Below are 72089 nucleotides of genomic sequence, written 5' to 3'. Positions count from 1 at the left end.
TAACTCCCCAATGGCATTGAAAAAAACCCAAACCAGAATATCAGCAAATGAAAACAAGGCTGGAATATTTCCATATTCTGTCAGTTTTCTTTTCTTTGGGCTCTTTTGTTCAGAAGAGGCATTAGAAATTAAATCTTTCCAGAAAGGTTGCCTGTTGACTGTAGGACTTGCTAACTATGACCCACTGCAGAAATGTTTTTAAACCTGCAAGTATCCAGATGCATATGAAAGTCTCCACATTTCCCACTGTTGAACATCAGAGTTCACAGAGGCTTTTGAGTCCTTAGATGATGTGTATTTTCATTATGGTTGGACTTGATGACCTATCAGGTCTTTTCCAACCTAAATGATTCTATACCACCACAGCTTTGAACTGGGATGTGAAATGGAAACTCATATTACCTCAGGCAGGATCTCTTACCAGCATCACACTCACTTTGTCATCATTTCCAGTTTTCATTGAATTTTAGATGAACAGGGTTAACTCACAGTCCCAATGAAGGAATCTCTTGGTAGACCTGCTGGTTGTTGTTATTTTAGTCATCTGCCATTATCCTTAGTGACTCCTCTGGCATTAAATCCTCTGAACTTCTGCACTGGCCCTGTGTCCCCAAGTCCATACTGCAGAGAATCAGCCCGGATGGCTCAGCTTGCTCCTTACCACTCGATGTCTCTGTGGACAGCAAACATTATTGATCCAGGAAGCAAACTGTAATTTTGAAAAGGGACATTAATTTCAGAATTTCTGATTTCTCTTCAATATCCCAAAAAAACATGATGGGCTTGAGTCAGTTGTTTAACAGTCGTTGCCAGGCAGTCTGGAAGGCTCATATCTCCCTCTGTTAGAACAGACTTTAGTAAAGCCACAGGATTTGTCATCTGCCATCTTTGTATGTGACACAGCTTCTTCATTTTCCCTATGGATCACCAAACAGGACAAGTGAGCATTTACCTTCCTGCCTGATGTCTGGTGCTTCTACTCCTGTCCTCAGCCTAGTCCTTTTTTAGCTCAGGCTGTATCTCTTCCTGACTACAAAATCACTGAGGACCAAATCCAGCTAAGCTGTGGGGGTGACTCAGTGACCAAAACATGTTGGCTAAAGTGGCACTGCAGAGTGACATGTGTTATCTGTGTTGGCATCACCATCATTCAGCATTCCCCAGAACTGATTTCTGAGGATGAGCCCGCAGAGCCCTGGGGCTGGTGTCATGGACATTAAATGAAGATGGTAACTCTGAGGTTTTTATCTTCTCTCCATCTCAAAGCACAGAATAGAGCTCTTCACAGCCTAGATGGAGAGGAAAGCAAAGATCACTCCTCATATTTTATTTCCTTGAAGATGAACTTATCATGGAGAGAGATTCAATCCAGTGACTGGAGCTTCAGCTGCAGCTTTAAAGTAAAAACTTATGTTATGAGGTTTTCATTTATTTGAGAGAGGTTTGTTTTGTTCTTGCAAACTCTTTAAAAGGATCTTTTAAAAGGATTTTTCAAGGGCCTTTTTTAATGGAAGATAGTTCTGCCTTAACCTCACTCTTGAAGCTGATGAAGATGCAGGGGGATAAAAACAGAGTCCACTGACATTACACATCAAAACATGCTGTATACCATGATGGTGTTGAATTCCAAATACTCACAGAATCAATGGTAAATGATGTCTGATGGATATGGTGACCACTGCCACCTTTTCTACCTCAGCAATCCCTCTAGTTGGTCAAACCAGTTACTGTAGAATGCTGGCACGGTAATCAGTTCCATTAAGCATTGTGCCTTTTGGACCACTGCTATTACCGAATTTAATGTGTGATCAGGAATTCTCTGTCACCCAAGACAGAGTTTTGAAGTGCCCAGAGTAGGGGTTTGAAGGTTATTCAGACCCACGTTAAAATGTAAAAACAATATTTCCTACCTTTCCTTTCCAAATTGTTTTATGAATCCTAACTAATGAATCTCAGCAGCATGTAGTTTCATAAAGAACAGTAATTTTTAACACAAGGGAAGGGAGTTCATCCTGGCCACAGAAAAAAAAAAAAAGCTAATGTCAGAATTAGAGGTTGTAACCAGCAGTACTAGCTTCTAAACCTGAGAGCAACCCATCAGATTTTGCCTAATTGCCAGCCTAAATTAGGCATTAATGATTTCTCCAACTCCCATTTGCTTACTGCAGCAGGATGAGAATCAGAATGTGAGAGGCAAGAAAATGTCTGTGCTGAGATTCACAAAATCTGGAAAAAAAGTTATTTTCAAAAGCTTTTTTTCTTCTTAGATGTGGTGGTGACAGCTGCCCTCAGAAAAACACAGACAGACATATGGATAAGGAATACTTTTTTTATGATCTGACCCCAACATATATCTTAATAGTCTTAAGTCAGGTCTCCCATAGTAAAAGAAGATACACAGAACTGGAGAAGATAATGACATAAATTTCCCCAAGATCTTTCTCTTGAGGAATGTGGAGGGAAACAGTGAAGGGATTTCTACAAGTCTCTGCTTAGTTGCTCTGAGGGGAGACTCCTACCCACATCAGCCTCCTCCAAAGTGTCCATTTGGGTGTCCTTGGGGACATGGAGAAATGGTGCCATGTGCCAGAGCTGGAACGCTCTCGTTCCAGCTTTCCCTGCCCTGCTATCAGCTGCAGAAGTCATACAGGGCTGTGACCCACAGAGACCAGGAGGCTGGAGCTGGAAGCATTTGCTTTCCCACAGAGACAGTGGAGTATCCAGTCACAGATTTCTTCACAAAGGAAAGGGTATCAAGGCCTCCTGCTGATTCTTAAAGGCTAATTAGACTGGAAACTCTTGGCAGGCCTTTGCAGGGGCTGTACTGCTGGGACTCTTCAGTCATTTCATTGCTTCCAATAAGGGGACTTGACATACAGTATGTGCAGAATTCTTTATGGTATTTCCCTGGATCCCCTTCTTTCCTCCCTGCTTGCATGGCAACCTCACTGTTGCATGCAACATTTATTCTGGTTTTCAGACTTCTGCTGCACCTGAGCACAAAGAAGACAGATACTCCCATTCACATAACCAGTGTTCTCAAAAGATTAACATACATCTGCTGCTTTGCAACTGTGCCATGGGCAAGTTTAGCTTGCTAAGTCAAGGAGCATAGTTTAGTTCCTATGTGCTCACAGATGGGCCAGCAAACATAATGGGAGCTGAAAGAAAATATCTCAATTCATTGTGCCAGGCAAGAGTTGCTGCAGCAGATTTTTAGGTTGACTGTTTGTATTCATGTGCAGACTCCCAAAACATTGCTTAAGTGACAGCCTGTTTCTTTAAGAACTGCTGCTACAGAATGTTCCAATACACTGATACAAGGAAATTGCTTCAACTCCCTTCGTGTTTGATTTCTTGAACTATCAGTAGAAATACTCCATCTGCGCCTTCCCATCTGTACCGCACGTTTTGGCAAGACAACAAGCCAAAACTTCTCCTTTCCTCTATCTCCCTCCTCCTCCTTAGGCCCTTATTGCTCCTCCCCCTCTAGCTCTCCTTTTTGTTAAGAAATACGGTGGAGAAAACCAAGTCCAGTGCAATCTTCTGTCTCTCATTTTACTTCTGATTACCCTGGAGGAAGAAGATAAACCTTGTCATCTTCCCACTCTGCTGTGCAAGGGCTACAGAGGTTACAAAATCCAAAGGATCTGGCCCTGGGAAAAACCTGTGATGGAGACAGGATGACTCTCAAAGAGAAAGATTATGTTGTCTTTTAGCTGCAGGGATTCCTGGAGAAGAAAGCCAGAGCTGCTGTAGGAGGAGACGTGGGGCATGAGGCCAGAAGGAAAAAAGATGAGATGGAGCTGAGCCCAGGAAGCAAGAGGAAGCCCTGCAGGGCCAGTCTCCTACTGCCAGGGGAGAGACAGGGTCATCACTGCTGCCCTTTGCCTGCCCCAGAACTGCTGGTCCCCCAGGCATCCTGGCCTGCTGTGCTCCCTCAGCCAGCAGCCTGAATTTTGCATGGCTGTGCCACGGGCAGAGAAAACCCATGGCTGGTTGGATGCTCCCAAAGTCTGCTGCTGGGGGTATGTTTACTTTGTCCCTGTGCTGGCTGTCCAAATGAATTCCTCTAATCTGGATATTAAAGGATTCCTTTGGGGTTTAATAGTCTTCTGACTACTGCATGCTAGTAGGTGTGTCTGCTAATCCTAGAGTTATAACTAATTTTATCACAAGTGGGTTTGTATATCTGGATTATTTTGGCCTGACAAGCAGAGAAGAGGATTAGGCTAAGTTTTCTAAAAATTTCTGAATGTTTTTTGAAAAATATTGGAAACATGCTGTGTTTGTATTTTTTGTTTTTTACACAACTCAGCCACCTGGCAGAGAGAACTACAATAAGAAAAAAGAAAAAAAGAAAAAGCGTGTTTGCTTGCCACAGACATCAAACAAATAATGAACAATCAAAGCAAAGCGATTACAAGCAACCCAGAGGCAGAAAACAATTCAGTACAGCAGCTCAGATGAACTGTCACAAGCAAGGAGAGCAGTCACCAACAAAGCACTAAACCCTCAAAAATGGCCCAGTGGCACACACCAGGTAATCCTGAAGGGAGTCTGACCTGTAAAAGCTTTTAAAGCTCCTTCCTCTCCCAGACTGACATCTAGTTAATCTTTTGAGAACACTGGTTATGTGGATGTGAGTAGCTGTAATAGAAACTCTCATATGCTTGCAGTTAGCATGTGCTAAATTACTTCACTGGACCCACTATGTAAAGGTGAGCAAGATAATATTTTGCACAAGGTATCTGCAAACAGTAAAATGAGAAGGAGGCACAAATTCTTTTCCCTGGGATTCCTGAAGCATGTATGGTATTTAATTGATGGTTACAGTTTTTCTTTCTTGCTTCACCCTCTCTCCCTCCCTTCTTCCTCTGTCAGCATGAAAAATTCACACACTCACATACACAGAGAATCTCACAGTGTCCTGATCTGACCCCACCACTAGAAGCAATATGGGACAGCATTTAGCTATGAAAAAGCTATAAAGTGATGTGAAAACATCTGCAGCAGGCTTCTTGTTAGGAATTGACAGAGCTTCCTCTCAGAAGCGCAAGTCACTGTTTTTAACACAGGTCTGGCACCATCTTCCCTGATGATGCACTTTGGTGCATCTCCCCACGGGCAGCCTAAATAGATGCAGGGCACCTGGGCCTCAGTTCAGGTGTGGGAGCAGCCACCACGTCGTGCAGGATATTGCTCCCATGAGAAAATTCTTGGGCTGTTTCTCCACCAGTAGGTTGCCTCTGGGGTTATTCCTTAGCAGCAGCCTGTGTACCATAAGGTGTCGTTTTCATGCATGAGTAAGTAACAAGTCACTAGTCAGTCTTGTTACACCAGTGCTTCACAGCCTGCTGATGCTATAAATAAGTTCCCCTCTCCCACTTGCTCCCTGGCATGTTCACACCCTGGTTAAGATAGTAGTGTCCAGCAGTATTGCTTGGCTCAGCTTAAGATCTCTGAACCCAGCAATTTTTAAGGCTGGCACGTCAGACTGTTTATCATCCTAAATCAGGAAAAAAATATAAATTATGGTGTTTGCTTAGGGCTTTGCTGTGCATGTCTTTAGTGTGCTGTTTTGGACATGATGCTCTTGCAGATGCCTGGCACATATTCCTACAATTTCACAGCTGCGTTTTCATCACAAGAACTCCCCCTTGCATGAAGCACTCACTGGTCTTTTAAGGCACTGCCCTTTGCTTCTAATAGTTATTGATTCCCTGAATGCAGGGGAATATGGATTCAATTAGCTGGTCATAGCACTGTAGTTCAGAGCTACTCAGCATTTCCAGTGTATAAGCTTCTGTTTCCAAGGTTTATATAACATAACCATAAAAATTCAATCTGCACTAAAGGTCTTTTTTTCAAATAATTAGTTCATAACGTGTACTAATTACTTTTATTATTTTATAACCACTACTTAATGCAAATATACAGTGAGTTTCCAACAAAAGTTTCTTAAAGATGGGCACTTCCACTCGAGGCAATGCTAGGCAGCCATATTTAGAAGGATTTATTTTTTGATTGGATGAAAAATTGCTCACAGACTTCTGTAGGCATCTGCAGACTGCCATACCAGAGCACAAAACTTCTCATTTGCACAGAACAGAAATAATCTAATAGCCTCTGAAATCAATACCCCTTTAATACCCCATTGTTTTCTGATCAAGCTACTTACTGCTATGTCTTTTCTCCAGAAATATCAGCTTTTTCAGCTTTCCTCTTCGTTCTCAAACAACAGCAAAATCCTTAGGCAGTTCTTACCCACATCCTTACCTCAGCTTTAAGAACATGGACATCTCCCATTTGAGGAAAGGACTCCCCTTTCCACATTGTCAGGCATGACAGCACTGCAGCCTGTGCTCATCTCACTGCCAGCTCTGCAGTGTCCCTGCCTCCTGACCCCCAGCTCTGTATTTCTGCCCTCTTTGTGCCTGCAGCACTTTGCAGACAGGTCTAGAGAAGGGTCAGGCCACGGCCACTGACAACTGCACTGGCTGATGCAGTGGCCTCCTCCATGGCAATGATACACACAGTCCAAAATACCAGCTCATCCAGCGTACTCTCACATTTGCAAGGCAACTTGGATCCCAGTGGTATCTTTCCAGCAAAAGCAAGGACTTCCTGGATGGAAGTTCCTCCTGAATTAGGGCTCAGCAGTAGCTGTGAGATGCTGGTGCTCAGTGTCATGCTTGGAATTCAGTGGGATCTGTGATTCAAAAACCTTTGGCTCTCAGTGAAGCAAGACACTGCCAAGCATCTCACTGGTGATATTGCTGCACTGTGTGAGCCAGTCAGCCTCGGCTTTCTTGCTCCAGCTGAGCCAGGAATTCAGCAGAACTGCTGTTCCTCATCATGGCAGGATAATACTCCTGTTGGAGATGCTTTCTGCTGCTTCTGTTGTCCCAGGTCAGAGCAGCCAGGATCCTCCATGTCTGAGCTGGACAGTACAGGGACAGGATGATATTCACCCTCAGAGCATGGACCTCTGAGGACAGATGCAGCCTGGATGCCTGTTTTTAGGACATTTAAATTTTTTTACCTTTTCCCTTTCTATAATATAATACTGTTTTTCTAGCTCTTACTATCTAAAATAGTACAAATGTTTATAATATACTTGGTATAAGGATGGCATATTAAAACCTATTTACATCTCAAAAATTCTAACCTGAAGCAGACTTGATATTATCTAAATAATTTGCTGAAGAGGACATAAAATAATCTCCCCCTCTTCCAGGGGAGATATAATATTTACAGAATCTTATCTTCACAAACAGAATTTGTATTTTAAGCTTGCAAATTACAATTGGCATGTTAAGAGGAGTCAAGCTGAAAAGGAATTAGGAACATGTGAACAGCAAAGGAAGAAAAAAATTACTGAAATGTATCACCATTACTATGTTAATATATGGCAATCTTATGACAGGTAAATGTATAAGGACTTATTTGCCAACTCAGAACACTCTCTATGGAACATTGATTTAAATATAGCTGTGTCTTCCTCTCTTCAGTGTGTCATAATGTAGTAGTAGTAGTAGTATGTCCTCTGATGTCCTCTATTTTCACAGTTGATACAGGAACCAAGCTGGAAAGATGAGGGAAAATGGGTGGGAAGCATAGTAGCAGACTGCAGCCATTGCCTTGATGTATGCACTGGAGTAGAACCAGTGCATTTCTGGAACTGGTAAGAATTGTTATTAACATCATGCTAGAAATATGCGTCCCCGTGGTCACTCAGCTATGGATTAAGGTGACATGCATTGCAGCAGCACAAATTGACAGGTATCATTAAGGCTGAGATGCCATTTCTATGCCATGGATGGTATCCTCTCCCCTCCTTTTCTTATATGTGTGTCTGTATAGGCACTAACATAATGACAACTCTGTATTCAGATTGTCACAGTACGAACAACAGTAATGTCCATAAAGGACTTCTAATGATGTGTCAATTAAACAATATGCATTTTAAATGTGCTTAACTCTGAAGCCTCATAATAGCTTGCAATCGTTTAGAAGAGCTTGTAATAGCATATTATTTAAATCAATCCATGTCAGCTGTCCTCAGACCACTGTAGGGTGAAGGTCTTTTCTGCAGTCTTCCTGGCTGGATGTGCACTGTACCTGGTTACTGCAGATTGGTAAGAACAAGATGACTTTCTACTCCAGCACTTTCCCAAGTGCTCTTTCCCAATTGAAATGTAGGCTCACCCCCTCTTTACTTCCCCTCTGACCTTCACTGGTATTTATTACTTTCAAACCATTTTTAAAAGCTGCCCAGGTAAATATAAAGAGGTTTTTAATGCTACCATAGCTGCAATATGTTCCCTGTAGGTTAGATAACTTTTTAATTTATTGTAAGTTGTGTGCTTGTAACCAGTCTGTCACTGGGCCACCCTTTCCTCTCATTCCAGCGCTATAGGGAGAGATCAGACCTTCCATCTTAACAGCTTGTCTTTGCCTGCACGTGGCCAGACAGATGGGCTACACTGCTGCTGTCCAAGCTCTCTGAGTCAGAACAGGTTGCTGGAAGAAGATTAAGCCTTTGGTCTAAGGTGACACCTAAAGATTTGCCTGAGACTTTGCCTAAGAGCGCCACAGAAAACATTCGTGTGGTTGATGGGCCTGGATACAAAATGGCAATGCCACGATCAGGAGGCCTCCTTGGCCTCACCCTGGAGCTGTCCCTCCCAGTGGGACTCTGGTGCCACCCCTCACTCACTGGATTTTGTAAAATAGTGTAAAAGAGGCCTGTGAAACCTCCAGCATTTTCTCACCGCTGCGGAGGGGAGCACCCTCTGAAGCACAAGGACACCCTGCCCGGGCCAGCAGCTTCTCGAGTAGCCACAGGGGCTCACGGGGTTTCTTTGCTCTTTTTTTCTGCAACATTTTATTGAGATGATAATGGTGAGGTGTCAGACTTTTCTGAAGGCTCAGAATTAGCTCCCTTCTGGATCTTCTGTCTAATCTGCTTGTCACTCCAGGGTGTTGTGTAACAGAGAAGGTGAGAAGAGGCAGCAGTAGCTGTCACACATAGTTGACGGTGTTTCATGGGGTCAGTGGTTTCTAGCTCCAGCAAAAGAACCTAAAGTGATTGAATTTGGGCTCCTCCTCAGACAGGTTAAAGGTAGCAGCTCTGTTAGTGCTTTTGCCATGCCAGGCTCGATGCTCTTCTCACAACTCCCAGAAAGCACATCCCTCTCCAACTGCAAACACTGACCATTCTGGAGCAGGGATGGAATTGTGTTCCGTAGCATAACGAGGCAAGCCAAGCTTGATTTTTACTTTCATGGCTTACATTTCTGTGGTATTTCTTTTCTTCATGTCAGGCAGTATGTACTACACAGTTAATTTAGGAGAAACTGCAGAGGAGGATTGGCATTGATGTTCGTCAGCCTGAGCCCAAGCTGATCCACAAAATGCTGGAAAGGGGCTGATGGCAAAGTGTGTTTCCAATCAGAGTTCATGAAACCCACAGAAAGGCACGGTTGTTTTTAGTTAAGTACTAGATTTGCAGCGCCTTGCATCTAATCAGTGGGCTACCCCTAAAACACCAAGGGATGGAAAGTATGTGGGCATCTGAAGTGCAGCCCAACATCTGAGTTGCTCAATATCTGTAGCATTTTGTGAAATTAAATTATTCAATCACAGGATTGCTTCAGTGTGAAGAGTAACTGCTAGAACCATAAAAATACATGTTTGATTGGGTCAAAACCAAACAGTGCAGGTTTTGGACTTTCTAGATTTGAAAGTTCACTACAGGGGACTGGTTCTCATTGTGCCAGGAGACATGACCCTGGCCTTGCATCTTTCCAGCACTGGAACCTCTGAAACATTGTGTCTGATCTAGGGAATTACAGAGAATAAAGAAGAGTCCCAGATGAACATGAGTCATTGACCACTTCCATTCCTTTTATTTAACCCATGAGAATGTTTTCTTAACCTTCACTCATCCTGCCTTTTCTTTCTTTTCCTATCTTTTTCTTTTTACCTCTCTGCTTTGTTTCCATGATAAGTTTTTCTCCATTTTCTGCTCTTTACTACCTTTCATGTTCCCTTTCAAAAGATTTCCCCAGCTTTCTTTAGATTTGCGGTTGTGAACTTTCATCTGGCAAATCCCACCCTCCATTTCGTTTCCCCAGAGGCACATTTGTATGCTAAATTGGTTCAGTTCTTCTACAGAAAATGGGAGTTCAGGCACAGAGGGATGGGAAAGGCATCTAGAACGTGGCTCAGCTCCATAGTCTCTCCCACAGTGCAAATGCAGAGAGTGTGAAATAGTCATTACAGGAGTGTGTCATGGCAAATACTGTGTGGCATGTCCTCACCTTCCTCTGGTCCAAGCAGCATCTGGAGGAAGACAGCCCACTCAGCTGATGTACATGAGCCTCCTGCTAGCACCCCAACCAAGGGAGGACACTGAGAGAACCAGGATTTTCCTTTATGTGGCCCACTTAGATGCCACCTAGATACTGTAGCATGGCAACAGACTGCTTGGGAGCTGTGCTACAGATGAGCACTAACCATTTCTCTGTGTTGCTGTCTCCAAGGAGAACTTCAATATAAGTCAGTCCCGTAACATCAGTTTGACATCAGCCTATGTCTTTGCCACATTAATTCAATTTATTACCCGGGTTGATCCACACTCTGCATTCTATTTAGGATGCCAGGGGACCTGTTCATCCCTAATGACTGAAGAAGCATTTGTGTTTTATAAGCTATTTGGGACACACCATAAGGAACTAAAAGTGTCTGGTTTACTTTCATTGTTAAATTTACCATGTACCCAATTCAGATGCTGTTGAAATTGATAGCAAACTTGCCAGGGACCACTGCAACTGAAATGCTTTCTGAAATGTAAGGAGCCCTGTCAAAGATGTTCACCCCCAAGAAAGACATTCTGGTCTCATCATAAATAATTAATGAAAAATGTTGTCGGGGGTGCAAGGAAAATTACAAAATGATAGTTTGTTGTTCTGTCTTTTATCCCTAGATAAACTTTGATCTCTAGAAAGTCTTTCTACCGTCATTTGTAAGACTTTGCTTAGTCTTTACTTGGTAACATATTAAAATTCAGCTGACTAATTTCACTGGATTTCTTTGATCTTTTTCCTTCAGTGTGAATCACTCTAGCTGAAGAGTTTGTATTCATCTGAACAACATTCATCTTCCTTTTTCTGCACATTCAAGCATTCGGGAGTTTCCCTGCACTGCATTTTTTTCTACCTATCCTTACTTATTCTAACGTATTTCTCTTTTCTTTGCTTATGTTCTTCTTTTCACATGGTCTTTTTCCATCTCAAGTATCCAGATTTCTGCAAGTGATAAACCTCTGCAGCACTTTCCAATCCCTCACCCCAGCTGCCCCTATGGATACAAAGCTGCATAGGTAGCTATCAGTACACTGGTACACTGCCCATCAGTGCTGCTGAAGTCCATACTCCTTTTTAAAACAGTGTATTTGTTTAGGAGTGAGTGTTGTGGATTTTGGAGCGTGGAGTAGGGATGGAGATGCACCAGGGGCACTTTGTCTGGGAAGCGCAGCACAACACACACGTGCCTGACCATAGAAGCAGCAGCATCCCTCTCAGCACACTCCCTCAGCCACCCAGCACACAGATGATTAGAGACAGACGCACTCCCCACGTCTCCCACCCACTCACTGCTCATTTGCTCCTGAAGGGAGCAAAGAAAACATATTTTCCTTGTCCCCAAATAAACAGACCCCCTTGCTGTCAAACCCCCAACCCATGAGCACCAGGCACATATGTTTGTGTACACACACTCATACTCCACCTGCTTCTTTCTGCACAAGATCCACGTTAACCCTCTGCAGAACAAAAAAACATTTTAAGAAATCCTTAGAGATGAAAAAAGAATTGGTTAGAATGCTGTTTACTTGTTTCTCAGCTGTGAAATCAAACTACATACTATGGTCCACACTTCTTTTCATGTAGGGGTGTGCTGCCTGTCCTCAGGACAGGAAGCTGTGTTTTTTAAAGACCAGTACAGAAGTTGGAGCACCTCTAGCTAGCTGTGAGCCAGGCCCACAATACCAGTCAGGGCTACCTGATGCTGACCCTGAAAGGTGTGATGCTCTGCCCTGCAAAACACTAGATTGGCTTCATGTATTGAGTGCTGACAGTTTAGCTCTGCAGATCTTCATGTTATGACTTACTTTGCTCCTCTTCCTCTCCTTTTCCAGCCCAGGGCATCTCTGACCATACTGAATCCCAGCCTGAGAGAGAAGGGTTTTCCAAATTTTGTCTGGGAGACAGGTTTCAGACAAATGCTGTGTATGAGACCACAATAGCTCTCATCCACAGGGTTATTCTGAGCTCAGCAAATCAATGCTGTCTCTGCTGAGAAGCAGGAAAAAAGTCTCCACCGACAGAGGAGGGGGTGAAACACTCACTGACTTGTCAGATCACATCATCTCATGAATGCATCATGCAAGGCAGTGCCTCAGAAAAAGCAGTTTGACTCTCTGCTTCACCATCATGCTGATGATGAGTTGGTAATTTAGCATATCAGTATCTGCATTCTTTCCCTATCCAAGCTATTGGTCCTTTAGGCCAGATGTAGCTGACTGTTGGCTGGTGTCATTTCATGATTTACCATGTACGTGACAGCCATTTAACTTTGTTACTTTCTGCTGTGCCTTTTCTCTTGATACACTTTACAATGGAACTGCAGCTCTATTGTTTTTTCCACTAGCAGGCAGACACCACAATCCAGGTCACAGACTGCTTTAGGACAAATGTGGGGAGAAATTATAATTATTTTTGCCTTAACTCCCTGTATGCGTGGTGCAAACCAGAAGTAGAAGATATCAGTCCTCTCTCTGCTTCAAATTTACCTTCTCTTTTCCATATATCTCCTCTTGGTTCTGACATGCAACCCTCTTCCAGCTTTGCTTCTGGAGATTAAGAGAGCTCTGAAGATCAGTAATTTTTTCTCATCTCAGTATTGACAGATGTTTTCTCCTGCTGATTGCAAAGGATGTGTGCATCCAAAATCTTATATTTCCTCTAAGGCCTCTTGTTCACTTTCATAACACTGGCCACATAAATCCACTGAGGACAACCAGAAAAGCAGAAGCTTGCTGGCCTCAAATTCCCTGATTGCTCCCAGGGCATGGAAAGCATGCTCATTGATATTTATAGGATGTCATCAATACATAGGAGTGAAATACAAAAATAAACCAAAAATAAGCCCAAGGGTTTGCAGCAGCTTTTAGGTGTATCCACCTGCTAGGATGGGGTCTTCCACAGGCTGTAGGTGGATCTCTGCTCCACCATGAACTTCCATGGACTGCAGGGGAATCTCTGCCCCGGGCACTTGACACACATCCTCTCCCTCCTTCTTCACTTCTGACCTTGGTGTCTGCAGGGCTGTCGCTCTCACATCTTCTCACTCCTCTGTCTGGCTGCCATTACACAGCAGTTTTTTCCTCTTCCTAAATACATTATCCCAGAGGCACTACCATGGGCTCAGCCTTGGCCAGCACTGGCTCTGTCAGACATGGGGGAAGCATCCAGCAACTTCTCACGGAAGACACTTTTATAGTCCTCCCCACTACCAAAACTTTGTTCATGCAAACCAAATAGAGTGAGCTACTTAATAAAGGTCACAATGTGTGGAGGAATAAGCAGCACTGAGCATCCAGATCGCACCAACACAAATGATATAGAGAAAGAATTTTTGTTGTAGACTCTTGGAGGTGAATTTCTTCCCATCAAAAGCAAAGGGTAGGACAGTGTTTGAGCTTCAGCTTTGTAAAATCATTCACAAATCAGAAGACAGTGACGTTTCCCGTGAGCAATTTGCTTCATCTGTAGCCTGAATAAGCTTTTGGGCATGCTTTCTCTTTCCACTGGTTTTAAAGGAATTTTAAGCCTTACGTATGTGCCTAAAGTTAGGTGGGGTAAATCCAGATTCTGGATTCTGATCCATAAGAAGCTCCATGTGATCAGATCCTTTATCAGATCAGATCCTCACTTCAGACTAGGTCAACACAAATGTGAATTTTCACTTTTCCTATTTTAGAGGCTCGCTGGGGCAAGCTTCTCAAAATTCTTGAAATACACTTCCTTGCCTCTTGAAAGAAATAGTGCCAGTTTTAGTCAGTTCTTCCCCTGCTTTAGTAGAAAGCAGCAGCTGTTGCACATGATGTGGTGTAAAGGGTAGGATGGGACAGATCAGGTGACTCCATTTAATGAGTTTTGAAACAACTCTGCTGGGACTTCTGGTATCTTCACCAACACCAGCCATGTCTTACTTGACTTTTAATTCTTAAAGTAGCAGTAGTCTTGTAAGAAAGTATATGGTGTATTAATTCTTCTGTTGGGACAGAAGACCCATCTTTGCTGCTGTGTACTCACACTGTAGTTCCTGGGAAGCATCACTGACTGTAGGTCAGATAGAAAGGAAGGAACCAAACTCACAGGCAAGTTCTGCCTCTCTTCTTGTCACCGTTTGCCAGCCCATTCTGGATGCTGCACAGCTCAAGAAAAAGTTCCACTAAATCACTTGCATCCTTTAAGAGGAAAACCACTGAGATATGAATGAGTTTTAGGCATCTTAAGCTCTGTCTTGGTACTCTATATGGTATAAGGAAGAGAAGGCAACACAGAGATCTTTGAAGCACAAATGCTGAGCTGTCCTCCATGAATGTATTTTGTTCCTTGCTGACAGATACAGCAAAGGTCCAGTGTTTTTAAATTATCCCACACTTACAGATGTATAACAAATTGATAGAAAGGTTTAAATGAGTTTAACATAAGAGACATGAACAAGGGCATTCACTTGTAAGACAAAGGCAACATCCTCAGCAATTCCTCCTTGTAAAAAAAGTCACTCTATAAGCAGCAAATAGAACTGAACCCGCTTTCAGGTACATCATCCTATTACATTGTTCTCAGTTTCACTCATAATTTTTATATTATTCCTTATTACAGTACCCTCACAGCTGACTATGTCACATTTTTCACCTAAGTTTGCCAAGGGCCAGAGGCAGTCAACCTTGGCTCTCACAGTCACAGTGCTGGATCCATCAGGAAATGCTGCCTGGCTGAGTGGCTGCCACTGTCACTGCTGGACACACCCCACTGCCAAATAATCACTGAAATCTCACAGTCTCTTTCCTGGGCAGTGTTTTCACAGAAAATCAGATCTGGATCCAAAGAAGGTATCACAAAGCTAAGGATGGAGGATGGATGACAGTAAAGGTTGTGCATTTTGCCCAGTGTTTGTCAATTTTAATTTTGTGGAAATGAAGGGATCCACTTCTCATGGTTCTGTTTCGCCCTTTCTCCTCCTTTTCTAGGAAGCAGAACAATATTGCTTTGTGCAAGGAAGTATCACATTCAGCTCCCTTTGAAGGACATTTGTTCTTTTGTTCATTTAGAGAAGTGCTTAGAAACTCTTCCTCCACGTATTTTACGTATTGTTATGAATTTTAACAGGATGGAAAAACAAGTTGCTTTGCAAAAGCTCTAACTTACAAATAAAGGGACCCTATGTGCCCCACTGACCTCAAGAGGTGACACCAAATCAGACCTGTGGAGAATCTGACTCAAAAATTTCAGGGTAAATCACCACAGTCTCAAGGTAATTCCTACCTTAACATGTCTCTCAGGCACAAATCCCATGTCAGAGAGGCATCCAAGTGCTATCCTGGTAACACTGTGTAGGCAGTCCGGAGTGTAAGTTTATTGTTTCACACATAAGTGAGGGTTTAAACATCTTAATTCTTCACCAATTCATTTAAATTCATTGTAAAACATGGCCTATAGCCAGAGCAGCTTGATTGTGATCCCACTGACCCTTAAGAGTCAGGTAGGTGAGGTGAAAGGGGAGCAGAGGGATGCAGGAGTGAAGGAAGAGGCCCAGACACAGGAAAAAGGGTGGTATCAGTTTACTATATGGTCTGACTGCTTTGGACTCTACAACTCAGTAATCCAACTCTGTTCTTAAGGAAAGGCTATTTTCATGAAAAATACAAGTCTTCAGTGCCTGAAGATGCCCAGACTCAGTTTTAAAAAGCACACCTCCTGGCACTGACTTACCATGGAGGCTTTCATAGTGGAGGAAGTTCCAGAACTGTGCAGAAAGCAAGAGTTTCCTCCTCTGCTGTGCTGTGAATCATGCCTTTCTAGAGAATGTGTGTCATCTTTTCCCACAAAGGCGTCTGCAGTTGATTTTCAAGTGATCACTTAGCAGAATGGAGGCCTGGTCTACAACACAAATAAAAAATGGCAGGCTTCCAAATTCTTCCTAAAGCACGCAGATATAATCCGGTCTTCTAAAAATTTTGACCAGATTGTCAACTGGAATACTCCACACTGTCTCTATCTAGTCCTTTAAATGCACATTTAAGAAGGAAAGAAAGATAATCCTGTGATTAATCCCAAGAAATGGGTTCAAGGGAAATCTCAGGCCAGTGGCAGAGTTGGAGATTGGCTCTACTGAGTCAGTTAATATGGCTTAACTTGTCAGTGTCTCCATTCTCCAAAAGGGCAAACAAGAATTCACATCTTTGGTACTGTCTTAAACCTTTCACGTTTTTGAAGGGCTTTAGGACTGCCAGATAGAGATTGTGTATTGCACAGTCTGTACAGCCCTTATGGTGGTTTGCTTAAAGTTTAAATAGTCCCTTTGGTGAACACATCTGCAGAAGTGCCACCTGTCAGAAACACAGAAAACTGTGGTTATTCCAGGGACATTAAGAGTGAACACGTATCAAATGCTCTTCAAAATAAAACATTGTAGCTATACAGAATCAAAACATTTATTTCTGTGGATGAATCCTCAGTACTTCTATGCTCATTTGAAAATAGCAAACTTTTATTTTTTCACTGACTTAGCTTACAGGTTTTTTTCACTCTTTCTAGACAAAGACAGTGGGGCTTAAATTTTCAGAAGTCTTCAAGGAAAATCGCTTTGGGCAACTCCCAGTAACATCAAGGAGAATTACAAAGCTAAAACCTGAACACTGGAAAGTCCTGAAAATCTAGCTTAGTTATATGCCATAAAAATAAGGGCTTTAATGAAAATCTTGTTAAATGCAGCAGCATGAACGTAGAACTGAAAATATGAAGTCTAGAGAAACTAAGGGGAGACAACGTCTATCATTTTGTAGGCAAACTGTTTTCAGAGCTAAACCTGTTTGTGCCTGCTGGATGATAAATGCTTTGTGCTTTCAAGGAGTCCTTAAAAAAAAAAAAACCAAAACAAAAACAACTTTTTAAGAGATGCCTACCAACTCCGTTGCCATGGCAGCTGCAAGCACCAGTGATAACCCAGAATTTCTAGGTTATAATGTGCATGCATCCCCATTAACAAGTTCCACAAAGTCCACATTATTGATAGAGGAGGTTGCCTGGTGGCCCAGTGTGAAAACTTGGAACTTAATCAGAGAAGATCTAGATCCAAGTAAGGTCTGTTTCTGATACACCATATTCCCACATGTTAATGATGCACAACGTGGAAGATGCATAATACCTTTCAGACAAAAATTTCATCTGAAGTTTGTGGGCTGCCTGTGCTACTGCAGCCTGCACTTGGAAGGTAATAAGGGAAGCATGGAGAAATCAGAAAGCTGGGCACAGAGAACTCAAGATCACATGCAAGGAATCAAGAATAAGTGCTGTTCTTTTGCTGTCTCTCAGCTGGGTGAATGTTATTTGGATTACTTGAGCGTCAGCTTTTCTAAAAAAAGTCACTGACAGATTCTTGTTTCCTTTCACTTCAAATCTGGAACATGCCCATCCTTTTTAAGGCCGCTCTGGAATCTGAGGAGACAAGGACAAAGCACAGAAGGGCAAAAGTTAGGATCTGTCCTACTCTTAGCCTCAGATTCACCACTGTGAGGGAATTTCCTACCAGTCATTGGTGTCTAGAGCTGTCCTGCCCTATGTCACAAAGTAAAAGGTACATGTGGCTATCTACTTGCTAATGATTTCCTCCTACCAAAAACCTGCAGAGCACCTGTGGCATCTCTGGGGCAGTTGTGGTTCTGGAGAAGAAGAGCTGCCATCCTGCCCCAGGACACTCAGAGCACTCCAGTTCCCTGTTGCCTCGTCTCTGCATCACCCTTGCCTGTTCGGAAAATAAAGATGATATTTCCCTTTTCCCCCTTGCTGTGTGTTCCCTGTCCTTGACCTGCCAGCTCCCTCAAGCAGGAGCTGTCTGCGATGCCAGGTGTTCCTGGCACTGCAGCTGAGGCATCTCCAGGGTATGACAGTGATGTGACACCTGGAAATAAATAACTGCGTGAAGCTGGTGCCTCCCAGTTCCTTGAGATTTTGCCTTCTTTTCCCTCACGCACCTGAATAAAAGAAAGGATTTCTGCCAGAGGTAAATGAGTTCTGGTTCTGGTTCTAGAGCCATTAGTACACTGCATGTGCAACTTGGCATTCTCTTTAGGTGGCTCTGCTTTTCTGTTGTTTCTGAGGTCCTTTATTTTCATAAATCCTTTCAGACTCAAGGAAGTAATTTATTGTTATGTCAGATAGTGCTTAAAGAAAATGAGAGGATTAATATGCCTCTTTTCGTTTAAGGCATCTGGAAATAAATGTTCAGTTTGCTTGAGGGAGAATTCCTGCTTTACCCTCAACTTTCCATAAATCTCAAACATCTTGAAAAATATACCACTGAAATATATTGAGACACTCAATGTACCTAAATACATTTTTTATCGTCTTATAATGGAGATTTCCACAAATGGACCGATCATCTTAACTATTAGACTAGAGAAACTTGTTTATTTAATATATTTTATTATTCAGTTACAGTTATTTCAGAGGGTTTTTTTGTGGAGGAATTTGATGGGAAAATCTGTTTCTATTGCAAATAATGGAATCTAATTCATATTTTATCCAACCTAAACCAGTCAGCTTTGCTTTTCACAGGTCAGTCTTTAAGGGACACTAAACAACTACTGCTCACCTTTATTTCAGAATTCTCTAATTGATATTGAGGCCTGTCACTGAAATATTGCACTATTGATAAAACATCACTCATGTATTTTCTGAAGCCACAGCGGTACAGTCCCACTATCATTAATAATGGATCTGTGCAGCTCTGGATCTTCCAGGACTACAAACTGGACCCAGATCAGGCTTGAGTATAAAGCCAAATCTCTGACACATTAACCATAGTACAATGGGCTGATGCATCTTTGATCATTTGATGCTAGCTGTGAGAATATAGATGATATCTGGTTTGTTATAAAGACTGCCACTGCAATATTAACCCATGAAACCAGTGAGAAAACCTGAATCAGGAGAGAGAGTCTTACCTGGACAAGTGCTTTGTACTATATACCTGCACCATTTTTTTATTTTGTATCAGAAGCCCTGGAGCTAGAGTTAGAGAATAGTGCAACCTCAGTGCAAATAGCTTTCTTAAATTCACTCACAGGCTTAATAGTCTATATCTTTCCCTCTGTGTTCTTACTTAGGATAGCAAACAAACCTAAAATAAAAATGCACAATATATGCAGAAACGCGAAGGCATGCCAACACTTTTTGGAAATGGATCCAAGATCCCATTTTGGTTAAGATGAGAGGAAGAAATGTCAGTCATTTGGTATTGCCTTAAGGCAGAGTTTAAGAATAAAAAAGAAAAAAAAAAAAGATAAAAAGATGACTGCTGAAATGCATGGGCGGGTAACGATGATTTCAGTTCCTCAAATAGCTGCACTGTAGAACAGGGCAGGATAAAGATAGAGTGCTCTGAGATCCCCTAGTAAAAGGTATTATCAGTGGGATGAGTATTTTAATTGCTTTTCTACTGTTGATTTCAAACTTGAAATCACAGAAGCTGCATCACTCTTGATATGGCAGAAAGTTCCTGTAATGAAGAGGAAAATAGAAAAAATACTCTTCCTATTTGCTGCCATTTTCAGTCCTTTTTCCTTTGCACCCTTCTTTCCTGCTGCAATTCTCTTCCTTGTCCTTATTTCCATTGAGTAAACAAAAAAAAAACCCACCTAATTTAAAACTTTGCAGAGAATGAGTGGAACAGGTTCAAGGCAAAATAAATACCCAGATGGGCCTGTTTTCTTCCTACCACTAAATAATACAGCACACAAACCATTTAAACAGTTCAAAAAACTTCTTTTCCTAATTATTATTTTCATGTTCAATTCAGTGAGGTGAAGAACATAAAATTTCTATAGGCTGCAGTGCTTTTCTGGAGAACAACAACTGGTAAATTTTATGCAGGTAACAGATTTAAAGTCCTCTTTCCAAGGAGGAAGGATATATATATCTGGAAGAGCTTCTGAATGTTTTTACTGGACAGCTTTTCTGTTTTCCCAGTGAAACCTGGGAACACCTGGGCCAGCAGAATCCAGGGCTGATTCTGCTAATTGGACACCTTCTCCTTCCCCATCCCTCACCCAGATTAGGAAAACCAAGCAAATTTTAATTCTGTGCCAGAGAATGCATTAAACACACACACACACACACCCCCTCAGATGCTGCTTGCTAAAAAATACTTATACTGGTAAGATTAAACCATAAATATCTCCCACGAAGACCCTGCTTAATCATCCAGCTGTGCTGTGTTCAGCTGCGTGGAATTCCTTCCCTTTAGAGCACTCTTTTTGTTACTTAACCTGCATTTTCCAGGAGAGGTTTAAATTTATTGTGTCACACTTTGCTTGTGATACCTAATGAGAATAATGGTTTCCAGTGTGCAAGGAAGACAAGCCTGGTGTCGAGCAAGGCCTAAGGGTTGCCCCTGAGAGTACAGACAGAGTTATTATCTTTCTTGTGAAGACATTACTGTTCCACAGCTCCAGGAAACATGCAGTAAAATGTTCAATTAAAGTGGATTACATGTTCTTAGCTGGTCAGCTGTAATACCTAGGCTTGAAAATGTAGTAGGGGATCCAAGAGAGAACGCCGCTTCTTTCCTAACCTCAGAGTGCTGCCCTTTACGCTTGTGAATGCATTTTGCTTTCACAATCCTTTGCAAATTTTCCTGGAAGGAATCCAGCTTTATAGAATGTCTGCTTTTACTACAAACATTATATCCTGCACAAAATCTGGTCTGAATGCCTTTGCATTGCAACAGTTTTAAATGAAAGGGGAGGTTATTTACTTCTATAGTCTTTTACATTACTTCACCGCAATTCATTTTTTATTATGTACATCCACTCCTTTCATTGCTGCAGTACTGCCCCTGCAAATATTTGGGCCTCAAAACCTTTCAAGAGACAGTTCTCCAGGTAGCTCGGTTTCTTCTATTCTCATCCAAAATTGGTTCGGTTCTGACATGACACAAGAGATGTAAGGTAACGCTACACCACTGTGGTCCATGCCCTTATTTCCTGTAGCTGTAGCTACACAACAATTGGTTTGGGTTTCAAATGTCATGCCTTGTTATACGGTAGGGATTGCTTTCCTCTGGGTCCTGCAGCAACTGGTACTGGAGGGAAAGAACATGGAGAATGTTAGAGTGGAAGAAATAAAGCTGTGTTGGAGCAAGTCCCTGAGAGCCCTTTTATTTATTCAAGTTCAGTGTTTTAGGAAGTCATTACAATGAACCATCCCAAAAACCAGCTCAGCAGAAAAATGTATTTAACTGAAAGCCATTGTATTCAGCTCTCAGGGCAGACATAGCACACTGTGTTAATTCAAGAATTAGAGCTCTTTGTTTAATCCCCTTATTTCCTCCTTTCAGCCTGGCATTGTTCCTTCTCTCACTCCCAGACACACAGGGAGAGGCAGGTCCATTACATTTACTCCAAGCCCCAGCAGAAACCTACCAGCACATCCCAGACTTATCCTTCCACTGCTTCAAGCTTTCTAAATGCAACAAGTGACTGCAACTCTTGTCTCTAGAGGAACTGCTTAGAAAAACATCTCCTTGCTTTACTTTATCACCATCTGGAAAGCCCTCCCTGATTCACAAGCTGACATGGAAGTTCAATTGAATTTTTACCCACTCTCTCTCTTAATCTTTTTTAGCCCAAACCCCCTGAGGAATAAGTATCCTCACACTAAAGTAAATCTATCAGCCAGTGTTGCTGTGTCTTGGTGTGGAGTGATATACAGAGCTGTCTTCACTTCCTCCTCCTAACTGGAATCTCAGCTGGATACAAGAAGACATGAGGTTTTTTAAAATTCCCTCATCATCAGAGGTGTACCCTTTAAATGGAATTGGCAGCTGCTCCTGTACAAAAACTTAAACATTTTAAGGCATCTTTTGAATGATAGAAAAGGTGCACATTATAAACCCGCACCTTGAGGCTGGAGGATGCAACTTAAAGACCAGCAAACAATATGTAGCTGATTATGGCTTCACTTAATGTAAGGGTGGTTACAAAAAGCTCTTTGTTTTTCAAGTCAGCGCTGGAGACACACGTTAACTAAATAAAATTGGGTAAGTGTGTCTCTGTGTTTAAGTGTGTGTGTATAGGAAGGCAGAGGATTTATCTCATAGGAGGCAAATGGTAGGTGTCATGCTTATTTTTAAGTATTGTTTCTATGAGTAACAGTTTTCAGGTTGTTTAGACTTATTTTACCATAACCTAGTGAAGAGTAATTAAAGAAAATATTTTCTGTTTACATTGCTTCTTATTCTCCAGTACACCTCATTCTTACTCTTTCAGACTGATCTTTCTGCATATGCAAAAGTAGAAAACAAGTGAATTACACAGTGGTCAATAGTTGACACAGCTATTTTCTATTCCAAATAGAAGAAGAATATATATTGGCTCCCAGTAATTGCTGGCTAGCTTCTTGAAAAAGTGTGAATTGTAAAGATGAGTAGCATGATCCATAAAATCAGAAAATGTTATCACACTTAAGAAAAAAAAAAATGGAACTGATGCAAAGGATTTCTGGTTTTGTTTTGTTTTGTTTTTAATCAAAATTGAGTTGGTCACAGCTGTGTTTGCACTGATGTAATGACAGTGATGGTGTTGCACAGCCAGGAAACCTCTCTGGTAAAAATATGGCTGAGCACAGTTTTCAATGCTGTGAGTTATACTGAGTTTATGGAAACCATGTATCCCACTCTGGATTTGTGGAAGTGGAAGGGAATTATACTTCATGGGATGGTTCAAGCTAATAAAATATCTATGAGAGATCTTACAGAGTTCCAGAAAGATATATCAGCTCATGATTTCCAGAGTCACTGTTTTCCTAGAGAATGATGTGGTGGTGTCATTACTGACCTTAAAACAACTGGAGAATTACATTGCCCACAGGTCACACTCCCTTGTGTGACTTGGAGAGATGAACCAGATTTTCTGAGGGGAGAGGTAGCTGAAACATGGGGTGCACATATCCAGAACAGACTACATTTGCATAAACTGTGCTGGCGTTTAGTTCAGGAAGGAGTTCATGATAACACTACAATGAGATGTTATTGTAGCTTTAGTTAAATGCTTCATTTGCTCTTAGCATGAGTTATCACATCATCAAACCATTGGTATTAGTTAATGGAAACCAAGCCTCATGGCACCACAAGCTATCGTAACATTTCCTGGAAAACATATATGATATTTCCAGGAGGCATCCTAAACTACTTTTTTAACTGCTTTGCATTCCAGGAAAGAAACACCACAAGCAATAAACCCTTGTAAACACTTTTTTCTTAATAGCCATCATTTCAGAATTAGGAGGATAAAAAGAAAAATAAAGAAAAGAAAGTCTCAGCAGATGAATTTTCTCTCGAGCTGAGATTTGCTGGAGAGCATAATGTCTCAGAGCTCTGTACAAATATTTAGGACTCCTCTCTTCGCAAGCAAGGTAGCTGAAAGGTGGAAGACAGGAGAGGTGTGGAAGGGGCTTTCACTGGGCACTGTGTAGTTCCAGCATCTTTGTAAATTGCTTATCTACAAAAAGCCATTTCAGTTTTATAAACTCTGAGTGATTGCAAACTGTTACCCAGCATGTGGCATTTAGAATGCGCTGTCTTACTACCCACAGCCAGGAGAGAGGAGGAGTAATAGGTGAACAAAGTGATACCTAAGAGCAGAGTTAACAGGGGACATGGCAGATCTTGGACTGCCCCACAGGTTGAATTACCTGGGAAACAAAAATATTCCCACAAATCTGTGTGCAGAGGAAAGCTAGAGAAGTTAGGTTGAGAGCAGAGAGTCCTTACTATCTCATAACAGGTGGACACAAGGGGTTGAGGAACTAGAGATACAGGTGTCAGGAATAACTGGAAAATCATATCAGCTTTTAAAGATATTGATGGCCCTGGCTCACTCGTAAAGAATTGGACGGGGCATCTGGCTTCTCTCTTTGAAAGAAACTACACATGGATGTCATGAACCCTTCTAAGACAAAGGCATTCTTCCTGAAAAACATAAATGTTTTCCAGTAAAAGAGTTGGATAGTGAAAGTCTGACACCTCATTTAGACGTAGGATGCTTTGGAAGGTGTTTAGGAAGACCCATGTAGAGTCATGGTCTGGTGTGGCCTGGAAAGGAGAAATGTGCAGAGGGATGGATGGATGGATGGATGGATGGATGGATGGATGGATGGATGGATGGATGGATGGATGGATGGATGAATGGATGTTGGTCCTCTTTTGGTCAAGTAACCTTGCTTCTTTTGTTTATATCAGAAGTTAAGTCAAGGTAGGGGACTCAGTCAGTCCAGTGCTTCACCACCCTTTGAGGAAATTACTTCTTCCTAACGCCTAATATAAACCTGTCCTCTTCCAGTTTAAAACCATTGTCCCTGTCCTGACACTAACTGCCCATATAAAAATATTTCTCCCTCCCTCCCTCCCTTTATAAGCCCCCTTAAGGTACTGAAAAGTCACAGGGGTCTCCCTGAAACCATCTTTTCTCCAGGCTGAACATCCCCAGCTCTCTCAGCTTGTCTTCATAGGATAGGTGCTCCAGACATCACGGGCCTCCTCTGACCTACTCTAACAGGTCCACATCTTTCCTGTGCTGGGGACCCCAGAGCTGGATGCAGCACTGCAGGTGGGGTCAGAGCAGAGGGGCAGAATCCCCTCCCTCGACCTGCTGCCCACGCTGCTTTGGGTGCAGCCCAGGACATGGTTGGCCTTCTGGGCTGTGAGCACAGACTTTTGGCTCATGTCCAGCTTTTCATCCAGGAGAACCCCCAAGTCCTTCTCAGCAAGGCTGCTGTCAATGACTTCTTCTCCCAGTCTGCGCTCATATCTGGGAGGCCTTGAGGGACTGTGATATGAGATGATGCCTAAGGCAGCCTCAGGTTACATGAATCATTTTAAAGTGTTGCTTACTGAAAGCATCAGCATCATCATTGTGAACCATCTGGTTCAGGCTTTCTGGATAGATTGCTGAGAAAAGGGGACTTGGCCCTGAGAAACACTCCTGCATAGCAGGGACTCCTGAGGAAAGGATCAAGAGAAGTCAGCAGGGGTTGATTTTGAAGCTGAGGGGTGGGGAATAGATGTGTCTAGTGACTCTGAGAACAGTAAATCCTAGCAGTCATGAACACTGGCCAAAAAATGAGAAAAAGAGAGAAAACAGCTCAGGTAACTGAGAGTTTAGTGGCAAACCAGCAACCTACACTCATAAAATATCAGCTTTTAAAAAGGATGGTTGCTTCACAGCCACTGTGACACATGAAGGTAATAAAGCTTTATCTGGAGTGGCAGGAAGAATCCAAATTCTTGTTAATGCCCTGCAAGTGCACATTGGCAGTGAAATAACCAAAGGTATCTGGGGAATGTTGGCAGGCTGACCTGAAGCAGCTGGGACTTTCAGGTTAAAAAGAGACTCTCTGCTGTCCTAAACATTGAGTTTGGAAGAGATGTCGTGCATGAGTGACACAGAGGGCCAACATCATCCCAAAGATGAAATATGATGCAATGGCAGTCTTTCATCCTCAGCAGCCAGCAAATGACTGCAAAAAGATGCAACAGCAATAGAGATGGTCAAAGACAGGATTCAGCAACCTGTGCCAAACTTGGCAGGAGATGGTTTGCAAAACAGTGTCGAGAGAAGATAATGGGAAAGGAGTCTACATGGTCACAGCATTTCAATAAAGACTCAGCTTCCTTTCAAAATGGAGTGATCTCATCAGTTTGTGGGCTGTTTTTCTGGAGCATAATAGCCCTATTCCAAAAATCTGAGGCAGCACTGAACAAGGCCCTTTCCTTCTGCAGGAGTCTCCTTCCCCCACCACATTTTGTCCAACACCCCTGCACAGCTTGCAGGCTCTTTGGGCCAGGATTGTCTGTTGCTACATGACCAGTGACGTCCTTGTCAAAACTGTTTTCCAGGCACCAGCCTCCTACAGATAACAGTGCACAGAACAGCACAGTGCAGTGACAAAGCTGCGCTCCGTGCAAAGAGCTTATGCTAAGCCCTGTAATTAAGACATATGGGGCTTTATCCACAGCTTAGAGAAGTCAGTGGAAACACTGTCTCGTAGGCTGGATGACAAGATGGTGATGAAGCAGATTTTATTTTAAGGAATCTTTTTTTTTTCTATTTGGGGACATTCTGAGGCTTTGGAGAAGAACTGCGCTACTAAAATGCATGAAAAAGAAAAAGAGGAAGAAATTAATAAAGTTAAAAAAAGTGTATCAAGTCATAAATGGGCCTAAACTGAGATAAGGAAAAAATTCACAAACAGAACAAATGAGATTTATGTTAGTGGGTCACTTCTTTGGGGTTTTTTGTGGCTTTTTTAGGGGTTTACTCAAAATATGTATAACTCCTCTACTTTGCACATGGATATAAATTATTTTATGGAAGAGATGGTACCAATGAATGAAAGAAAAAGGGAACCTGACTCCAGATAATTTACTTTTAAGTGAATTATTAGAAATATTTATAATATTGAGTAGGTTGGAAGGTAGGCATTTTTCAACAGTAGAGAAAAATGGCAGTATGCCTGTGAAAGGAGTACCTGGCTGGACCACTAAATGCAGATATTTGGTAGATTACTTTGTGTGACACTTTGCCTCTAAAGAGAAAAATATTGATTTCTCTTTGGCTTTGCAAATCATTGCCCTTTAAGTGCTCTGGCCAGAAATTCATAGCACAGCAATGCAACAAGGAAGTTCTCAAGGAATGAGTATGGCCCTAAATGTTCATGGGGCAGAGGGAAGCATTTTTCTTGCTCACAAAATGACTTTCAGGCTCTCAGTTTCCTGTCTGGCAAGGTATATTGTAGAGGGTCTGAAAATAAAACATACAGTAAGCATGGTCTGCTGTAACCCAAACAATTACAGGCATCACAACAATAAATTTTTAAACACTTAGATAATATATAATAAATAAAAGATGAATAGGAAAGCACTCACAGCTACTCCCCTAATGCATCTGGAAAGTAATTAACTTTTTTTTTCCTCTGTTAAGAAGGTAATGTATTATACCCTGGCAAAGGAGGAGCTTGGCTGTGCATCCCTGATGAGGATTTATCTGAGGTCGGAATCAGGGGGATGCTGTCCATCTTGCCAGAGCACAGCATCTCTCTGTCACTGTGCCTCTCCCTCTCGAGTGCTGCCCCTTCCCCTCTCAGCAGCAGGTGTTGTGTCAGGGGCAAGGGGAGGCACTGGGATGGGCATGGGGTGGGAGGGCAGCTCTGCCCAGTCAAGGGACCCACCCAGCCCCCACCACACGACTGAGGCTCAGGGCAATGCTCACAACCACCTGCCAAGGACTAATGAGAAAATAGTAATGGCAGGAAGGGAATTACAGACACATTTGGAGGCCAGTGTGCCTCTCTTGGGGTTCTTGGCACGTGGAGAAGCCTAAATCTTCTTATTGCAGGGCCTGGCACGAGTGCCTAGTCACTAGAACACAGGATCACCATCCCTCTGAGTGCCTTGCTTGGCTCTGACATTTCCAGCCATCGTGAGGGTGCAGCCAGGCTGGCAGCTCCTGGGAATGGGAGCATTGAGGGATCTCAATGACAGAGTCAGCAGGGCATGTGCTGGCAGCCCAGGTCTATCCCAGCCCCAGCCAGGGGCACCACGGCAGCCATGGATATGGGGCAGGCTGGGATGTGAGCTCATGGTGGGCACAGCTCAGCTGGGCAGGGCTGTGGGGAGCTGGACAGCAGCCCTGCTGCAGCACCCCTGGGGCAGGGGCTGAAGGCCCTGGGTGCTGACATGGGGTGCAGAGCCAAAGGCAGGTGGGGGAGCCCCAGGGGGCTGTTGAGGACCAGTCAGGGCTGCCGTGAGGTTCATTCAGGTTATTGATCCTCTGGCTGCCTGAGCTGTTGGCCCACTGAACAAAGGAATGTGAGTCTGTTCAAGGTTTTCTGAGGTGAAGCAGTTGCAGAACACTGGGTCACTGTGTGTTTTTCCTGGTGGGAGCAGGAAGAGCTCCTCAACTTTGTTGCCAGAGCCAAGGTCAGTGGAAGTTCCCGAGGCTGATTTTAAAGGAGGGAGGTTGCCAATGAGGGTAATGCATCAACTTTGGCATTTGCAACAAATAGTGCAAAATTGATGTGCTCTGAGGTGTATTGCAAAATCAATTACTGCTGGAAACTTTTAGAGAATGGAGAGGTTGCTGAGGGGCAAAACTTTTAGGACACTCAGAAACCTAAATACATTTATTTTTTTCTTAGATGATCTCATTGACTGCACTTTTTTTAAGATTAATGATGCTTTTAATCCTTTGTCAAAGATACCGTTGGTCAAGGTGGGTGATTGGAATTAATTTAGATAAAAAATGCATCACATTAAATGCAAATTAAAGCACAGAGTGAACAAAACTCTGGGTAAGGTTTTTAGTAGACAATTTTTCGAAGGTAGAAACAAGGGAACAGATGATGTGATGAGTGGTTTTCCATATCTGATTGGTGTGTTGAAGATATAGGCCATTGCTCCATGGTTACCCACTTCCTAGTCTAAACCAGCTATCCTTGCATGTAATTTAATTTATACTTGAAGAAATCAAGTTGCAACCAAACACTTTAGAGCTGATTAATTCCTGGAACATCTGTTGGAGGCAGGCTATTATTAGACATGAACTTCTGACACAATCTGCAGACATAATCATACACAGAGATTAACCTCTCCTCAATAAGCACAGTCCTGGACTGCATCCGGAGCAAGACACCATGACCCAGATTCCCAGCTGTGGCTGAGCAGCAGCACAGTCGAGCCCCAAAAGACAAAAAAGCCTGACCTCAGCTCTCTGTGTGCTCCTCCAGTCCCACAGCAGAAGACAGAGCAACCTGTTCCAGCTGCCGACAGAGAATAAGGTCTCCAGAGAACACAAATGCCACAGCCATGACCCCTCCATTCAGTCATGCAACAAAAGTAGTCAGCAGGAAAAAAAAATGAGTCAGAGAAAGTGCTAAATCAGCTCCAAGCTCTGGGGATATGTCCCCTTTAATGGCTGCAGTAAATCTACACTCTCACCATGTCTGTATTGAGAGAGGGGGGATTCAGATGAGATATCAGAAAAAAAATGTCACTGTTAGGATGGTCAAGCATTGGAATAGGTTTCTCAGGAAGGTAGTGGAGTCACAGTTCCTGGAGGTGTTTAAAAGGCACCTGGATCTGGTTGTGGGTGATCTGGTTTAATGGTTTAGGGGTTACAGAGGTAGTGCTGGGGTGGTAGTTGATCTTAAAGGTCTCTTCCAACCTTGGCAAGTTTATGATTCCATGATTCTATTCCATAGGGGAAGCTACAGGTCTCTCTGTTTGTTAATAATGCAGATGGACAAAAGATGTTTTGTTGCATAGGTACACCCCTTGCAAAATATGGCAGAGAATTCCTGCACCTGTACATGAACTACTCCTGCTCTGACTCAGTTGTCTTTTTTCTGACTCTAATCCTAATGCTGAGGTCCCCAGGGCCATGGGTGGCCTGGTTTAGAAAGGTGTGGGAGCAGCAATGTTGGTACAGTTGCTACCCTTAACGTGCCTTCTCCAGCCCCAGTGTCCCTGGAGTTGTAGGTCTGTGTGGTACTCTGAACTCTAACTCCAGCCCTAATGGGAACTTGGGGCTGAGGCTCAAGTCCCCAGCACGATGGATGACTCTGATTAAAAAAGTGTGGAAGTACTGTTGTTGCAGTGCTATGCTCCCCTTGAATATATTTTCCATCCCCAGTGTCCCTGGAGACAAGGGCTGTGTGGTTCTCTCGTCCCTAACCTGAATCCCAATGGTAGACTGGGGCTAGGGCTGAGGCTGAAGACCCCAGCACCATTGCTGACCAAGATTAAAATGTGTGGAAACAGCAATGTTAGTGCAGTGTTGTGTTCTCCTCAGCATATTTCCATCCCAAGTGTCCCTGGAGCTGTAGGATGTGTGGCTTTCTAATCCAGAACCCCAACCCTAATGGCATCTGGGGATTAAGGCCCTAGCAGCACTGGAAGGTCCATGGCTTGTTTGAATACCAAAGATAACCCATACAAGTTGACTGCCTTACCTTAAAACTATGTTTGTGTGATTCACTTTGAATGCTCCACATGATTTCATCTGTGTATAATTTAGTGGCAACTGTCAAGGGTTTTCTCTGCGTGTTCCCTGTGCATCCATCCTACACATAAACATCTCTTTAAAAAGAACACTGATAACATCAAAAAAAATCACCCTGAAAAGGTGAGAAATATCCTTAGATACATCCTCCCACTTCTCTGTGTACATATTTTAAGGTATGGTCCATACTCCAGCAGTCCCATAATTTGGCTCAACGGGAATGGAATGGTCTAATTCAGACCCACAACATCAGGGTTGTCCTGTGACTACTTTGCTCATGTATGTGGCTCTGTCTCAGGCTCCTTTGCCTGAGTGTCTTGGGCACCTCACAGTCAGCAGAACTGGCAGTGAAGAGTCTTAACTGATGCACTTAATGCAAGGGTTAAAGCACAAGGGCATTCCCGATGCCTGATTTCTCAAATTACTCAGTACCCACTTATGCTGCTTACTATTGCATTTAAAAATCAATCCCCAATCATGCCTAAGTGACACAGAAGAAATCTGTGGCCATGGAGTCTCCAGTGCCTTTCCCACAAAACCTGCCTCCTGCTTCCTTCCCTTCTGCCTCTCAGACCCTCCACTGTGTGAAACAGATGTTTTGTCTCTGATTTTCCTCCTTCTGAGAAGGGCAGTTTCAGTGCTCTAAGAAACGAAAAGCAGATGAAGTTCAGCAGTGTGTTGCATTAAGCTGTTCAGCCCTTTAATGGAATAACCCCTCTCCAAATATCTTTTGTTTGACTATAATTTTCTTTTTCTTCAATATTCTTTCCTGGTTTACTGTATGCACCAATTTGGCTATAATGGAATATAAAATAATTAACATACAGTAACTGTCTTCTCTTCCCTACTGTCACAATATCCCCTGGCGCTAGTGAGAGCACCAGCAAGCAGGCTTGACATTCTAAAAGCCTTTTTATTTCTCAATGAAAAATGGTATTTAGGCTGTAATTAAATTTAAAAGTGCCCTCAGTGGACTCCAGAGTCCACATGCACTTTCCTCTACATAGGTCCCCTGTCATTGACTAAAATCTGTACTTGGATCACAGATTCACCGATTTGCAGATTTGGGTTGAGCCTCCAGCCCCTTTTATTTTTTTTGCTAGGAAGTATCTTATTTTCAGTAAGTTTCTTTGCTACAGCTCTTGCAGATACCTTCTCATTTGAAGCCTCTCACAGCACTAATGCTGTGATCATTTTCTGGAGAAATGCCAGTTATTACCTCTGTCTTCAAAACTATTGAAACACTCAACTCTATTTTAGTTCTTAGGCAACCTCGCATAAAGAAAATTGTTTCCAGAGTTCCAAATACATTTTCATAACTGCATATTTTCAAATTAATTCCCTAAAGGATTAGGAGGAATTCAAATTTTGCAGTGGCCTCGGAGCACTACTAGCAGTTCCTTCCCTGTTGCACTAGATGATTGCCTCCTGAGATTTCTACCAAAATTCAGAAGTGATGCACAAGGTCGTGGTAAATTCTGTTTGATCTGTTTATACTCATACATATTTCCCAAAGGCCAGGCTCCCATCCAAATAATCTCAGACTCTCCTGGAGGTACTTAACTGCAATCTGCAACCTATAAAGAAAGAAAGCAGGTCTTGCACAACAGTGAAATACAGAAACAAAGAACAAATTACATGTCAGTGGGTCAAGAAAAGGAGTTTCTGAGTTTTAATTCCACTGCTCATGGTCGTCCCATAAGTGACCTTGATCACCCCACCTCCTGTTTCTCTGTGTCGCAATTAAGACCGTAAGTAAGGTTTTATTAGGCCAAAACAGAAGTCCGTCTACCCCTGAATCCATGTCTGGTATCAAGCAGTAATAGTAGCTTGAGGACAAAGTATCAGCACAGGGCAAATGTGAAACAGGGAATTTTTAGGCCTGAAGTGGATTGGTATCTTGATGTTTAGCACCCATGGATGGAGTTTTCATCTGTGAGCTTGTCTAATTGCTTTGTTAATTTATACCGTTGGCTTCCACAACACCCCGTGGCAATAAACTCTGCTGTTTAATTATGCACTGTGTGGAAAACTCTGCCTCTTGTTTCTTTTAAAACCTTAGTTTGATGGTTTAATTTGAAAGCCACTCCTTTTGTGGTATAAGAAATAATTTCTCCTCTCAGCATCTCCTATGGTTTCAGAAATCACTCATATCTCATCTTTTTTTCTTCATGGAAGATAAGTATTCTATATAATTCCTTATTGTACAGAAACTATTCCATAACAACAGTGTTTTTGTTGGTTATTTTCTGGTACTAGAGAAGCAAGACTGGAAGTGTAAAGTTTAGATGCAACAACACTGCCTGACTTTCTGACTTAAAGATATGCTTTGCTTTCCTTTCAGATTTTCTTTTTCCTTCTTTTCTCTTTTTTGCTAAAATCTTGTAGCACTCTGTATGACTGCCCTTGAACAGTGAGCCTTATTCACAGAGCAACCTACACTGATCTGAACATCTAATCCCTTGAATGGCAGCATCTGATGTGGGATTTGTCACTCTTTATGTATAGGTGGGGTTTTTCTGCAGGTACATCAGGTTTTCAGCTGATTGAAAGATAATTTCACCTGCTGTTTTATTGCCCATCACTCAGTGTCAAGCCGTCCTCCTGCAAGTCTTCACAGTCAATTTTAGTTTTTATTACTCCTTAGCAAAGGTTTCCCTTTTCCTCTTTGTTCTTCTTTCCAGATCATTTACTAACACATTGGAGAGCACAAGTTCCAGCACAGATCTCAGTGGTCACCTCTTGCAGCATTTTCTCTGCTGTGACAACTGAGCTTTTATACTCAGATTTACTTCTTGTCTTTTAAACACATAGAAGTCCATGAGAAGAACTTGACCCTTCCACCTCGCTACTTAATCTCTTTACACATTTTTGGGGAGGGAACTTTCAAGTGTGCTTTATCAAAGGGTTCATCAAAATCAAGTCATTGACTTAATTTATTTCAGTACTTGCCTGCATCACAATGAGGTTATCACAAGGAAACTGCTAAGATACCAGAAACCTAAAATTTGACACTGTTCACACAGATGTTCAGTACCTCCAGAAGTGTTGACTTATACAGTATGTGGTGCCTCTGAGATGTGTTAGCCTTGTTTCATGCTGCATATGTTTGGATGTGAGAGTCTACAGGAATGTGTGTCTGGCACTCAGATTGTTTCCTATGCCCAACTGGTTTTTTTGTTTTTAAATCTCGGTTGATTTCAACCAAATTTAACATAGATATAAAGGTTTGAAAAAAAAAAAGCTCCTTCCAGAACTATGGAGAAAGGAGGGCTGGTAAAGAGTCAAACTGTCATAGTGCTGCCATGGAAGTATGTTTGATACCAGAACATGTTAGAGCACATTGTTAAACATCAGAGATTGAAAAAAAAACAGAGGAAGAAGAATAGAAAGAGCAGATGGTGTGAAACCTTCAGCTGTAGGGATAAACTTCAGTCAGATCTTACAACAAATTAAGACACCAGATGATGCAACAATCAGTCACAGAAAGCTTTGAGATAAGGTTTTGGTCACTCATAGACCATGTTACCTGGTGGGGTTCTTAGTGCAGACAACTCAGCTCCACAGCCTACCAGCAGAGACAGATGGCAGTCTATGCTCCTAATTTAGCAATTTAGAAGACATCTATCAATTAAAAAAAAAGTGAAAGTGGGAGAAGTGCCAGGGAAAATGTGTCAATTTTTTCTTTGTGAGAGGAACTGATGTATGAAAATGACACTGCCTGCAAAACCCAAGTATTATAGGATAGTGGATAATGAGAATAACAGAATCAAGAGAAACTGAACAGTTCAGTGCTTCATCAGATCAACAGCTGTTTTATTTGAAGAAAGACGAACCAAGTGATCTGAACTAGTTCAATGAGTTACTGGTGTAATTGTGATGAAGTCAGTAAGAAAACTTGCCATAACCAAAACCTTACAGTGTCTTCCTTCTGCTGTATTCCCTTACCTGGTGTACCTGTGGAACTCTTGCTGCTTACACAAGAAGCTACAGTAATTTTAAGAATCACTAGAAAACCATAAACTGATATTGTGTTACAAATTCCATATTTATGTACACAAATTATTAGCTTGCTTGAATAAACATCTGTCAGTCACATCCACTGAAAGCTAAAAGGAACCTGGCAAAGCTAATACTTCTTAATGAAATTTTATTTCCATGACAAAGTGCAGATTCTGTGACAGGGAAAAGTTTGCTCATGTATCAGTTTCAGTAAAACATTTCACTCCATAACAAGGTCCAAATATTCAATTATAATATTTTGAAACAGAACATTTTACTTTTTATGTCATAAATAGCTTCTCATTCGGAAAGAAATAAACATTTTTATTGGAGCTTGGTAACAGGTTTTGACTTCAAAATTGCTGGTTTCATTTTCACCCTACCAAAAAAAAAAAATTATATTTGCTAAAAATATCATCAGCTGGAGATGATGTTTTACACTTGCCAAGGAACTGAAAAAACTTATTTGCATACCTCTGGAATTCAGAGCTCTTGAAAATCATGTAATTTTTGAAATTCTCTGTTTGAATTTAGAAATTTTGCTTCAGCCTTCTCTAACTAAAATAAAAAGATGTAGTGTCGTTGAAATGCTCAGAATTTCCTACACACCTGCGCAACACAGAGGGATCTTCCCTAGAGAAGAATCTTTAATTATACCTAGAAATAGATGCAGTGCACAGTAAGAGTATTTTCTTTGTCAGAGAACAGTCCATTAATGCTGCAGTGTAAAGAAATGAACGTGCTTCTGAGCACAAAAATACAGTGGAATCACAGAATATGCTGAGTTGGAAGGGACACACAAGGATCATTGAGTCCAATGGCCCTGCACAGGGCCATCCCCAGAAGTCACACCGTGTGCCTGAGAGTGTCATTCAAATGCCTCTTGAACTCTGTCAGGCCTTGGTGCTGTGACCACTGCCCTGGGGAGCCTGTTCCAGTGCCCAAACACCCTCTGGGTGAAGAACCTTTTCCTGAGATCCAACCTAAACCTCGCCTGACTCAGCTTCATACCATTCCTTGCAGTCCTGTCTCTGGTCATCACAGAGAAGAGATCAGTGTCTACCCTTCCCTTTCCCTCACGAGGAAGTTGTAGACTGCAACAAAACGTTTCTATGTGTTTGTTGCATTCAGTCTTCACAACTTCCCAAAACATTTTCTGCAACGAGGGTCTGAGTGAGACTGCAACCCTGCACGGGTGGTGTGAAAGATCTCTCATCCCACAAAAAAAGTATTCTTCCAAGGAATTCACCTTTGTCAGTCAGGCAGATTTTCCATTGTGGCTGTCCAGCTTTGCCCTCACATGACATCTCATGGTGCAGATACAACTACCAACCCACCTGCCATTCGTGTGTTAAGCTTTCTGCACGGGCACACAGTGCCAGCAGACTGTTTTGCTGCTCTCTTACTTTCAGTGTGCCTCTCCCTTTCTGCTTACTGGTGAGGATGAGCTTTTTTTCCTCTGTCCTTTTCTCATTCTTCTCATTCTTTTTTCTACTGAATTTTTGATTCTTCAGCCTTGATTTCTCTTGGGCTGTGGCTTTTGCTGATGAGAAAAGAGAGGTGTACATATGTTATTCACTGCTGGCTCTCAGCACCTTTAGAGAAGTCTCGGGCAAGGTGCCATCTTCTCTTTCTGGCACTCATTGTCCCCACAGCCAATGACTTAGGCGTGGGCATCTGGGCTTTCTCATTATGAGCACGATCTCCTCACTAAAGGGGGAAGGAAGTTCCTCAGCATACCCTCAGTGTACTCTGCCCTTTTAAGGGTCTTTAGATGACCATAAATGGAATTTTGAAAAGGTCTGGATGAATAATGCATTTTTGGTTTAGTTCCCAAACTAAGACACTGTGGGTGGGGAATGAGAAAGAACATTTTAGATAAATGTGGAAGTGTTTTATTTGATTAAAAAAAAGGAAATTCTGTGTTATGATTAGTGTTTAGAGCTCCTTTAAATAATCAGGACAATTTTTAAAGAAAAAAAAGGTCAAATAATGTAAAAAAAAAAAAAAAAGGAGACATAAAACATATTCTTAAGAGAATCCCCCTCTTTTTCTTACAGAAACCATTCTTCATATTTATCTAAGCATTCACAGACGCCTTGTCCACCCAAAAAGGGCTTTCATTTTGATTAATTTACTTTTTACCTGTTTAAAAGCAGATGTCTTACTGTGAGTCAACACTGGCATATTTAAATCACGAAGGCACTTAAAAAAATCCCACTCTTCACCAGCATAATTCACAAGGCTTCAAACACATTGCCTGGGGAGCGTGGCAAACAGCAGCAAACACACTGAGGATTTGCAATCAGTAAAGCAGGCTGTGCTGATGACATTGATCCTACCTGGGCAATTGCAGCCATGGTTTTCAGTGTACCCAATACATAAAACCCAGTTGTGAATCCATGCCCTTTTTTTTGTTGTTGTTTCGTTTATCACTCCCTAGGTCATAGTGTTCTTAAAATTTCAGCTTATTTTTTTGTTCAGAATAAGTTAGCTAAGGAAGTTGGTGGTGGAAACGTGACCAGCAGAGTCCCTCCTCTTTTGCATCCTCTGACTGCTACAGATTCTGAGTATCTTCATGCTGCTCCAGATGCTCTCTCCTCCTCACTGTTATTCCTCTATATTTTGAAAGCGAAATGAAAGGATTTTCAAACACTCCTTTGCATCTAAAAATGGCAGCAGTAAAACTGGATGCAAGGAATGAAACCAGTTACTACACAGCTAACCAAACCAGAAAGAGGCGGGTTTTGTGTGGTGGTCACTTACGGATCGTTTGCAACAGAGAGGTCCAAAGAGTTTTCCTGCCAATAAGCTAAGTGTAAATAAAACACCATCAGATTGTTGTTGCTGACTCTGAAAAGAAAAGACTAAAGTATCTCTTCTGTAGCATATTAAATACATTTAGCAGCTGCGTGCACAAACTGACTAAACTCTTCTGGTTTACAGACTTTTCTATCTCACACTCTTACAGACTGGTAAGATTCAGCATTGACACCCTGCCAGGCACAATATGAAGAATTCTATAATTATCAATCTAGTGATGGCATTTAAAAGCAAATGCATTATCATGCACAGAAATCATCTCATGTCCCCTGCAGCGCGTTCCACAACAAGGACTGTCACTTTGGCTATAACTCTAGCTTTATTACATTTAAAACTCTTCCATCAACAGAATTCCCCAGAAAAAAAAAATCCTTTATTCAGAAAATAGCATGAAGTCTGGAGTGGCTGTCAGTGTACCTAAAGGTCATATAATGTCAGAGTCATTATTTTCAAATTATCCACACTCATGAGCCCTACTTTTCAAGGCCAGCTATCTAAACAACAATAAACACAGAGCACATGTGGTGCAGCATAAAAATTTGTGACCCTATCATTTAAGAAGTATGAAATAGAAGCAGAAAGATTCATCCTCCTCTCATTATTGTCCAATGGCTGCATTTAGCAGACCATTTTATTAAATGTAATTAATAACCTGAACCCCTCTTTACAAATACCTTTTTCTCCCTGATACATTTGGTAATCCAAGGCAATGCATTTACAAGCCAGATTATCCATTACAGAGTTGCCAGCTCTGACACACCCCAATATTTTACCCTGTCATGGATCAAAAAGATTAAAAGCAACTTTAAAAAGCACATACTAAATCCAGTAACTCTAGCCTGTCTGCTTCAGCTCAGATTTGGAAACTAAGTAAAGATTAATGTTTTGAGCGATATCTGAATTAATGTTCTGTCAACCAGTTACAGAGACAGGGGTTGCCGCTTTCCCATTTGTTTGGTTGGTTTTAGTTTCCATAATCCAGATAGTTTTCAATCACTGTTTGAAGCCTCAGGAAGTCTGTGCTCCATCTGCAGTCCTGGGAGTTGTTAAAACTAATATTTCCAACCACACTCAAGGGGGGAGCCACGGGTCATTGGTTCAACAGGTTAACGCGACTGACATAGATCACGCTAACTCTAAGAATCATTACATTTATTTGCTGGCCTAGATCTCCTGTAGATTAAGACACACTCCTACCTTCACCTTCTCTACCCTCCCATTTCCTCTACCTTAAAAAAATAAATTGGTTAACAGATGTAGGAAACTGGAAGGCTTCACATTTCGCTTCTCTGTTTTCTTTTTCTCAGTGACAAAGCAGCAAAGGAGGAAAAGGGATAAGATGAAAGAAATAACCATCCTCTGTTCACCTCAGCCATCTGTACCATACTTCACCCCACTGTCTGTCAATACCTGGCACCAGTCTTCATATATCCTATATGACATCAGACAGCCTTAAAACGGTAGACAGACTTTAAATTTGTATATCCAGGGCTGACCACGTTTATCAGGGCTGAGCTGCATGCAATGCCCTGCATGAGCTGCAGTCAACAGAAAGCAATTTTTCCTTATATTACTGTGAATTATTTACTACAACATTTTGAACTGACATCCAGATTTTCCCCCCTCTGTTCAGACCTTTACTGCAATGAAAATAAGAGAAGTAAATGAATAACAGGAGAGGGGAAATAAATTCCACTGAAATGCACTGGCTGATAAAGTAAGTGCCTTTGAAACAGTGCTGTATGCAATAATAATTGTATCATTTGTTACAGTGCCATGCTGATGCACTCACGACCATCTCTGACTACAGCAGAGATGTTGGGAAAAAAGCTCCAGCATCCACAGGGCCGTGGGACTTTTTTATAGGATGTTAGTGAAGATATAGCCTAGTGGTCTGCATGGAAGATAGGGGGTTTGAATGCTTCCTATAAACTGTGAGGGATTTGGAACTAAGATATTGGACACACACACATGCACATGCAAGCATGCACAGACCAGAGACGAAAGTCTTCTGCACCACCATGTGACTGAGGACAACATGTCTTCGGCACAGAAGACAGAGCAGACACTGTTCATCTTGTGTTCTGCCCCAAATACAGAAACAGGCAGGCCTCAGAAGAGGTCCCTGTCTCTCTCTCCCATACAAACATTAGCAGGGAGAGGAAGCTAACCCCTGAAAATAAATGTCACCTCTTACTCACTGTCTTAGCACCTGCAGTAACTCAGGGAGAAGTCGGTCTGAACTTTCCTCTACAGGAAAAGACTCCATTCCACAAGTTAGGTCTGGCTCCAGTTCTGGATTATAGATGTGAATCTCCCACTTGGGATCCATGGCTCAGAAATCTCCAACCCCTCACAGGTTTATCTTTCGTTTAAAGCAGTGCCAAATGAAGTTCAGAGGCTGAGGACTGTTTTGTAGGTGTGATGTTTGGATCAGCTGATCCTTTCTTTTCCAAAACTTGCATTTGCTCCCAATCCAAAATCCAGTATTCTCCTCAGTGAAAGTCTGAGTTGGTTGTAAGGACCTTTTCCACAGACTCTGGCTCTTGCCATTAATGCCATTGCTGAACCCAACACAAGTGGGGGTTGAGTTTCACCTTTACTTCTAAGGAAGGCAGCATTTAGATCCACCGCTGTCATTGCCAGGTCTCACTGTGCAGATGAGGAAGTTAAGGAAAACAGCTGTTACTAACGTTATTGCTTAAGATCCTGCCTCAGAGAATTATTAAATTAACAGACTATCCATACATTTTTGACAGGGTAAGAACTCATTTGGACAAGTCAGCAGGAAGCCTGGCTGAGTGATTACCAAGGGCAACCCTGTGAGACAGGGATGCAGCCACAGACACAGAGCTGAAGAAGTAGATAGTCAGGAATGAGAGGCCAGTGACAAGTTAAATTGCTGGGCTCTGCACACATGCAGCCAGAGATGGGCACTAGCAGGCTGGTAGTGCCACACTGTCCAAGAGCAATTCTGATGGAAGGAGTGAGCGAGCTTTGGGGACACACTTTCTGCAGCTGTTTTGTTTGCCCACACATGCTAAAAGTATAGGTGCCCACTAAAATGACAGTGGCTGAAAGCATCAATGACTACCAGCAATTTTTGCCATTGATGGCCAGACTACTCCCAAAGCAGATATTAATGTCCAACGTGGCAGCAAAACATGATGGGACAGCCCCTCAAATTTGCAGCACTCCTCTTTCTCTTGGAAACAGCAGAAGCAAAAGCCTCATCCTCTGTGGCTCTCTTCTGAACTCTGCTCCTTTTCCACAGAGGGAGCAGCTTCACCTCTAAGTGGCAAAACTCTACACTCATCGTGGGCCAAGCTCTTTTCCCAAGGTGGAATCAGGGAGTCTGAGATTGGAGCCTCTTGTATCAGATCAGCCCAGACTGGCTGCAGAGATCCTGTTACTGAAAAGCTACACATGCACACTTGTCTCTTAGCCACACACTTCTTCTCTTGGCAAAAAATCTTTAATTAATCATTTTCCCAGCAGAGAGGGGAGAAGACAAGAGAACCCACTTCCAGAATAAAAGAATAGTGTTAGAAATGGATATAGATGGTGCTACCAAGTGGTTTTAGGGGGGACGTTTAAGCAGGGAGAGAAGTAGGAAACTGTGTTTGTCTCTGCACAAAGGGAAAAATCCAGCCTTCTGCCTGAATATGTTTCATCCTGCAACATAAGAAGAGGTTGAGGGTTTGCTGAGTTGTTCTCTGAGCTGCTCACCAGCACCTCTGCAGATCAGTCCCATGGCACTGGTGTAGTGAAGACAGAACGGAGGGACAAGGAGCAATCCCATACTCTGGCAGGATGAGATAAAGGGAAGTCATAACCCATAAAGTCTATTTTGGTGGCTGAGCTGCACCTGGACACAGACTCAGAACTTTTTGACCAGTCTCACCCATATGCAAAGCCTGAAACTGGGACCCTCTCAGCTATCCCTGCTCTCCAGTGCCAGAGTCACTTTTTACTGGAAGTGAAAGCAGTGTGGAAAGCACTCACACCTTTGAGTATGGAGCAATAAACATAACTACTAGAGAGTTTGGATGCTACAGATGCAGGCATGCCCAATCTGTCTCTTTACTTTGAGTACCAAACAGCAAAGGAAGGAATGAGCCTCTGTGTGAACTCACACAGGCCACAAAAACCTCGAACCATCCATTAGCAGCACTCCTGTGAGCAGACATGCGAGCCTGCCTCTGGTAATTTAGATAAGTTAAAATGAAAGAGAACTGTCAAGCTTATAATTAATGTGCAGTTCGAAAATTCAGCCTTGTTGTTTCTGTCCTGGCTAGGGGAACAGGTCTGGGAAGAGGCTCTGGACCAGCTTGTCCTCTCACCGTGAATTCCCATGTCTGTTGTGGTAGACACTATGGAAGTGCTCTTTAACCTGTTCAAATTGACACAGAATAGTGCATTTTTTTTATCCTGAGAGTATAGACTCCATTACTGTGTTAGGTGTCTCCTACCTGAATGAAAGTAGCCCCTTTCTTTCCTTACAGAGACAGACACAGAGTGAAAAGGGCACTCACCATCACTTACCCGCTGGTTTTAGCACCTTCACTGGCATTCACTATTTGTCCAGGACTCTCTTATATTTTCCTGAGAGAGAAAACAAAAAGATTTTCTGACACCATCACCCCATTCAATGTGAGGTGGGGGAGGTCTCAAGGAGGAAACACAGTAATTCCAGGTATTAGACAAGCAAAACACATAAATCTGCACTGGCATCAGAAGGCAATCACTTTCCTTCCCCTCCCTTTCCACCAAGTTGTTCCTGTTCACAAAAATCCAGAAGGAAAATTCATAGAACTATCTTCACAGGCAATAAACCAAAGTTAATGATCTGATGTAGAGCCACTCGAGTAAGAATATTTTCATATGGTCGGAAGACGGAGGCAGAGTAGGCAGAAATATGGCCTTGTGGGTGCCATATGACTTTCTATTTTACACAGTATCTGAACCCTTCTTCCAGCCTTTAAAAGGGATACCACTCAAATTTATAGGTTGTAAAACAAAGAAGTTTAATGAATTAATGCAGAGGTGCTCTGAAGCAGAACAGCCACAATAAGCAAAACAAACAGCCTTGCTATCCCATTGAAATTAAAAGTACACAACAAAATTGAGTTGTGGTTAGCAGGAGGTATGTGGTTACCTCCTCGGTAGTTCCACTTGCAGTGAAAGGAACTCACACTTCTTTTTTTGTTGGGGAACACTGAGAGTCAGTTGCCTCCTGAAAAGAAATGTGGCTGCTCCGCTCCAGATATGTTACTGGTACATCAAAAAGAATTAACATCCTGCCTCCACTTACACAAAGAGAGGGGTCTTGTTTGGTGCCAAATGGCCATGTGCACTGATACAGAAATAATGTCTTGGCAGCCAGCAGGGGTGAAAAGAAGCCAAATTACATCATTCACTCTCCTTTCAGTGGGGATAAAAGACTCTATTTACTACTTTGGCAATAGCCAGCACCACAGCTGCTGCCGGTCACATGTAAGGGCAGCAGAGGGAAGGCAACAAAAAATAATTGAATCCTCAGGCCCTCGAGATCCTCTCCATAAAATACCCCACTCTTGATGCAACAGGATGCTATCCTAGGACTTAGGAAACCTTCATTCTGGTCCCACTGCTGTCATGGACGTCTGCTGCATGACCTTGACCTGTCACTTCACCTCTCTTCTCTCCTCCTGCTCTTTGTCCTGTTTATTTGGCTCACAAGCTTTTGACGGCAGAGATTGACATATTATGTAAACTCTGTGCTGAGCTCAGCTCTCTGCCAGTCTCGTCAGGGTCCTACAGGCACTCCTGCTCAGAATAAAAACAACAGCAGCTGTATTTCTAATAAAAATCCATTGAAGGGGGCTAAAAATTGGTAGATTTTCAAACAGATGGGATAAATATGTAACATGGATATCACAAGATGGGAAGTTCTGTCGCTGCAGAGCACCTTTAGATTTATAAATACCTGATGGATTATGTGTGCAATGATAAGAGGTAAATGGTGTGACCAGAATGAGCAGCTGAAGCAGTTATGTAGTTTAAACATTTTTCTAAGACAAAACTATCAGGGAGAGGAGCTGAATTCTTGTGAGAAAGCAAGGATGCCTCTGAGAATGACTGTCACATTTACCTTTATAGGAACAGCCATACTGCATAAAGAACACACCTACAGGGCACAAAGGAAAGTGAACAAGTGTTTAACTGTGTGGACAAATAAATTTTAAGATTTGTGCAATTTTCATCACCAGAAAGCTCAAGCCTACCTGTCTGACCACATCTTCTTGTGTGCTTCAAGCAACTGACAATTATCAAACACAGAAGAGAATGACCCCACCTTGATTTAAAATGCATGCTCAAGTGACACAACTAAAATCTGATTGCTCAAGCACCCCCTACAGAGTAGTAATGTGATAAATGAAGATGAAAACATCCTCCCAGAAAACTAAAGCCCTTCTCTCAGGACAGAATGCAGTGCCAATTTGTGAAACCTCTGCTACATATAATTCAAGAAAACCTGCTAAAAAAACTGAAGGAGTTGGTGCCTCAGAGACTATTTGTACTTTTAAAACAAACCATAATTGTCCTACAGAGAGAGGCTGAGGAGACCCTCATCTGTGCTTTCTCTGCAGAACAGATCCACAACTTCATTAAGAGAATCAGTGTATTTTGTAACTAAATGAGATTCTGTCTCGCTGGCAGGCATATTCTGCTCACGGAACAAAGAAACCACACACAAAAACATTCCAAAGGGAGATGTCCTTAAAAAAAAGTCTTTGTAGCACCATCAGACTGCAGAGTGTGCCAGAAACTATGACTTTGTGGAAGAAAAAAAAAGGACTGACAGGAATTAGGAAGCAAGCTTGATGCATGTGACAAAAATGCCTTGACCTTTTTATTTCTCTGTTAATTCCTGTGAGTTTCTGCGTGTTATAAAGTGATTTCTCTGTTGTTTTGTTTCCCAGTGTTCAAAATTCACATCACTGCCCGCCAACCTCTGCACCAGAGAGCTGGGTTTAGGGACATGGCAGACTTGCTGGAATAGGATTTTTAGAGCATCTCACCAACACCCAGAGCCCCAGAGGATAAAGCCTCAAAGGCTTTCTCTCAAAGGCAACAGGCTCACTGCTCATCTCCTGGTGTGCTTGTCCTTAGCTGCAAGCCTGACTAAGCACATTAGGCCTGAGATGAGGAACTGCCTGAAAGACAAATGTGAAAAATCACAGCACTAAACTACTGGGAAATTCAAACTTCTCCATGCATGGGAGCCAACAAGGCTGCTGATCTGTAAGGAAATATTCAGACACTGATCCATGCTCTGTGTTCTTGCTCAGAGTCTGACTAGGAGAGGAAGGGGATAATAAGATCTAAGATCTGGCAAATAGTGGTAACAGAAGGCAAGAAAGGGGAAGAGGAAAAAAACACCAGCAAACTGAGGAAGCAGATGGTGGTCTGATATCCAAAGTATTTCTGTCTGTCATGTTTTACTTTTCTTCTTTAGGATGCTCCAAAAGCAAGATAAAAAGAGGAGCTGGAGGTAAAATCCCAAATGGGATTTTTATGAGGCACTTCATATTTTTCCTTTATATATGGCAGATTGTTAATTATTGTATTTCAATTGTCAATAGAACGGCAGGAATTCGCTAGATGGTAAACATTTCCAACAATATATGAATTTAAAGACAGGTTAAATCTATCCAAGATGTCATGTGCCGGCTAGGTGTTCTCACTCTTCACGCTCAGTTGAAAGAGAGGCAGCTGCACAAGCAATTTCTAACCAACTTCCTTAGGCACAAGTTCACTCAAAAGAAACCAGTCTGGGTGAAATGTTGTACTTCAAAATATCTGCAGTTAAACGAGATGAATCTCTCATGAGGTCACTGCTAGCCTGTAGAGTCACAACTTGGTCTGACCCCACGACTTCATTATAGCTTGCAAACAACAACCTCAGCTCAACTTGCTTCAGATTCCCTTCAAATATCACTATTTTGAAGACAGCATTTATGGAGAGATGAGCTCTGATATTCATGGCAGCAGGAAAAGCAGTCCAGAATAAGAAACATTTCTTAGAAAATCCTTTATTGATGTCTGTCTGTCTTTTACATCAAAAAAGCCGTGTCATGCTGATAAACCTCAGCTGTGAGTGTTTGATAGAAAGAGATCAACTGTCTTCAGGCAACGTAGACCCAAATCAGTCAGGGATTTAAAAATAATTCTGAGACAATGAGTGGCTTCCAGTTTATTTTGGCTGGCTCTAGAGTGGCTCCATGAATGTGAAATCATCATTAAACTCTCCTCAGAAGTCAGCTGTTAGCTTGTGCAGTCTGTAGGACTCTGGCATTATGTGATGCCAGCATAAAACTCCACTAGTAAATGGACTGAATCATCCTGAACAAGTTTCCTGGAATATAAGCACACATGGAAAATATTAGTGGTCCAATCTGCAAGTGATGGATAAGCATGCCATCCAAGCAAAAACACGTACTTAGCTTATCAAGCCCAAAACATTCTTTTCCAATTATGGTCCAGGACTTTTATGAAACAAGTTATAAATTTGGTCTAGACTCCAGCTCATCAAACCCCACTAATACAACTTTCTCCAGACTCCCAGTATGGTTTCTGGATACAAACATAAATTTTTTTAGTTAATCTATTTGGTCCTCATGTAAAGTGAAAACCTGTATCGACTAGTGATAGTTCATCATGGTGGTATACCACCAGGATATGCTTTTCGTTTCAGAAGATATTTGAATAATTTCTCCATACTGAGCATGCTGTACTCATGTCAAGTGCTGTCTTTATTTCTACAATCATTTATTTCATAGCTTTAATATCTATTTTTTTCTAACGCTATAGAGTTTTGCTGCATGGCATTCACAGAAGGCCACAAAGACCATTCAAATCTTGAACCATCTTTCAACAACCTGGAGAAAGGGCAATTAATTGTGTCAACACTATCAGTTTAGTGTGGTTAAGAAACAAAATTTTTAAAATAATCTTTAGGCTGAATATCACAATGAAATTAATTTATATACATTCCCTGGCCTTATTTTTCCTGCACTCAGTGAAGCACAAGCACCACAGCTGCTCAGTCCTCACCCTCCACTACTCTGTTCACCAAGAAGTGAGAAAGGTCAACTGTTCCAACTTTTCCAGAGACTTCCTCAGACATGTCTCCAGAGAACAGGATGGTCGGTCCCTGTACATTGATGTTTTTCAAATAACAATCATCCCCTTCTCTGCAGATGCTCTACCCAAATTAAAACCATGCTGGAACCCATAGAGGCTAAAAAATCATTAATGGATTTGAGTGAAATTGCCGTTTTATGGAATGTAATTTCACATATGGGTAGCTACACTATCTATGGAGTTCATGGTTGAAACAATTTAAAGCACTTCTCACCCTAACACAAAAGATAAGCTCATTTTATGAGCTTCTCAGCTTCCCCTAGTCCACATTAAGCACAAATATATAATGTGAACAACAGTCTTGCAAGTCAGATCATGAAGAGGAGCTGAATACAGATTTATTGCTGTAAAAACACAGCCCTCTTCAGGGTGTCCTACTGTTTCAGAAATTTTATCTGAAAAATCAACAAACCTGCAGTTGACTTCCCAGATAAATTCTGCTGTGGTGTGCTAATTTCTAAATATTTAAGAGATACACTTACTTTAGGGAGATGTTTTCCATCTCCACTTGTTGTGGAGCATGACTGGTAAGCAAGAAGCTCTCTTTTGTCCAGAGGAAATGGCACGTGTGCTCCACTGCAAACCCCACAACAATTATATGAATAATTTGCAGACCTCAAATTCAAGGCACATATTATTGTGTCATTAAAAACAATGTGTTTTAGCTTGCTTTGGTTTAACAAAAGTCTTAAGTTTCTCACTTCAAATGGGTGTCTGGTATCCAACACCTGGGTTTTAATCAATCATTCAAACGAGCTGCTCTGCAGAAAGTATTTCTTACCTGATTCACTTTATCACTTGTATGCTGCATTTAGGAAATCCTATTACAAGCCCTAGGCATGTTTAATATTATTGAAATTGCACTGCTAATATCTGTATCAATTATATTTTGAGATATATGTTTAGTGTAGATATTAATGCAGTCTGGCTTTTCCATTTTTACTTCTGCAAGTATAATTTATTGAGACATTAATAGTAATATTAAAGCTATCAAGTATAAACATCAATACTTTACAGTACTGTGTAATTTAAGAGTTACATGCATCTAAATTCAGTTACAGTCCTTTCTGAATGCTCAAATCTAAACTGCAGGCTGCAGCTCACCAGGAATTCTGAGTTTTGGAAGCAGCAAGCTGTCAAGTAAACAGTACTAACATCTTGAAATAAGCCTTTGAGAAAGACTGGGGAACTGGCAGCACATGGCTGGGACATAAAAGAATGCATGGTTTTCTTCTTTTTTTTTTTTTTTTCTTTTTTTTTTTCCCCAACAAAACTCTCACTGTTTGTATGCTGTAACACTTTCCCCCAACTCTCAGTCAGACTAATTGTATTTTTGGTGTTTTAGTGATTCCAGGAACATATAGGAAGGGGTCTGGAAGGAACCATAGTAAGTCAGCTATACTGTCCATGCTCCAACTTCAACTGCACCGAGACCTTCCTTAATGACCAGTTTGTGTCTAACACCCACAAGTGACAGGAATGCCACCCTCCACAGGTAACTTATACCTTTGCTGTGATGTTCAGTGAGTCAGAAAGTTCTATCTTATTGCATGAAGGCAAGAGTAACTAGCAAGCAATGGTGTGTGGTTTGGGAAAGACACAACAGATGTGACAAGGCCTGGACAAACAAAAATTCTTTTGGTGAACCACAATAAAAATACCTCCCTCACAGTAAAAGCTTGCAAAGCAAGGATGCCTATTGATCAGTTAAAATTCAACTGGCAATGAAGTTAAAATACAGCTGGGATAGGTTAAGGACTCGGTCACTAAGAAGTGTGTTTCCCTCTCCTTTGGCTGCGCAAGATGAACTCCAATTTCAGTGTATGCAAAAGAACCAATGATGTCCGTGATTTGTAATTGCTACGAGGAGCCCACAGTTCGGTTTTGAATATCAATGGATGCACAATGTTGCCTTCAGTTTTAAGCTCAAAATAAAAATGCTGTTATTTTCATTTCTGTTCTGAGCAAACAAGTGGTGGTGAAGTACCACTGTCATATTTTGATACTACTGTGTTATTTGTGTTATGCATTAAAGAATGTTGTTAAGTGGAACATTCCTAAACTGACACTACCCCAAAGTAAAGCTGGGCCCTGTTCAGCTGAGGGGGGGAGCATTATCAGAGGGTATGGCACACCTCACACCTGATTTGCCTGAAGAAAGTACCTTGAGATGAAGCAAACTGAGAAGGAAACCATGAAAGTCATGTTGAAGGCAAAAGTTTTGTGTTGCTTTGGATCAGTGAGTTTCCTGATAGAGACAGATTCCTGCATGTACCAAGAGGGGCTACCTCTAGCACAAAGAGCTAAAGACCACACTTAGCACTGTCAAACCCTCATCAGCCTTTCAGTACTTAAAAGAGCAGGTCTGATCGTGCTCTACAGCTGTCTCAATGAACTTCTGAGCTTACAGCCCTTTTATCTTGTGTAACTTTTTTAACTTTTTCTGTTTGGCCATCTGATTTTATTAGGATTTGTCAGTGTAGTCAAGTGTGCACCTGAATAGCCTGAGAAATTTAATGGTGCAAGTAATGGAGAATCATGTCCTGTTGCAACTGGAGGCATCTGCCCTTAAATATAGTGTTTCTTCTGCCACCTACCATAATTTCTACCTTTCTATCAGAAAACTGACATAACCTACCCTGGTACTAAGAAGACTAACTAAACACTTTACTGGATGTGTACTTTTCTGAGTCTACAAAGAAGAAATATTGAGACAAAATTACATTAGTATTATTTATTTATTTAGACATCTTGCGGCAGGGTAAGAATGAAACATTTTTCACTAGGACAAAAAGAGATCTCCCAGCACTACCAGTGCTACAGAAGTACCAGTGCACAATCAAGAATCTCCCACATCAGTCAAACTGGAGCTGAAGATGCTTTGAACAAACCCCACTGACCCCAGCTTGTCAGCCCTGGGCCCTGGGTGAAATCCCAGCTAACAGTTTCAGTGACAGTCTATTGGTGCTTTTCAGCCTGCAGTGATGGAGGTATGGTCAAAGGGGGGAGATACCTGAGGGATCAAAACAGGTACTGTTGACAACACAGCTGAAGGAATGTAGTTGTGGGTGTCCAGTGGTTCCATAAGTTTATTTTTGGAAATATTTGTGGGATTAGTTGCATTTTTCCCCCTCATATATAATTAATATTAATATAATTCCCCTAGCTGGTGGGGAATACACCAATATTTTAGAACTTTTTTTAAGATTTTAAAATACAGCTGACAACACACTAATCTGGATAACTTTGACCTCTTTTGAATGAGTTTTAGGTTTCAGTAACCTTCATCTAATTTTAACCAGTCTGACCAAGTTAAAATAAATGTGGCACAGACCATGAAGAGAGCTATTCATTCACCAGCAAGAGGCAGCTACTTTCAGTACAGATGTTTATTGTGGAAAAGGCAATCATCAAAAGAAAATACTGGGGAAAAAAAGCAGAGTTACAGTTCCTGCTGTCAGGAAATTTATTAATTTCAAAGCATCTTTGGTGGTACATGGAGAGGTGAATTATTAAGAAGTAAATAAAGATTCTCTTAGCTTATATTCTCTGTATAAAAAAATGAATAATATTTGGGCTTTTGCTTGCATCTGTGCAGGTGACACAACCATTATCTTCTCAGCCCTTGTTCTCACCCCGTCACACACCTTCATTTCACCTGATGGCTGGAAAGGCAGATTCTGCTTTCCTTTGAAGTAGCTGGAAATGAGAATAACAACACCTTGCTGCTGCTTAGCCCTCCTTGCTGGCAGGTCTCAGCCTTCTTTACAGGAGCCATCAGCATAATTACCTACATTTTACCAGTGTGGAGTCCAGAGCCCAGCGAAGAGAGAGTTGTGTCTAAGGACACGCAGTGAGCTGGTAGGAAAAGCAGAGGGAACTCCAAGTCTTCACCTGCAGGTGGTGTTGACAACGTGCATCCCTCAGAAAGAGTTCACTTCTTTGCCAGGGTACTCCAAGCCTCCAAAAGCTCACCTGCCCATCAGCTGGGGGCTTCTCCAGAGATTCAGGCTTTGTTTCTCCCACACTGGGTGCCTTGTTTGTTCTGTTACCAGTATTATTCCCTTAGCCACAATTGCTTTATCCCTATATATCTTTTACCCCCTTGAGGTGTTTATCCATGCTTCCTGTCACCCCCATTCTGGAAAATTAACCAAGCCAGCCTCTTCCAGTATCCCTTCATATATTAAGCACTCCATTTTTCTAACCATCTTAATAGCCCTTGTCAATCTTGCATTCCACTTTAAAGCAATAGTTTTTGATCCCAGGTGACCAAATTACGCTCCACCTGCCAGCCTGCATGTGTGCATCCCTCTCTCTGCAGGAAATAACTCACCTAATCCATCTTGGGTTCCCATGGTCTTTGTGTTTTCTGTCATGTTGACAGCCTCTGTACGACATTACGTGTCTTTATCTTGCCTTTTCTCTGCCAGCCCAGCAGAAGGGCCTTTGACAGCAGGCATCTAATGACAGCAAGAGTTCTTAGAACTAGTATGTCCCTATATGATTTTGCACTTTTTACTTGTGAAACTACTTCAGTTTATAATGCTCAGTCCACAAATTCTGCCTGTACATATATATAAATATTCTGAATGCCCTGCCTGTACCTAGGATGTGTCATCAGCAAGTCAGATTACTACACTCCCACTTTTTGTGCAAAATAAACCACATATCTTCCAAGGTAGTCCTTGAAGAAATCAATTTCTTCCAGCTCAAGACATCTCACTATTTCTTTGCTCTCATAGGGAAAACAGTGATATTATCCACCATTAAGGAGTCATGGCTGTGTTCATGCTTGTGTTTGTGAGAGAGGTGGGGGAAATGAGGCAGAATCTGGAATACTTGTTTTCAAACTGAAAATCATTTGGAACAAATGGACAAACACTCACAATAACACAGTAGAAAAATCTGAAGGTAACTGTCAGGACAAGACAGAGCAAGGTAGAAAAGTGATGCAGCTTCAGTATAGACTAAAGGCAGCAGTGCATGGCAGTGCTGTCATTACCAGAGGACATTACACACAAAACAAGAGAGGGAATGACAAGTGAGAAGGTTGGAAATAAACTATCATTTTGGAAAATGTGCTTTTTTTTTTTTTTTTCCCCTCCCAGAGAACTGCATCACAAGGGGATCATTCAAGGAAAAAAAACACCACAGTGAAAAACTTGAGACCCCCAGAAAAGTGAGGATCTTTTATGTACATGCTTATCATCAACTTTACTCACTACTTTCTGTATGGAGGCCTCACAAGAACAAAGGAGGCACTGCTCCAAATTAAGCTGTCCTGAAATGAAGCTTTAGATCAACCTGATGTACAGTCAGATTAATTTGGCTGTTGCCATCTGAAGATTAGGAAACTGGACTGTGCTTGCTGTCTAATCATCAGAGGGAGAGAGAGAGAGAGTTCATATGGAGACACAGAGAGATGAATATCTAAATTAGGTAAGGAGAATTTTCTGCTGAAGTGCCTGTGAATTGCCCTTGACTATGGTGTTGGATGAGACACACTCACTTTTTATGAAACAAAAATTAAGCAGAATAAATTGGATATAAAAAGATCAAATTCTATGCCTCATACAATCCTAAAAATATCCTCTATAAAATTACTGAATTACTAAGGGCTAAGTTAGTTTTGATTCCTGGTAGAAACATTTTTTTGAAAGTTTTGAAGAGCTATGATGAGTACTAGTGACTAATAACTTGGTTTCTGGACCACAGACATTATTAGAAATGATAGTTATTAAGAAACTTTTTTTAAAAGAAAAGATGTGTAAGAAGGGTACAAAGGGTAGTCATGTCTCGCATATCCCACAGTTCTCAGAAGAGGTGAGGAGCAAAAAACCTTACAGCTGTTTGTATTGCCAAAAAAATGGCAGTGAATCATTGCCATGAGTCAACAGCCCTTACAAAAACTGAATATTCTCAACATAAATGACAATAATCAATTAGCAGATACTTAAAAATAGAAATAAAAAAGGAAAGGAAAGAAAAGAAAAGAAAAGACAAGAACAACTTGATTCTTCACAGTATAATACTGTCACTCATGGTGCTACTAATGGGTTGGAACTGGGCCCAGTGCTTCTCAACATATTCATAAATGTTGCAGGAAGCAGATAAGAAGGGCACTGATAGCATTAGCTCATACAAAATTATTCAGAAAAGGCTAATCTGAAGTTGACTATGAGTTGTTTCTGAAGATCATAAGTGTTTGTGTTTATTTACGCATTAGTAACTGCAATGTGATGCAGAAGAGCAACATTCTGCTGATATCCCAACAAACAAATCAGACATACAAGTGTAAGTACATGTATGTATGTATAGACAGGCTATTATATATAGTCAGTTAGGTGCTGAATTACCTGAAGTCATTTAAGGAGAGTAGCTGGAGTCCTTCAAGATTCATTGAACACTTTGAATACATGATACATCAATGCTCAGGAACTAAGAAACAAAGAATATTAAGAATTATTAGGAAAGGCAAAGGGGAAAAAAAATCTAATAACGTTATGCCACTGTGTATTATTACTGCACATTATGTACTTATTATTCATTTCACCCCACCTCAAAAGGATGTACTGCAACTGAGATGGCAAGACCAAACTTATTGAACAGTTTTTTTACAAGGAGAGTGGATAGACTAGGTGACAGATAATTCATAATAAAAGACTAGATAATAAATGACAAAGATGGAATATGGCTGAGGTAGATATGAGGAATAGGGAGTGATTTATTCACTGTTTCTCACAATACAACAGCAGGTGGACTGATAATGAAATTATCAACCAGCAGTGTGAGAGCAGAGAGGGAAAAAAATCTGTTCAGACAAGGCCAGGGAATTAATTCTCACAGGATCCTGTGGAAGCTACAGAATAAATTTGCTGCCAAATGTCAAGGGAGAGTCGCTGAATGCAGGGCTACTGGCACCTCTGGCCTAGAATCATCCAACCCAGGTCAGAACATTCCTCAGTGAGCAGTTCCTAAAATTGCCAGTTTGTGCTGTAAGAAAAATCCCTATGTGTTTGTCCCTTCTCTGAAATTCTCTTTCTAACCAGCATTGCTGCTAGAGGCCACAGGAAAATCCCATTGGGGCACATATGTATCTGCAGTTTCAGCATACTTGGATGAGATTACACCATACAAAGTTTTTGAAATGTCTCCAGTGTGTTTCCATAACTTAGGATTGTCCCTTAAAGAGAGAAGGAGAAAAGAAGATGCACAACTTCCCTGTTTATGTTCTTGGGTTGAGTTCTTTTTCTCACAAAATACTCGTTTCTGACATTCCTAGTTTTGTTACTGGTACCTCCAGTTTATTTGCAGAAGTAATCTCTTAATTCTGTCTAAAAATGCAGGAGTCTGCCCTTTTCCCCCCACATTTATTAAAACAAATAAATGAACAAGCCCCACAATTAAATAAGGTCAGGACTATTCTGTAAAAAATCATGTCCTCAGATGAAATAAATTACTGTAACTTTATTGGCTTCAGTGGAGCTATGGCAATTTACAGCAGCTGAATATTGCTTCAGCACTGTGATTCAAGTTATCAAGAACGTGAAATGCTGGGATATTGATTCAGAAAAGTCTATTTGAATTTATTTTTCTAAATTAATTTGCTCCCAGATTCATTAAACATAGGAGGGAAATATTTCTAGAATGCACATTAAGCACAAAAATGTAGACTGGGTTCCAAACTCACCAATTCATCTGAGGTATTCCCAGGCATTTTTAGGCTTCTTTATGTGTCTGACCCTCATGGTATAGGATGGTATCAATTGCCCATTTAACAAATGTCCTTTCTACGGGTATTTTTAATGGAGTCCTAAATATTACCACTGCTATTTTTTGGTAAGAATAGTATTCCAGTAGCACTCCTGTGTTTTCCAACAGAGCTATGGGCATACCTTGCCGTGAAATCTTTCGATTTATAGACAATACAGGGCATATACATGGACATTCTCCCTTCAGATTAAGCTTGACCCCATGACCCTTCTTTCCTTTCCATCGTATAATGACTAATTTCCTCCAGGTACCTCAGTAAAAATGATTCTTGAGAAGGATCATGAAGGAAGAAATGACCTTGTGGTTCAGTTTTTATCAGCCAATCCACCCATAAAGTCAAGGCTGAAGAAAGCACAAAGGGTTGTATTAGATTGCTATAAATGTGTCATTTAGTCATTGTAACCCCTTCTCTCCAGTAATTGTGAAGTCTGGCAGCATTGCTGACACCATGATTTGCTCCTTTCTCTCTTAAATATCTTCACAGCAGCAACACCTGATTTATGTGCACCACTGACAGTTCTGGATTAAGGAAGCACAAATGAAGTCACCTCTAGCACGGGCAGCAAGGCAGAAGAGACAGGACACGATGTGGTGACACAGGGGATAATAAGGCATTTTAATTTTAGGAGTGTTAATGATGAAGGTGGTGACTTTAGGCTACAAACAGTGTTTTGGGGCTCCTGTGGGCAGGGAGGAGCAGGAAAGCTGCTGTTGGCAACCACTCCCTGCAAGGGATACCTTGGGGCAAGGAGAGGCACAGCCAAGGAGATTTGTGTTACTTGAGGACTGAGGCAAGGAAAGCTTAGATAAGAGTTTGGGGTGGAATTCAGAGGTGGGATAAAGGTGGCCTAAAATACTGTAAAATAAATTACCCTAAAATCAAATTGGAAAGCTCTTGTGTAGCTGTAATGACAAAAAGAAGGCATGGCCCAAGATGAGGGAGGAGGATGTTATTATTTTGGATGTGACATAATTCCTCTCTCTCATTTCTCCATTTATGAAGCGCTGGTCATATTTCATTTCTAATGCTTGTCTTGGTTTTAAGTACCCAGCTGTAAATTTGCTGGGGGAAGGATAGCCTTTAGATGTGTATATGCATGTGTGGGCACAGGGTTTTTAAGAGAGTCCAATTTCCAGCTGAGCCTCTGGAAAATACTCTAAACCAAGCTTCTGTTTATCAATAAAGTGTGATTGTAAAATTATAGGCCTGAATGACATGAAAATTATAAGACTGTCTACAGGAAAATGGAAAAATAGATTACGAAAAAAGAAAAACAGAGAATATCTTTGAGATAAGTATAACGAAGACAGTGTTGCCTTCTCTTCACCTACATGTACTTTTGACTGTCGTCAGATCCTGTATAAAGATGTTTATATTAAAATTTTTTTAGAATCCAGGTCATAACCATAAGCAGTCTGCATGTCTTAATACTACATGGAACCTTGCAAGCCTTTTTTTTTTTTTTTTTACTTATGGTATTTGTAACTGGCACCAGAGGCAATCAAGAGAGGGGGACAGTTTTTCTCCACTCTGTGTATTTATCCTGTGTGTTTGGCAACATTTGGAAACAGACCAAAACCAATTTAAGTCAATACTCAGTTTTGTTTGTTCCCTTTATAGCCCATTTCTCCTCTTGGTTTGCGTGGGTATTTCCAACAGCAACAGAGAAGAGAAAATATTTCAAAGCAGAGCAAAATGCAGTTATATAACAGCAAACAAAGGCAGGAGGTTTCAAGGGGAAAATGTGACTCCTGAAAATAATTTTAAGAACTTATCTTTGCACAGACTGCTAGATACACTAATATAATTACAGAAGTAGAAATCCCCCGCACACATACCAATGCACAGAGTAAATACAATTACATCAGTGCTTATATGAGCACAGTTTGCTTTATTATAGAAAGAGAAAAAAGCTATGATGGTACTAAACCTGCATGCACCTTGGATCCTTATATTATTAATTTCTCTTAAACATTTGCACCCCATTGTGCATGTGGTCAGACTGGTACAAAAAGTAGGTGTGGAGCAATCGTCTCCCTCCGCCCCTTATTTTAAGGTTCTCCTCCTGTGAGCTCTTTTAAATTATCATAAGGTGTCAGGGTGGTCAACCCACCCACTGGAGAGAGATTTGGTCCTAATGATAAGCTGCTTATTAGGTGTTTAACCCAAAAGTGTATTCTTGGTTTCTTTGTGGCAGCTGCTGAAGGTGAGTAGCACAGAGCAGCAGTCAACACAACCCACACAGCATTACAATAGTTAGGGGAAAATTGCTGGAATTAAATAGAGTATGTTGAGTTAAAAGCACTTCTCTAATTCAGCTTTTGAAGGTGTGTATCTTCCTAATGGCTTGCTTGTAACTATGGGAACAAGGGCTTTCCCCTCTCCCCGAGGGTTTTGCCTTTCACTGTGCTCAGTGTAATGCTGCCCCATGTCATTCTTTGAGCATCATATATCCTTCTCTTGCAATACATGCATAGCCACCTACAGAGAATGAAAAGACTCATTTTCTTCTTTGTAGCAGGCACAGTGTTGGATAAGACAGTTAACTGATTGTAACTGATAATTTATTCCACTCTGGTTTATTGCCTTATTTGCTCTTTCCTTCTTTTAAGTATTGAGGATCTTAAACCTATCACAGGTTTTGATGTCTCTCAAAAAAGAAAAAGCAAAGTTGGAAAGCAATTGGCAGGGCAATTAGTAATGTTAAATCAGTGTGAATTCAAATAATTTAACTTGCTCCTTAGCAGCTGATACTAGGAATACAAATTAGAAGGTGGTAAGAAAATTGAACTATTGAAACTGGAAATCGTCAAAACAAAAGACCCTGGGTTTGAGACTACGAAGAACACAGACTTCTTTTAATATGGCAAGAAGTGAAAAAGAGAGGGCCAGAACATGGGTTTAATGAGCACATTTGTTTTCTTTCCTTCTGAGGACTGGCAGCTCCACAGAGTGTGACTGTGAGGATGGTGGCAGTGGCACAATGGGAGCTCTCAGCCCTTCTTCCTTCGTAGTGATCAGTGCTCAGCTCGCTGCTCAGCAAAGAGGAAGAGTACAGTAACTGCTGTGTCATGGAACACTCTAATCCACATGCCTTTGCTTCTGGAGAAGGGGAATATACCAAACATCATAAGGAGAATAAACCAAATATGCCTGGGTGTTGCTGAGGAAGGGTTTTGCTGAGATGTTGTACCTGAAAGAAGACACTGTAGTCTTTATCCCCACCCTGGGCACATCACTTCCTACATTCCAGAGTGAAAGGATGGCACAGTAGAGGATTTTTTTTCTTCCTCTTATTTCTTTGATTTAGACAATGTCATAGCTGAAGGAGAGCAAAAGAGCTGATTCCACTGAGTACTGCAATCATGTACAGCTGCATTTTATGTACAGTATTTCCCAGGCACGGTCACTGTGCTTAAAGCTTTAGGGCTCTGTTTCTCTACACTTGTCTCCTGGCAAGCATACAAACAAAAGATTTCCCAGTTCACACTTAATACCTTCCAACTTTAAAAACAATTATTTTCTATAACATTTTCAGTCTCAATTTTCTTTTTCTATCTTCCATCTAATTTTACCTTGAATACTTTTCCGCAGGGAAGTTGAATCAGATCAAATGAGCTTTGCATTTTGGTCTGAAGTTGATGAGATCATTGTTATCCCGAGGCTGTCCCAGGACTTCTAAACTTGGGATATGTGCAGAAAAAACTAATGGCTTCACATCCCTGTAGCTTCATCATGAGTCTTGCACTTCTTGCCAGCCTATCAGTGTTGAAAGCAGCCTGCAGAGATGGACAGAGGGAGGCAATGGAGGTTGATGACCAGTGCCATGAGAACCAGAGTGTTTAATTTCTTACATAATGGTGGGAGAACGAAAAAAAAAAAAAAAAAAAAAAAGAAAGCTAAGACTGAACAGTTTATTGCCAGGTTAGCAGCAGTAAGATATGTAAGCAAAAGCAGTTTCAAGGCCAAATTCATTACACTGTCATATGAATGTCCTGCCAGAGCATCTCTTTAGACCTCCCTGGTTGTCAGTCTTCTCTACAGTCTTAAAAAGCTCTTGTGGATAAACTTGCTGTGAATCATAGAATAATTTAGGTGCAAGGTCTCTTTGTCCTGCCCAGTTTCTTTCATGTATCCCATCTGCTTTTTCATGATGCCACGTAACCAACATCACACATACCAGGCAGCTCCTTTCTACAAGGCTCTGAAATCACATACCATACCATAAAGCCACAGAGCATTTTTTAGCAGCCTAAATCTGGATCCAGCCTGTAGGAAAAAGATGCTGCTTCATCTTCAAAGTGCACCATGTCCTGGGAAGCATAGGAGCTTGTAAGGAGGTGTAACCTAGGAGATTCTGCTGCTTTTCTGTTGCTCTCTGCAAAACTGGAGAGCATCTGAAGCCTGGTGGCTCAGCGCTCAAAAATCTCTTCTCCAAGGCAGCAATGAAGAAGTCAGTAGAGGTTTGCACCCCACGCTTTTTCCTGCAGATTACACAGTTTCCATAAATACTCATGCTTAGGAAGGCTGTATTTCAGACTGTCACACATCAGAGGGAATTTCAGAACCAGGCTAAGCAGGTGCAACTCTACTGATAACTCCCATCTGCACCCTAATCTCCATTTGTCTCTGGTGTAACCATATCACAGCAAAGTACACTTGGGGAACACACGTCGTGGTGCTGCTCAGAAGGAGCTCTGTGAAGGAGAAAATGTCTGTTTCATTCTTTGGCTGTGCATGGCAGTCCATGGAGAAGCTTCTCTATATAATGTTTTAAATGAGGAAAATCATTGGAGGGGGCCCCTCTCTCTGTTTAATTTGGTTTTAATTCTTCACAAAGTTCCCATTAAGGAATACTAATACCACAAAGGAGAACAAATCACTCCGGTGTGTCACACAAAGTCAAACCTTTTCATCTGACCTGAGAGATAATTCCTCTAAACAATATCACCATAGTCAAAAGGAATTATAATTAATTCATACAGAGAGAATATAATTAGCATTCTTAGGAAAGAACTGACTGCTGATGTACTTACTGCCTTATGAAAAGATTTTTCTTAGGAGTGATAGAAATAAACTAAGAGGCCTGAAAATCTCTTTTTATTAGTCTCAAGTGCAGGAAGATCACATTTACCACTTGCCAGACAGCCTTTTGGAAGTTTAATATATGAAAAAGCTGTACATCAAATAAAAATACAGAGTTGACTATTACAGAAGTTGTGTCCTTCTGTACTAATAGCTGAAGAACAAGCAATCCTCTCCATCTTCATGTCTATCTATACAGTCAAGTTCAAATTGATTCTTAGACTGATTTATAGATATGATACCAAAAGAGCTGGAAGGCTGTTGCAGGGACACACTTATTTGTATCAGCTACAATGTCATCAGCTGAACGTGTATTATTTTTTCTTCAGCAATCCTACTGCTTCTTTAGCAGAGGTAATCCTGGCTATAGTCCTGGTGGACCCTTATTTCTCCCTTGAAATGTTTAAGCAGTAATCGTCTGGGAGAAGGCAGGGTGGCAAAGAACAAACTGGGAATAATTCTAGTAGGGAAGGGCATTAATTCACAAAGCACTTGCTCTAATTTTGAAAGCCAACAGCAGTAACAAACTACAAAGCTTAAAGAGTATGAAACATGGAAATTTTATTGCCATGCATTTCCATGAGGCTATTAGTACAATAGGATCGTGCAACTTTCTTAACCTAAAATATACACATGTAAGTTGTCAGATTCCTCCGAATGCTTTGGCTACAACTACTGTGATTTTTATTTTTTTTAATTTTCATAGGAAACATTGAAATACTTGTTTACACATTGACCCAACATTTTGCAATGACATTTTATTTTGAAATTTACCCTCTCATAACATTCAAAAGGGTGAAAAAAAGTAGGGCAGGGAAACTAAACCGATTTGTCTGATTCAAAAGCCAATACCTTGTTGGACTTGGAATAAAATAAATGCCTTTTTGCTGAGGCACAAAAACTGAAAACTATTGGGTAAATTAAAACTCCACTTTCTTCACCAGATCAGTTCATGAAAAGTCAAATATTTTCACAGATTTATCTGTGACATATTAATCAGGCCTCAAAATCTCAACTAACTTATTTGTTCCATAATTTCTACACCGTGAAAACTTGCTTGTTGTCATACTTTTAGCACTGATTTTGAAGAGTGAATGATGCAAATCTGTAGGAAGGTACCTGGAATTCTGTTGTCCACATGTTGTGAATAAAGGCTTAGTATCCTCATATTACTTCTCTATACAAACTGGCCGGGAAGGAATAAAAACATTTCCTCTGTATCAGACAAGCTGGAAAGAAACCTACTGGCATGCTTGTAATGTTGTTTTAACTTTAATTTGTTTGTTCTGGCACCAAACAGGAGGGATAAGTACAAGTGATATAAGAGATATAAAACATGGTAAAGAGCATTCCTGGAAGTGCTCAAGGCCGGGTTGGATGGAGCTCTGAGGAACTGGATCTAGTGGAAGGTGTCCATGGTAAAGGGTTGGGACTGAATGGTCTTTAAGGTCCCTTCCAACCCGAACCATACAGATGGACAACTCCAAAATGGTGCCTTCAGCACCATGTGTGTGCCACAGTGAGCACTGTGACCTCTGTTGGAAGGTGTCAATTTTGCTGTGGACAGCTGCTCTCCGTGCAAAAAAAGGCTTATATACCCTAGTTCATGGAGGTCTGCTTGTGCACTGTTCTATGTCCCTTGAAATTTCCTGGGAATAATGACCCTACAGGCATTTTCATAAAGTTGAATGGAGATGAATAGCATAGCAGAAGTCAGGAACATTCACCCAAGGAGCAGCAATAGATGCACAACAGAAATTTCACTTTAAGCCAGTAAGGCTTTTGTCCTTGCAGATGTCTTTTCTAGCAACAGAGCAACCTGGCAGTTTTAAGTGTTTGCTTCAGTCTGCAAAACCTGAGCACTGCTGCCTTCATTTGATGCTATTCCTTGTTCTCTGTTTATGCAGAATATGTTGTCCTGCTCACTCCTTACTACTTACTTTCCTGTTTCTCAGGAGTCAAGCAATGTAAGAAAGTACTGTAATTTCTTATTTCACCTCAGTCATTGACAAAGAGAGCTTTCTGACCATTTGACAGTACATTACACCGCCACTGTACTCTGAAATGTCCAGATTTTCCACAGGCAGGTAATATTAACATCCATTTAACTTCACCATTTCTTTCCTTAAAAGTGATCTTTTATTCGTAGCTTTGTCCCAGGAACATCATCCCTAGCCATTTGCCCAAAAGTGATGAGAAGGTGTAGTTACACATATTATTTTAAAAAGTGATACCCAAAGTGATGAAAGGAGATTTAAGTTCTAGATTGAATCAACTATTTTGTGAATAATAAAAAACAGTGCACATACCAAAGAGTGAATAGCTGGGTTTTGTAACACAGCAGTAATTGTTTTTGCTGGGGAATAGCAACTGAATCAATAAGCACTAAGGTTGCAGACTGGTTTTGTTGATTGATCTCATGATCTCACCGACTTCTAAGCAATACAGTTACTATTGCTGGCCATTTAAAAAATTATGCATGTTCTGAAGACCTATTAAAGAGCTAAAACAATACTATTGTTTTTAGAGGTCTCCTAATTCTGGCATTTCAAATCAATTTTAGTCATTTGAGGTTGTTGTCTTTGTGAGGAAACCTTCAGGGTATGTTAATGCACTTCAGCTTGGTGCTCTTCTACCTAGAAAGTCATTTGAGAAGTCTCTTGACCCAGACAGGCTTTCACACAAGATTTTACATCTTTAATGTCATCTCTTGTCTCCACTATGACTTAGCAAGAAGTCACATTTCTAGCTCTCTTCTGTATGTCTGTGTTTTCATTGCATATGTTATAAGGGTGCATAAATTGCCATGGAAGTCTAAAATATTCCCTATTCGGCTGCGAGGAGAACTTCATTCATAATGGATAAGGAATATCTTTATACTACAGTTAGGTATCAGGTCATTCACTAGGTGTTGCTTTCACCTTGGTAAATGGTTTGTTTACTGTCTAACCAGGTAGCAACCTGCCCAAGGGACGTGAGCATTTCCAGAGCATCTTTAAAAATCAGTGATTGTTTGTGGAAAGTGTTAAAATCAGAGATCTTCATTAAGTGTCAAGCGTATGAATTGCAAATATCCCTCAAGGGGATATTTGACTCTGGAAGAAGCTGAGGGAGAAAAAGAGTAAGGGAGAAGACATTTGTCTCCAAATCAGCCATTCTTTGGACAGACCTTCGTGAGAGAATCTGTTCCCATCTGACAGATGTGGAAACTACCAGACAGCTTTTCAGATGAAGGATATTGATACAGACTATCTTGAGCTAAAAAAATGATAGCTATTAAAAAATAAGGTTTCTCTTCTTACTTTTTTTTTTCTCTATATCTGTCCCTCATCTATCTTGCTTACTCTCTTAAGCTCACTATGCTGAATTACCTTCTTTTTATCTTAAGGTCTATCTAGCATCATGGATGATAGTGGGGTGTCTAGCAAATCGTGGCATCCTGAGAGAGAAGAGAATGGCCACCAAAGCTATTGGTACCCAAAGCCACAATTCAAAACCGGTGCTAATCCACAAAGGAGCACTGAGCTGGGGCAGCTGGAAGCCTTTTATGGGATCTCCCCGAGTCTTTCTTCTCTGTTTTACTTGCAGATACCAACAATGTGAGCCACAGCTGATTAGTGATCCCCAAGTCTTCTCATTTACCTCTTTTTGTGAGCTCAACAGAGATGTTTGAGGTCTTTCCCTTCAGCTGTCATACCCAGCAATGGTCAGGTGAGATGAGCTCTTCTTCTCCTGAACAGTTCAAAATCTGGCTAAAGAGACCTGACTGTCTGAGCCCTGTGTGTTCTTTAAGCTTTGGTACATGAAAGTGGGCAGGCAGGTTTCTGAGCTCACCCTTGGCTGTAGGGAAAGACACCCCTGAGCAGAAGAAAGGGAGACGTAATCAGGTCCATGGAAGTGCACTTGGCAAGCTGAAGAAACAACTATAGATATTTAATTCTGGACTATCTAGACATTTCCTTGGATAGTAACATAGGTTTGGAAACTAAGCATAGTTAACCATATGGATTAACAAAGAAAGAGACTGCATATTGCTGCCTTCCTTTAGATTCCTTCTGGAAATGCTTTAACATTGACTAAATAATCATTGAGCTACATAATCTGCCTGAAACTTCAGACAAGGTAGGATGAAATCCTTGCAAGGTGAAGAAGGGAACAGAAAAACCAGTCCCAGTGCTGCTCGCTGATTGTACTTCAGGAAATACCTGTCACCATAGCAGTGACAATTTTTTTGCCATTCAAGGATCTTGCACAGGATTGAAATCTGAGGGTTCCTTGTTCCACATGCGTCAAGAACCCTCTTCTGAGAGCAGCTTTCTGTGAGAGGCACAGAGCATTTGCAATTGGCAGGCAGATGGGGCTCAGTTAAAAGGTTTCCCAAGGCTACCAAACCTGCTGGGTTCCTTGAAGCTAAAAGAGAGCATTAGAGAGACACGATGACACATTTCCGTATTTTCTGTTGTTTTATATTATGATCTCTACTGTGCAGGCATTTAGACATGTGGTTTCTTTTAAAGGGTCCTTCCATTCCTTCTGCTGATACCACACTCAAAGCAATGATCTCTCTGAATAGGAAGTAAGGGATGGGAGAGTTGTGAAGTCTTGAGATTTTTCTGTCAAAAGATGATAAAAATAATTTCTTCTTGATTGTTTTCAGCTATTTTTAAATCAAGATAGGACTGAAAACACTTCTGATTAAGAGAAAAAAAATCTGAGGTAGATAAACACATCAGAGAAAAATCAGGAGTTTCATTTTTAGCATGGGGATGGTGGCATTCATTTTCAAATAACTAAAAGAACAACTGTGGATTTTATCATATCAATCTGTAAAGAGAAAACTTATCACATTTCTCCACAGTATTGGTTAATATTTAGTTCTTTAGACTACTCTTAATTCAAGCAACCAATTAAAATGAGTTTTCTTCTGAGTGGTCATACCTGAATTTAATCTGATTTCATCAGTATCGATGGAATAAATGCCTGTTGATAATTCCCAATGTCTCAAACAGGTTCAAAACCAAAGAATCATAGAATGATTTGGGTTGAAAGGGTCATTAAATATCACCTAGTTCCAACTCCCCTGCAGCGGGCAGAGATATCTCCCACTAGATCAGGTTGCTCCGTGCCCCACCCGGCCTTGAACACTGCCAGGATAATTACTGTTTTAAGATTCATAACTTCTGCATGAACTGTTGGGCTTGGACAGTAAGGTGCCTGAGTAACAGTAATGACCTAAAAGTTTCAGGTGAAGTTTGAGCCTCACAAGAAGTACAGCTGAAATTAACACATCCTTCAAGTTAAGACAAAAGCAGCAGGACGAATCCTCATCCCGATAAGTTCCCAAATTCATTTCAAGAAACGCAAAATTGAGTGATAGAGGACAAAAGAATTAAGACAATTGCTGCCAATAGTTTTAGTCATATTGTCAGTGTTTGCAGTGGCAATACATCAATCATCACCTGTCCTGAAGCAAACTAAGTCCTTATGAACCTCAGTATGGTACAGGCTCGGGACAAAACAGGAGAGATTGCCTCAGTAGGAATGACAGTGGTTGGATGCAAACAACAAACATGAAATAGTGATGAAACACTAATAAACAGTATGGTCTCACTGGTGTTCTGTCTTACAGGCGCCCACCGACAGGAGAATTTCAACAATATCTGAAACTCCTGGGAATTCCTCCTAGATAAAAGAGACAATATAGAGGCAAGTTGTCAGGAGGACAACAAAGCCTGGCACAGTGGTGTGGCTGGCATGCAAACTTGACTTTACAGTTCCAAGTGAGAGCTGGCTGGTTGGAGGCATGGCTCTGAAAGTCATGACAACTACAGGAAGCTTAAGGCAACAAAGTGAATCCAGCATGAATTTTACATGATTAGAGAAAAGGATCAGAAACAGGTAGCACTGGGGGAAGTCCTGTCCTTGAAATGAGATTCAAACCCCTAGTAGAAGTCAACTGAGCACAGGTAAAGGGTCAGAAGGATGCTCAAGCTCTCCACTGAAGTTATGTAAGGTGAGCATGGAAGAAGAAGGGGAGGGGACAGAGCCAGGAGTTAAATTTTGGCAATAAGACTAAATTGGAGGAGATAGATGAAAGGAGAGTCATATATAACACCAGTATGCCAAGAGAGAAGAAATAGAGCCTGTGCTTCTTAAAAAGGAAGAAGAATGAAGAGAGAAGTATCAGGCCACCACACTTAGCACCAAGGTGGGAAATGTGAAGGAAGCAGAGGACTTTTGCAGACAAAATGTTAGGCAAAGGCATACAGGTCTTTAAGGGCGAAAGTATCGCTCAGAACTTATATAAATATAAAATATATATAATATAATATAATATATAAATATCACTAAGATATTTTGGTTGGCTATACTTTTTTCAGATATGCCATGGATCACTAAGGACATGTAAGGAGCAAGGTGAATTGAGTAGTGGCAGTCAAAGGGACGATATAGAGACATGCAGTAGAAGAAGGACATGGAGAGGAGACATGCAGAGAATGGATTGGAAGGCCAAAGGTGGGAGAAATGGACAAAACCAGGTACACACTAAAAGGTGTGTCTATGAATCATGGCATATCTGGTGAGAGAAGGTAAGAGATTGGGAGAATAAAGGAACAGAAAGATCTCATGAGAAACTCTCAAGGTGTGTGGATTGTAAGGACGTGAAGGGGAAGCAAATGAAGACATTGGAGGAAGACAAGGGAGAATAAGGAGGAGGCAGAAGGATTATGTGAAACAAATCAGAGAATAGTGAAAGCTGGGGTTGGAAAACATTACAAACAAGCAAAACTAAAATTCCCAGTGCCTACAAACAACATCTTCTCTTTGTTTCTGGAGAGGTAAAGGGATAGTATTGCTCTGAGCTTAGATCTCCCTTGTTTTGCCTGCAGCTGCTCTTTTCCTGCATGCAATACAGTGTTTATTTCAGAAAGGAGAAAATACCCTTTAGAATGGAGATGGCCATTGTCTACATTACACAGGCAGTTGTGCTCCTCTGTCAGCCAGTTTATAAACAACAACTTCCTGGCTAAAATGAAACTATTTTTTTCTTGGCAAAAATATTAACACCAAGTGACTTGCTGTCTTTCATTCAAGGCAATGTGCAGAAGAAAACTTCAGAACTATTCATATGAATATTTAAAAGTGGAGAAAATAAACAATCTAGATATGCTGCAATTCCATCTAGTTCCCACTGGCAAAATGATGTCAATACATCTCTCCAAAGAGCTGTTACTCTGGCATTTATTGGCCCTCATCAGCTGCTGATTGGAGGGGGAAGGAGGTAATGTTCAAGAAACCAGCATATTAGACGGGTCCCATTTCGTGCTGTGGGATTTGGATTTGCTTGCAGTGTTATTCAGCTCCACCAATTCATTTCTCCTTGCTCATGTAGGTTCAGCACTGATTCAGATTCGTCTGTACCTCCCTCTCCCTGTGCTCCCATTACCAAAGGAGGCGACACGGTGAGCAAAGGGTGATTAAAGGGATTCCAATTCCATGCACCAGGGGTTCCTCAGGAGGCCCATGACTTTATTTGCTCCTATCTGTAAGCTGTTTACACCACATTTAACCCACTTTCTCACAGAAACAATACTATGCTTAATTCTCACCGCTCGAGCGAAAGCGTACTTGGGATCTGTGAAGACAATAGGTTTTAAAAATATCCATTCTATTTCCAGTGGTTTAGTTTGGGCTGAGCAATTGTTGCTTTGTTTTCTGGAAGGCTGAAAGTCACTGCTATCTTCTTTCTTGTGCCTTCCTGCTCTGACAGCTCACTGACAAATGATACCCACTGTACTGTTTCACTGGAACCCCTCCTATCTCTCACCTGTATCCTGTAGTACATCAAGAGGGATAAAGATAAGGAAACCTTTCTGGTTTTGGTGCAGGAAGAGAGGTTGGCCAGGTGCAGCAGAAACAGCTCTCAGTTGCCTGCATTTAATACATAGCTGCCTGAATTCGTGTAATATATCTAGTTTGTCCTCTGAGCTGGCAACAAGATCCAGAGCTCAGCAACGGAAAGCCTGCAAAGAGCTGGAGGCAGGGAAGAGCAAACTCTCCTGCCAGAAACCTGGAACAGCCCTGCCCCAAGGTGTTTTCTGATGCAAACCAGGGCAGTGCGCTGACTTCATTAGGGAAAGCTTGAAACACATCCCTTCCTCAAGAAATTCCTCCGGGATGAGACAGTGGTGCCAAACCTGCCCGACTTCCAGTGAAGAGCCTTCCCCAGCCTGCCATCCGGGATGCATCAGCCCTTGTGCAAAACAAAACCTGTTCCCCACCGCTCTGGCAGTGGGTGTAAAACAAGCCCAGCCATTTGGGAGGCAAAGAGCAGCCTCCTCACTGTGGTAACAAAAGATGGAAGAACAAGGGGTAAGACAGTTTGCCAACCCAAACCAAATTAACCGGCTTTGGTCAATGCGATGGGAGATTGGGCAGCTCCAGGGCAATTATGCTTTATAATTTTTTTCTTTAACACCCCCAGCCCATGTGTTATATCCTTAATTTTACTTTTAATGAAACTTAATAAGATGTAGGTAAAATCCCTTTCAAATAACCATATTAAATGAGAAAACCCAAGAAAATGAAAATGTTTTAGTGAAATATTTCACTTTGGCCAGAAATCACTCTCCAGGTTTTTCCATTAATTTGTGAATAGCTTTATATTAACTAAAAGCTGTGTTTTTCTCAGAAATAAAAATTTCTGGCTGTGACATGCTTTCTACTACTAAGTATTTCTGGATCAGTAGATATAGCAAGTCTCAGCTCACATATAACTGACAAAAAAAAAAAAAAAAAGCTTATTTGCTTGGCACTGCTGAAAGGCAGTTACGAAAGAAGTTATGGGGAGAAAACCACTATTTTTCCTAATGATATGAGGTTCTTTCAGAACATACCGTGTCTTGATGTTATCTCTGCTTTAACCTATTCAGTATTACCACATAAATTCCCTCTCTACTTTCAACAATGCTGTCAGCAAATATTGCAGAGTTAAAAGTAGAAACCCTGAACAATTTATTCATAACCTTATCCTCATTTTTCATTTGCAAAGTACTGGCAAATACACTTAGTATTCACAAATGTGGTTATTGCCAAGAATTTTTCAATTAATCCTTCAGTGTGCATAGCAAGTATTCATAGGATTTTAATTCTGAGCAGTTTGTATGTATTTTTTTTCACTTGGGTAAGTCACTGTCTCCTGACTCCTTAACCCATGCAGGACTTCTCCTTGCACAAGAATTCATGACATCATTTCTTTGTATGAATAAACTTCTGAAGGAAGATTCACAGGTATGGAGTGATCAGCCAACAGCTGATCATCACCAAATTAGGCACCCTTGTAAACAGCACTTATGAAAGATTTGGCTATAGCACTTTTTACCAACCTCAGTGAGATTTTTGTAGTAGACAGGACAGTGCACTGACTCTTTTGTGTAATGTCTTAAGAGTGTTAATAGTGCCTTTATGGGGCAGATTTTTTAAAGATCTTTCAGCATAACTAGTTGCAGGATTACCCCCAAGTAAGGTATGTGAAAAGACTAAACTTATCATGTGTTTACCCTCTTTGTCAAGAACTGTAGTGATAGGGCAAGGAGTAATGGGTTCAAACTGAAAGAGGGGAAATTTAGTTTAGATATGCTGAAGAAATTCTTTACTGTGAGCGTGGAATCCTTAAACAGGTTGCCCAGAGAAGCTGTGGCTGCCCCATCCCTGTCAGTGTTCAAGGCCAGATTGGATGGAGTTTTGAACAACTTGGTCTAGTGAAAGTATCAGGGCATGGAATGAGATGATCTCTAATCTCTCTTTCAATACAAACCATTCTATGATTGTATGATTCTTACGACTGTGTACTCTTCAGGAATGGAAGGAAATCCCAAATAACACTAAATGTACGTCCGAGTCGAAAAGCCACTACTCAATCTACAACAAGATTAAGAAGCAGCTGATGCCATGCAAAATGCACTTGCAAAATAAATAGCAAATTTTCAACACAAAGGAGGAATTCTCATGGACAGGTAAAATTTAAAGCATGGAGTTCAGATGCATGGAAACATTACCAACAGCTTATTCTGATCTGCAGCACAGCTCTAAGCTGAGCCAGTTCCATGATCCAGATGCCTGAATGTGGCTGCTCCCCTAAGTTTCTCTGTCCTGCTGCTCGGGGGTCAGGAGTCACCCTGAGCAGGCTCAATTTTGAAGCAGGAATATTAGTGAGCACATTACATGACTCCAAACTCTATGCCATGCTGGCGCTTGAGTTCAGCTCCCAAGGGAAGGAGATTTGGCTCTTCCATGAAGGAAGAGGGAAGGCTCTTCCTACTTTTGTAAAGCAGCAGATCCAGAGAGTAGAACAGGGAGAAGGTGACAAGAAGTAGGAACAAAAAACCCCCTTTGCCACAACTTTCCTCGGGTCATTGAAAGCATTTATATCTGTCCAGGCTGGTTTTTACCCTCTTTTGCTTTCTGTGCCACTTTATATTGCCTTTTGTTCTTTGATGTCTCTCCCATTTTACATAAATGATTTGCCCTGACACCAGTATACAACAGAGTAAATGAATCACTGCAGTAGTCATTATGAAAATATAAATCATTGGTTATCTGCTCTTGCATGTGTAGGCAGACAATATATTCGATAATAAACCATGTGCAGAAACAGAGAGATTTATCTGCTGTGTAGTCTTTGGGAAAATGCTGGCACCTAATATGAATCTGCGGAAGTGTGATCTCACCTGGTTGTCTCTCAGAGGGGAGACCAGGGTGTGGAGGAGCAACATCAGTTTGGGTTCTTACAAATGAAGAAAATATAGTCAAAAATGCATCAAGGAGTGAAAACCAAAAAATATTCTACAGAGGATTAAAAAGAAATGACAGGCCAAGGGAAAGATAAAACCATAACCCATGGAATGTGGAAGAAATCTGACAGTAACAAACAACAATGCAGTCACCCATCAGTCAAGAAGACCAGGGACAAGAAATAGGAATGATCCAATAAACTTAATTATATCTTGAACTACCCCTCTGACTATATTCCCAGTAATACGTAGAGGAAGAATAAGGCACAGAGGATGAAAAAGACAAACATGAACAATAATAAGTCCCAAAAGATGAAGTCTATTAAAAAAAACCTGAAGTTCTTTTTACCATAGTATCTCCTGGAGAAAGCCAGCAGCTGGGGAAAATCTCAAACCTATTTGGCAACATGAACCATCAGCTGGATTTGATGTTGATTGTGAAGAAGGAAAGGTTCCCAACCATAGTGGAAGACAACCAAGAGGAAGACAACTTTTGAAAACAAAAAAAACCAACAAACAATGAGGTAGCAGCTATTGGCCATTGCTACAAAAACAGTGCAGGGGTAAAAATGGGCACAGTTTAAATCCATTAGCTGTCTCATTGCATAAAACACCATAACTGGGGGTGACCAGGTGATGTTTTTGGTGTGAGGAGGGTTCCTCCTGTAGACCGACAGCCCTCATCAGTGCATCTTAGCCACTAGAGGAAAATGTCAGTGAAAGCAAAATGATTGTAACATCTGCTATAGACAGCCCTGTAGAAAATAACTGAGAGAGATGCAGGAGACTGCTGACAGTGTAGAGCAGCAAAGAAGGAGAAAGAAAGGGGAGGATGCAAAGTGTCCCACTGACAGTTCTCTCACCAGGTCTCCTCCTTGGCTGAAAAGCACAGACAGTATATCAGTGTGAAGGGATGACTGGCAGACACTCTGATGTACAATTAACTGTGTGCTTCCTTGTAGTATTACTTCAAGCTGAGATAAAACCTCTTCAAATGTTTCACTGACATCTACATTTTCTGCTGCAGATCTGCAGAGCAGTTTTGGGGAGATCCTGCGGTACCACACTTATCCTCAAACATGAAATATTCTGCACTTTTTTAAAGTCAGGATCAGAATAACACAAAGAGCTCAAATTTCTGAGCTTCCCTCCCTCTTCTCCATCAGCCTTGTGGGATACCATATGTCCAGGCAACAGCATGGATCCAGATTCAGGTCCAGACTTGCAGCACAATCGTTTTCTCAGGTCGGTGTCTTTGATGCCATGATACAGGTGGGTTATGTCATTGATGAGAACAGGTCATCTCACAGTTTTGCCCCTTGCTGTGATTCTGCCTTGAACCCCTGGTTTAAGGTAGAAAACCCATGAATTCAGTGTCAGCTGAGTCAGGTTTATGGTGCATATGCAGCAACAACAGCAAACTGCCTTCTATGGGCACATGTAGCACAGCTGTGTGACACCCTGGTACCTGGGGGCACCTGGCAGCTGTGATATGTCCCTCCTTTAATTTCATTGCCTATCTGATGTGGTATGCAAATGAAGAGAGGTATTTACCTTAACCATTGAACGGAAATCCTTCACTCATTTTCAGTGTCTCGTTTCTCATCTCTCACACTTTCTCAGAGCGACAGCTGGGAAGTGCTCACCCCGCTGCAAGTTCAGACAGAAAGTGAAGATGTGGATCTCTGAGATGTCATCCCAGTGCCACTGGTATGTGCCCATGCAAGTCCCATCAAAGTCAGCTGGGAAACTCTGTGTGTGCCCGTGAGAAAGGCTTTACTGCTCCATTCTTTGAGCAGTGGTTGGAAGACTGGGAGCAGCTGGTGGTGGCACTTACTTGATATTGTCATGTGGGAAACATCCAGGGAACTTGGGAATACCCCTCAAGAGTTTTGCAGAGGCCAGACACAAATAAACAGGTAAATGAGTATGATGAGTGAAAACACCATCCTACTGTACTGAAAAACAGATTTCATTTAACTCTAGAAGATACACAGTTGGAGAA

Source organism: Myiozetetes cayanensis, unplaced genomic scaffold (genome assembly GCF_022539395.1).
Source record: "Myiozetetes cayanensis isolate MyiCay16 unplaced genomic scaffold, myiCay2020 scf5-8, whole genome shotgun sequence".
Classification (NCBI taxonomy): Eukaryota; Metazoa; Chordata; class Aves; order Passeriformes; family Tyrannidae; genus Myiozetetes; species Myiozetetes cayanensis.
This window is presented reverse-complemented; position numbering follows the sequence as displayed.